Here is a 57,500-nt window from a genome sequence, read left to right on the forward strand (position 1 = left end):
TAGGTTATGCCCCTGGCAAGAGAATCAAGGAAAACAATTATACAATAAAAGAGAAAAAATAAAAGAAAGGACATCAGACAAGAGGTACAGTTGTTACATACATGTACATACATACTCTCATATATTTTCCATGCATGTACATACACTGAAAATCATATATTTTGCATTGCTTATACACTATAACACTGTATAATGTGCCGATATAATCATAAGAAAGGAAAATTGAGTAAAATAAAATAGAATTAAATGCAACAGTTAATGTAACATTTAATTAATTAAATGTAACAATTAATGATAATAGAATAACCAAGATATGATAAATATATGGCGAATTGAGACCCCCTTCGGTCATGACTGACCATGGGATTGCACCTTGAAAGTTACCCTCCCAGGTACAAGTCTGGACAAGGTTGTTTATGGAAGACCAGTAGTCGCCCATGCATGCTGGCCTCCCCTCTCCACACCATCAGTGTTGTCCAAGGGAAAGGCAAAGGGGCCGTTACAGCTTGGCACCAGTGACGTCGCAACTCATTTCTACAGCTGAGTGAACTGTAGCAACGTGAAATAAAGTGTCCTGCTCTAGCACACAGCACACAGCTCAGTCCGGGATTCGAACTCACAACCTCACGACCGTAAGCTTGACACTCTAAACACTGAGCCATGTGAGTAATGGATAGAATATAAGATAAAATAATGCAAAAAAAATAGGAATCAAAAAATGGAACCATACCCATGAAGTTATACATTACATTACTTAATCTTACCATTCATGAGATGAAGATATAAAATATTCCTAACTAGGAGGTATAAACCACCAGGTAATAATTTCCAATTAATTCCTACAGTTTATGCACAACATTGGAAGAAATAAGTATGGATAGAGGTTAGATAGGGAATATATCCATATTAAATAACAGGCTTGAAGTAACCAAATGTACAACGGATATTATGCAAGCAGCATAACCCTATTTCTCTCGTTGAGAGTGTTACCTTGATACTTAAGCATCTTATTCTGCTGAGTTGTATGAGAGCTTTAAATATCAAGATAACATTCTCAACAGGATGAGGAAGCTAAGGTTATGCTGCTTGCTTAATATTAGATGTACATTTGCATATTTCATGCTTGTGTATGTTTTCCTGTACATATGCTTAAATGTTTTTGTTTTCCCAAATAAATTGCACTTCATGTCTGAGGCTTGGATGAAACTGTAAGGTGTTACTCAACTATGAGTCCACTACATTTTATAAGTGGAAACAGCTGTAAGCTAATGAAGTTCATATGATAATCATTTATTCCTGCCATGTTTATATATATATATACATACACACACATATATATATAATGTACTGTTCCGTGATGGTAAGATCAGCAAAAAAAAAGTACTACATCTAGTGAGAAATAAATATTATTTAATAAACACAATACATGTTATGTGCTACTATTAGTTTCATGTGCTGAGAACATGTCAAACAATGTTTTATAACACAGCTGACATCTCAGCACAGTCCAAATGGCATGATGAATTAAAAATGGAATGATTGTGCTGAGATGTCAGACATGTTATAAAACATTGTTTGGCATGTTCTCAGCACATGAAACTAATAGTAGCACACAAAAAACATGTATTGTGTTTATTAAATAATATGTATATATATTCTTTTACTTGTTTCAGTCATTTGACTGCAGCTATACTGGAGCATCACCTGAAGGGGTTTTAACAAAACAAATCGACCCCATGACTTATTCTTTGTAAGCCTAGTACTTATTCTTTTGATCTCTTTTGCTGAACCGCTAAGTTACAGGGACACAAACACCAACATCAGTTGTCAAGTGATGGTGGCAGGAATAAACACAGACACAAATATATACACACATATATATACACACACACACACATATATACATATATATATATATATATATATATATACATAATGGGCTTCTTTCAGTTTCTGTCTACAAAATCCATTCTCACAAGGCTTTGGTCAGCTCAAGGCTATAGTAGAAGACACTTGCACAAGGTACCATGCAGTGGGTCCAAACTTGGAACCATGTGGTTGGGAAGTAAGCTGCTTACCGCACAGCCATATATGCAGAGTGTGGATTTCAAATTGGTACCTCAGTTTAAGCATGAAATGAAATACTATTTTGAAAGCTATGCTATGATGTAAACTAATATTGCTTTCCTTTCAGGTTGTATCTTATTCAAAAAATGTTGAACCCAGACAGACTGAAATAATACAAGTGGCCTGAGAAGTGGAAAAGGAAGGTGTTTGTGTATGCAGTCTGTATCAGTATGAAACACATGAGCCATTGTTCACAACCTAAAGCCCCCACTGCAGACAGTCCAGAGTGGGGAGGAAGAATTAGAGGACAATAACTTTGATGTTGGTACTGTGGCTACTAGAAAAACTCATAATCGCAGGAAACAAAGGATGAAAGAAGCTGATTTCATACTGAAAGTTGAGCAGCTCATTGAAGAAGACCCCTCCATAGCTATACACAAGATTGCCAGAGCTGTGATGATAAAACAGCTAGGACTTTTGTGAATGAAGACCATTATTACAAGTCTTACAAAATGTTGACAAGACAGTTGCTCATGCAAAAGTTCAAGGAAAAACTGGGTGAAGAGAACCAAGTTGTTGAACAAGTCGAAGCATCTCCTGGAATTAGATGGATATAATAAAAACAAGCAGAAAACAGTTCTAGTATTCAATGCTTTATAGGACATTGTGTTACAGCAAAATGTCAAAATAATTACATATGTAAATATAAATAAATATACATCATCATCATTTTTAACGTTCATTTTCCATCCTAGCATGGGTTGGGCGGTTCAACTGGGGTCTGGGAAGCCAGGAGGCTGCGCCAGGCTCCAGTCTGATCTGACACTGTTTCTACAGCTGGATGCCATTCCTAACGCCAACCACTCTGTGAGTGTAGTGGGTGCTTTTTACTTGCTACCGGCACAGGGCCAGAGGGGGCTGGAAAACGGCCATGATTGGTTGATGCTTTTTATGTGTCACCAACACGGACACCAGTCAGGCGGCGCTGGCATCAGTCACGTTCAGATGGTGCTATTTACATGCCACTGGCATGGGTATCACAACTACAATTTCCATGATTTTCATTTTGATGTTGATGTACTTGACTCAATAAGGTCTCCTCAAGCACAGTGGGTCATCCTATGATCCAAGGTTAGCACAGCAGGCCATCCTGCGAGCCATGAACTCACTTCATTTGTCAAGTCCTTGCAGTCACAGCATATCTCAGAGGTCTCGGTCTTTTGTCATTGCCTCTGTGAGGCTCAACATGCCACCGGCACGAGTATCACAACTACAGTATCCATTTGATTTTTTTTGAGGTACATTATATATATATATCATACATACACACATAAATATATATCTACATATTTGATTGAGTGTGGAGAATGAAGTAGGTAAATACATACACTATATGTTTCCAGGGAAGCCAACTGGAGTTATGTAACTGATGGTTATTACATATATATTCAGCCTCCTTTCCTTCAGGTACTCTTGTTTCCAAAGTTCATTGGCTGATTTTGGGGTTACTTACCATTTCTTTCATCACTTAAAGCAACACTACTATAGGCATAGGAGTGAGTGTGTGGTAAGTAGATTGCTTACCAACCACATGGTTCCGGGTTCAGTCCCACTGCGTGACACCTTGGGCAAGTGTCTTCTACTATAGCCTCGGGCTGACCAAAGCATTGTGAGTGGATTTGGGAGGTGGAAACTGAAAGAAGCCCGTTGTATATATTTATATATATGTGTGTATGTGTATATGTTTGTGTGTCTGTGTTTGTCCCTCAACATCGCTCGACAACCAATGCTGGTGTGTTTACGTCCCCGTAACTTAGCAGTTCAGCAAAAGAGACCGATAGAATAAGTACTAGGCTTACAAAGAATAAGTCCTGGGGTCGATTTGCTTGACTAAAGGTGGTGCTCCAGCATGGGCACAGTCAAATGATTGATACAAGTAAAAGAGTAAGGGTAACATTTTCATTAAAAGATTCTTTTAATGAGCACATTCTTTGCAACCCAATCAATTTAGACTTTTCTTTCATAGTAACAGATATTTTGATTCAAGATCAAATTTTCACTCATATCGACCTCATATTTTGACTTAACATTCTTTATAATAAACTTGAAAACTGAAACAGTGATAAAGCCAAGAAGTGCTCATGAGTAACTAAAAGTTTACCTTAAGAATATATGCAGCCACTGCTGTTAGTCATTGATGAGAATGCCATACTCAGTTTGTTTGAGAATTAAGTTTGTTATGGAGCCTAGAAGAGCTTGCAAGTGACTAAAATTTCACCTTAAGAATAACTTTGAAGGAACGAGCCAGTTCCTTCAAAGTTACAAAAAATAAAGAAAACTTCAACTATTTTAACCTGATCTTTTCAGTATTGAACCAAATTCCAATTATTTTATATCAAAATGGGGCTGAACACTGGACCATTATTCATACCAAAAGGGGTGCATTCAATTTGTTTGAAAACAGATTTAGTGATGAAGCTTAGAAGTGCAGGCAAATAACTAAAGGTTCGTCTTACAAATATATTAACCCACTGCCATGGGTGAATGTTAACAGTGCCGTATTCGATTAGCTTGAATACGACGTTAAACGATGATGATGATGAACATTATAAAAGGCAGTAACTGATGTGATTGGTTGCTTAGTGTAACATAACAAAGAGAGTAGTTTTTTTTTTTTTTGGTGGGCCAAGAGGTGTGGAGTTCATTTTTGTATAGCTAGTCCCCATCTATTAGGTTGTCCCAAAAGTTCGTAAACACTTGCGAAAATTGAATTTTTACTCGCCAAGTACTAACAAAAACAACAAAGATTATTCCTCAAAATAAAGACCATTATTTTCCAAGACTTTCTACAAACTTTTGTGACAACCTTATATTTTTACTGTTTTCCAAAGGCATTTCATTGATTTTCTAAGCTGTTTTCACTTCTATTCTGCTTTCAAGGCTTTCTTTATGTTTAGTAAAACACAAACTGTCACGTCCCTTCAAAGATATTAAGGTCAAACTTTTGTCACTTGGAAGCTTTGATAACTCCAACGGATTCATTTCTTTGCTCTTCGCCGTCATTCATGAGATGTCGAGATTTCTATTTACACATACTGGAAAACATTTTTTCTTTTTTTTTTGTGTGTGTGTGTGTGTACTTCATAATATATCTAATCCTTGGTCGTAATTCATTTTTATTTATATCTTTTCTCAGCAAATGTTTCCCTACTTAAAAGGAAACAAGTCTTATATTCATTACATTTGCTAAGGGAGGCAACTTTATGTATTCATCATATTTGTTCTTTCCCATAGTTTTTATGGGAGGTAACTGCAGGATGACTAAAGGAGAATTTTTTTTTAAATATTCAACATAGTTTAAGACAATTTCTTTAAAATTTTTTTCTGACAATATTTTTTTTAGATCTCATGGTTTTATACAAATAAGATTTCTATGATTCTGCAAAATATTGTACACAAATTTAAATACTATCAGTCCCCTAATTTCTATATAAACATAATTTCAACCTTAACCTAAAGCACCCATTCTAAGTGCTTACACCAAACCCTAATTTTAAATCCTAAATGTAAAGCCTAATCTCAAAACTAGCCTTCAGCTTATTTCTAAATTCTAAACCCTAACACTGATCCAAATCTTAACGCCAATCCTGCCCCTAAGATTATTTTTTTCGTGTAGATTAGCAATCTACTACGTTTAAAGCATACATTTTTGGGAGAAGCTTTTCAGGTGTTGGGTTTGCAATTAGAACTAAGATACCAAACACGCTGACAAATGATCGTTTGATGAGTGAAACTTAAATTTGCTAGTGCTACTACCCTAACCTTCATCAGCTGAAATATTCTTGGCCCTCATGGTATTAGACTTTGTCTTCTTTCTTTTGGCAATGAACTTAACCTCCTTATCACCAATGTCATATTTCAACAACCTAACTGGTTCGAAACTATTTCAACACATCCAAGGTCAAAAGCATGACATTTGATTGACAACATTGTAACCAAAAAAATGTATTCAATAGGAGTGGATGTGTGGTAAGTAGCTTGCTTACGAACCACATGGTTCCGGGTTCAGTCCCACTGCGTGGCGCCTTGGGCAAGTGTCTTCTACTATAGCTTCAGGCTGACCAAAGCCATGTGAGTGGATTTGGTAGACGGAAACTGAAAGAAGCCTGTTGTATATATGTATGTGTGTCTGTGTTTGTCCCCCCAACATCGCTTGACAACCAATGCTGGTGTGTCTACATCTCCGTAACTTAGCAGTTCGGCAAAAGAGACTGATAGAATAAGTACTAGGCTTACAAAGAATAAGTCCTGGGGGCGATTTGCTCGACTAAAGGCAGTGCTCCAGCATGGCCACAGTCAAATGACTGAAGCAAATAAAAGAATGTGACATTCACCATACTTGCTCCATCCAAAGCACATGTTGGTCATCTGATCACTCTCTGTTTAAAGCAGTGTTTGGGCTGTCTAAGCTATCATTTCAACTTCAGATAAAGCATAGAATACACAATGCAAAATTTCTTAAACAAATAAATGTTCAGTCACTTGATGTCGAAAGAAACGCACTATTGTCTTAAATGCTTGATGTGCAGCTTAAAGTATGCTGAATTTAAAACAGCTATAAAACAAATGGTATCAGGTAAATCACCTGGTGATGATGCAATTCCAACTGAAGTGTGCAAATATGGAGGTAATGAACTTGTGCATAAACTTTGTTCATTTTGATTTGGAAGAATAAGGTTCCTTAGGAATTTAAAGACTCCTCTATTATTTATTTATTTAAAAAAAAGGGAAGAAACAATTGTGTAACAACCATTGAGGTATATCACTACTTTCTGTGGAAGGCAAGATCCTAGCCGGAGTCATTCTGTTCTCAACAGAACAACTCACCTGGTACATCATGCTTATCCTGAATCTCAGTGTAATTTCAGGGCTGAGAGAGGAACCATAGACATGATGCATTGTTTGTAGCAGGTTGCAGAGAAACTACGGGAGAACATAGTATTTATTGAATTAATCAAGTCTTATAACTCCATGAATTGTGAAGCGCCATCCGATCGTGGCCGTTTGTCAGCCTCGTCTGGCACCTGTGCCGGTAGCACGTAAAAAGCACCCACTATACTCTTGGAGTGGTTGGCGTTAGGAGGGGCATCCAGCCGTAGAAACATTGCCAAATCAGACTGGGCCTGGTGCAGCCTTCTGGCTTCCCAGACCCCAGTTGAACCGTCCAACCCATGCTAGCATGGAAAGCAGACGCAAAACGATGATGATGATGTGGTCAGGCCAGAAGATTGGGATTCCTAATAAAATGCTTGGTGTTATAAAAACATGAAAGCTTCTGTTAAGTCAAATAGCACATCAACAGATCCTGTTCATGTAAAAAATGAGACTAGGCAGGGGTGTGTAATGGCCCTTTTGTTTGTTATTTACTTTTCTCTGATAGTATAACTTCAAGGAGTGGAGGCGCGTGGCTTAGTGGTTAGGGTGTCAACATCATGATTGTAAGATTGTGATTTTGATTCCTGGACCGGGCGACACGTTTTGTTCTTGAGCAAAACATGTCATTTCACGTTAATCCAGTTCACTCAGCTGGCAAAAATGAGTAATGCTGCAATGGACTGGTGTCCCGTCCAGCTGGGGAACACATATGCCATTGAAACCGGGCCTGGCTAGGCTTTAAAAGGGCGTATTTATATATTTATTTATTATAACTTCAAGGACTATCATAATGGTGTTTTTTTTGAATTTAGAACATCAGGCAGGCTCTTCAATCACCAAGGAATTAAGACAAGGACCCTTACTAGGATGAAAATGCCTTTAGACTTCTTGCTTGCAGGTGATACAGCCTTTAGTAGCTAATTCTTTCCAGGAAGCACAAGAAGTTGTATGTTGGTTTTCCTGTGGCAAAAGCATTTGACCAAACAATAAGTGTGAAAAGGACAGAAGTCATACACTAGCCACAACCAACACCTATCCAAAGAAGAGGTATAACACTACGTAGGCCTCAATACAGTGCACCACCACATAAACTTCTTGTAGACAAGAAGCAGCTAATGTATATGAAGTCCTTTACATATTTAGGAAGTAAAATCATTTCTAGTACTTCTTTAGATAAAAAAAATAGTAAATGGGATCATCAAAGTTAGTGATGTCTTTGAAAAGCTGTGAATAAGGGTGTAGAATGAGAGGATCGAGTTTGAAAAGCAAAATCTTAGTTTACCATGTTGTTGTTGCCCCCAACATTTTTGTATATGTCTGAATTGAGGACACCATAAAGACGGCATATCACAGTTCAATACTTTCCACAAAAGAAGTCTTAGAAACAACTGTGGTTTCACATGGAAGGACAAAGTTTCTAATGAACAGTTGTTTCATATGATATACAAAGAATAGAGATCTTCTCTGATGCAGTCTCAAGATGGGCTGGTCATCTTTCTACGGTCATGTTTCTAGGTCAAAATTTTCGGCAGAAAGACTGCCGAAAATTTTCACATATGGTCATTCAAATGGGAGTGCAAAATGTAGGAAGACCTTAGATACAAAGATAAGCTGAAGAAAAATATCAGAGTTTAAGGAATGTGCTACTGACAGTAACAGGTGGAGGAAGATTTGTCAAAATGGCATCAAGAGCCATGTTAACAAGGATTGAGTAGCTATGTGATCTAAGGCAAGGTCAAAAGAATGCAGTTTCCTTTCTATGTTTTGTGCGTGAAAGGTGGCGAGCTGGCAGAAACATTAGCACGCTGGGTGAAATGCTTAGTGGTATTTCGTCTGTCTTTACATTCTGAGTTCAAATTCTACCGAGGTCAACTTTGCCTTTCATCCTTTTGGGGTCGATAAATTAAATACCAATTGTGTACTGGGGTCGATCTAATCGACTGGCCCCACCTCCCCAGAAATTTCAGGCCTTGTGCCTAGAGTAGAAAAGAATGTTTTGTATGTGAAAGACGCAGCCTGTTTTACAAAAATAAAGCAAGTCTAGTGTCTGATGAAAAACACAAACACTAAAATGCAGAGTTAAAAAAAAAAAAAAGTAAAATTCTTTGTAAATATGAGAGAACCCATTATATTTGTGTGTGTGTGTGTGTATTGTTATATTTTGGTCTTTTTTTTTTTTTTACCAAACTAACACATGCACTATATATTCATTCTTCACTTTAGCTTTATTACTGTTATTTTAGAGTCCTTTGTCTGAAATCTTTTGTTACACATCTTGTGACCTCTTCAGCAACTCTATCTCACGTGTCTCCTCCTCCTGTTCTGTTTAGTCCATTCTGTCTTTCTATGGTGTGTGTGTTTATTATATCATATATATATATATTATTCAAATTATGCAACAAAAGCAACTCTAGAGTAAAATCTTTATCTACATAATAGATTTAATGTATGTATATCATTGAAAAACCTGAAACTATAATTTTTGTCCAGGAATTTTTGAGTCAAGTACACCAACATCAAAAATCAATGGAAACTGTAGTTGTGATCCCTGGGCCGGTGGCATGTAAAAATCACCATCTGAACGTGGCCGATGCCAGTGCTGCCTTGACTGGCTGGCACGTAAAAAGCACCATCCGATCATGGTCGATGCCAGCTTCTCTAGCCTTTATGCCGGTGGCACGTAAAATGCACTCACTACACTCACAGAGTGGTTGGCATTAAGAAGGGCATCCAGCTGTAGAAACACTGCCAGATCAGACTGGAGCCTGGTGCAGCCTTCTGGCTTCCCAGATCCCCGGTCGAACCGTCCAACCCATGCTAACATGGAGAACGGACGTTAAACGACGACGATGATGATGATGATGAAAAAAAATCCCTTTATAGTCATCAAAAAACACATATTACAGAGCTAGGCAGAACGAAATTGCCTCAGAAATGACAGTAAATGTGATGTGGCTTGTCAATGCCATGTACACAAGTCACTTCTGAAATGAGGTTGAAGTGGCCAGTCTGAAGTATATAGAGACAGTGCATACACAATACACTTGCTTGCACTGATGCCACTTAGACTGAATAAAATTTGAATTATACAATAGGAGCAGCTCTAGAGGAAAATCTTTGCAGCTTGTCAATGTTATGTACTCATGAATTTCATTCAGCTTAAGCAGTGTCATTGCAAATCAGTGTATTGGTTACACACAGTTTCTGTATATTTTAGACTGGCCAATTCAACCAGGTTTTAGAAGTAATGAGACACTGACAAGCCACAAAAGTGGTGCATTCGTTGCTCTTACAGTCACTTCTATCATCATCATCATCGTTTAACGTCCGTTTTCCCTGCTAGCATGGGTTGGACGGTTTGACCGGGGTCTGGGAAGTCAGGAAGCTGCACCAGGCTCCAGTCTGATCTGGTAGTGTTTCTACAGCTGGATGCCCTTCCTAATGCCAACCACTCCGTGAGTGTAGTGGGTGCTTTTTATGTGCCAGGGTAGGCTGGCAATGGCCACAAACGGTTGGTGCTTTTTATGTGCCACCAGCATGGAAGCCAGTCAAGATGGCGCTGGCATCGGCCATGTACAGATGGTGCTTTTTAGGTGCCACCGGCACAGGTGCAAGGGGAGGCTGGTAACGGCCACGATCGGTTGGTGCTTTTTACGTGCCACCAGCACAGAAGCCAGTCAAGGCAGCGCTGGCATCGGCCATGTACGGATGGTGCATTTTACATGCCACCGGTACAGGTATCGCAACTACAATTTCCATTTGATTTTTGATGCTGATGTACTTGACTCAATAGGTCTCCTCAAGCACAGCAGGTCGCCCTACGATCCAAGGTAAGTACAGCAGGCCTTCCTGCGATCCAAGGCACTTTGGAAGGGCTGGGGCTTCTATGTGAAGCTGGTGCATTGCCTAGCACTGAAAAATATTGTGTTTCTTAATGCAATATGTCTATAAAGGGATATTTTTCCTGGATGAAGATTGCAACAACTGTTAAGATGTTATATATCAGATATTGCATGTATATCCATTTCTGGTGTGAAATATTTTCATTGATATTGTGTATTTCTAACATAAAAAAGTAGTGATGTTATCCAAGTTATATAAAAAATATATTTCTCACTGAATATCCCACAATTTCAAATAAACCAATATTATCTTTTCTCCCTTCTGGAAATATGTTAGATGAAATATATGAGTCTTTGAAAGAATGTTTTTATTGAAAATGTCACAATGAAGAAACAGTTGTGGTTTATATAATATAGTATTGGACAGTTATTACACTGTTTTATCTACTTTTCTATATAATGAATTCATGATAAATTTTCTTTTTTAGTTAGCATATCTAGCAATTTTATGAATATGGTAAGGTATCAATATTCATAAAATTACTTAATATATAGAAGAAAAAAATAATACATTTAATCAACAAAATCTTTGAATGAAAAATACTGTATAAGTTGTATGTACTTTCATCTTCTTGATATAGGAAAGTATCAATACTGATTTTATGAATACTGATATTTTTGTTGAGCAAATAAAATGATCAAAAGAAAAAGAAAAATTTCATTGATAAAAATCAGTTTATGTTCCATGTGTTGCGCTGTATGATCCAAGTTTTGATATTGATACAGTTACTCAGCTGTATGAATAAATAAATGCATAGTTAAGTGACTTTTTTGAGAGAATGATTTATCACAGATATCACAGTGATATGGTTTCTCCCCTGTATGCGTACGCTTGTGTTTAGTTAAGACACCATTTTCAGAGAATGATTTTCCACAGATATCACAGCAATATGGCTTTTCTCCCGTATGAATGTGCTTGTGTTTAGTTAAGCTACTTCCTGCAGAGAAGGATTTACCACAGATATCACAATGATATGGTTTCTCTCCTGTATGAATACGTCTGTGAGAAGTTACTTGATCATTTCGAGAAAATGATTTACCACAGATATCACAGTGATATGGCTTCTCCCCTGTATGAGTACGTTTGTGTTTAGTTAAGACACCATTTTGAGAGAATGATTTACCACAGATATCACAGTGATATGGTTTCTCTCCTGTATGAGTATGTTTGTGCTTAAACAATTGACTACTTCCAGAGAACGACTTTCCACATATATCACAGTGGTATGGCTTCTCACCTGTATGGATACGTTTGTGAGAAGTTAAGGTATTTCCACGGGAGAATGATTTACCACAGATATCACAATGGTATGGCTTCTCTCCTGTATGAATATGCTTGTGTTCAGTCAGGTGGCTACTTACAGAGAATGATTTACCACAAGTATCACAGTGATATGGCTTCTCTCCAGTATGAACACGTTTGTGTTTCGTTACATGACCATTTTCAGCAAATGATTTTCCACAGATATTGCAGTGAAATGGTTTCTCACCTGTATGAATACGTTTGTGAGTGAGTAATTGATTATTCTGAGAGAATGATTTACCACAGATATCACAATGATATGGCTTCTCTCCTGTATGAATACGCTTGTGAGCAGTTAAGTGACTACTTTCAGAGAATGATCTGCCACAGACATCACAGTGATATGGTTTCTCTCCTGTATGAATACGTTTATGAGTAGTTAGGTTACTACTTCCAGAGAATGATTTACCACAAATATCACAGTGATACGGTTTCTCTCCTGTATGAACACGTTTATGTTTAGTTAAATGACCATTTTCTGAGAACAATTTACCACAGATATCACAGTGATATGGTTTCTCTCCTGTATGAATGCGTTTGTGTTTAGTTAAGGGACTAGTTTCAGAGAATGATTCACCACAGATATCACAGTGGTATGGTTTTTCTCCTGTATGAATACGTTTGTGTTTAATTAAACTATTTCCTATAGAGAATGATTTCCCACAGATATCACAAGGATATGGTTTCTCTCCTGTATGAATACGTTTGTGTTTATTTAAATCACCACTTCCAGAGAATGTTTTACCACAAATATCACAGTGATATGGCTTTTCCCCACTGTGAATACGTTTGTGAGTAGTTAAGTGACCTTTTTGAGAGAAAGATTTACTACAAATATCACAGTGATATGGCCTATCTTTTGTATGACTATATTTGTGAGTAGTTGAAGCATTTCTGTGAGGGAATGACTTACCACAGATATCACAATAATATGGCTGCTCTCCAGTATAAATGTGTTTGTGAAAAGTTAAGGTAACCTTTTTTTGAGACACTGACATTTTTACAAACTTGCTTATCTCCCAACCGCATCGCTTCATAAAAAAGAAATTGATCCTTGAAGTTTCACATATAATCCACTTTTCTGTAATTTATTCCCATTCATATATTTTTATGTTGCTGGAGACATTTCTACTCATATTTCCATCAGCTGTGATCTTTGTTGACATTAGAAGATGTAAACTCCTTTGTATATTTTTACGAGTTTAATTATAATTCAAAGTCTTCTTATACACATGGCAGACACAGAAGAGAAATTTTGCTATTAATTTCAAAGCAGAAATATTTCTCAGGAATTTACCATATATTTATGCAAATGGCTTCTGTCAGTTCTCTGTAACATCTTCCTTTAGTCTTTAAAAGATGATAAATTAAAGATTCTGTTCTATCAATGTCATCTGATATTCTGAAATAATAGAGAAAATATATATAATATAGAGGATACTTAAAATGTTAAGAAATTCATCATCATCATTTTTTAATGTCCATTTTCCATGCTGGCATCGGTTGGACGGCTTGAAAGGAGCTAGCAAGGTCAGTGAGCCACATCAGGTTCTATAGTCTGTTAGAAGGCTATGATAAACAAAAAGGGGCTAAGAACTGAGCCTTGGTGAATGCCCACCTGCACACTAAATTCATTGCTATGCTCAGGGCTGACTTTCACTTTATTGACAGCATCCTGTACATGGCTTGGCTAACTCTCACACAGACACACATACATTATATATGTATATATCGCTCGTATTAAATATATAAATACTTTAATAGTATTAATATTTTGATACAATTGAGCACTCAATATAAATTCAGTACATAATATTCTTATTGAATATATTTACCTAAAGATTTATACATTATATATATATATTAGATATAACATTTGACAATTATTCGGTAGCCATGATAAAACTCTGAGTTTCAGATGTCGGGGCGGAAACCTGCACTGGCATCTCTTCAGTTATCGGACCATCAAAAAATGCTATGGAAATGGCTTGATAACTGAAGAGATGCCGGTGCAGGTTTCCGCGAGTTTTATCATGGCTACCAAATAATTGTTACATATCATATTTAGAGATAAATTCCTCTATTTACATAATAATCGAGGTCTCTTTCATTCTTTTGTTGTCTTACCATTACTATCAATACATTATATTTATATATATATCGTAGTGTCAAGGAATATATCATAGACTGGTTATTAAATTACAATGTCATGTATAACGCTACTATAGACTTTAGTTAATGTTTTAATAACATTACTATAGATTATAGTAATATATCTATGTTAGGAAGGGCATCCAGCCGTAGAAACATTGCCAGATCAGACTGGGCCTGGTGCAGTTTTCTGGCTTTCCAGACCCCAGTTGAACCGTCCAACCAATGCTAGCATGGAAAGCGGACGCTAAATGATGATGATGATGATGATGTTATCATAGACGACATCTTTAATTAAACTATTGACCGCCTTAAAACGGATTTCAACAGACAAATATTACTATAATGGATAATATAAGCATATAACTACTTATACACACATACAATAAATACAGACACACACACATTAGTCAGGCATATAGCCACATATACACACACTGCAAGAATATATTTATTTATAAAGTTTAAACAGAACATGGAATGAAATGTATTTATTTATAAACTTTAAACTGAACTTCAATTGTTTTATAAACCTAACAGCGTGGTGGTACGTAAATAAACGGCGTAAATTAACGAAGGTATAAACCTGACGTAAATACACGAAATTGACGACTTTCACTTCTCTGACAGCTAAAAGCATGTCAGTGCCCGCTCCTCACCCGTTCCCCCAGTATTGCTACATTTGACAGTACATTTTTGACAATGTCTCTAGACTTGTAAGGAGAAAAGAGTTTTCAAAATTGAGTAGATTAATATCAAAAGGTAACAAATGATACAATTACTACTCCACAGAGGCATGGATAGTTTCATTTAAACAGCAACCACATCATACAATACTTCAGACATGAAAACACATACAAATACAAGACTTTTCAACATATACAATCTTTCGGAGCTGGTCTCAGAAAAGTAAAACTATTTGTTCGGCAAGTTCCGTAAAACATTTTTATTTCTTTCGTTTCTTTTTCAGCTTAGGCACAGACCTCTACAACCACCTAGCCATACATACACAAAAATACGTAAAACAGGCGATTCGTGAAAGCATAAAGCATGTATATTTATGTATGTGTATCTATATGTATGTTTCACTGCTCAAGTCGCCCGTGCAAATGAAAGACTATGTGTGTATTGCGCGACCGTGTTTTTCACTGTTCAGCTGCAAAAACTAAACATTAAAGAAATAAAAAATTTATACAGAAATAGCCAAACAATAGTTTTATCTGTCTGAGACCATCTCCAAAGAATTACCTATCCTCCGCCATTAGAGTCTTTAAAGATAAGCGCTTTATGGATGCGAAACCATTGGTCACTCTGTGACCGGACATATATTTAACTGCATGTAAAATGTCCTTTTTTTAGGTTTAAGACACTTACGTGAGGCCCTTTTATCGGGTTTAAAATATAGAATCTCTCTGAATCAAGGCACTGTTTGAACACAAGAATAGATTGCAGTTTCCTGAAGAATACAACAATTTGGTCGTGTGTTGACAGTTACAACTTCCCCAGAAAAGTCTGCGCATGTAGGCGGTGTAGCACTGTGAATTTCCCCCATTTTCTAAAAATTCCGGTATGTTGATAGCAGTAAAGTGGTTGGTACTGCTGGCAAATCGAATAGCTTCATTTCTGATTTTAGCACCCAAATAGTTATACCAAATAGAAAGTGTAATAGCTGGGTTGGCCATAAACAAAAATAAATAAATAAAAAGAAAGAAAGTAAGTAAATAAACTATGGTGAATGTCAGCGATAGGTAGCACACACACAAGTTGGAATTTCTCCATTTTACGGGAATTTTTCAGATTTTTTTCCCACAGTGCTCTTGGAAATGATGAGGAGCATGTTTTCATAAAAAAATTTTTTTTTTTGAAAAATGATGTTTTTTTTCACCAAGAAACAAGGAAGGTAACTTTTTCCATTATACTCACGCACCCATGTTAAGAAATTCATAAAAATGGGGTTAAAAAGATCCCTTTTTTTTTTTAAACGGAAAGGTTTCTCCCATCGTTTTTAAGTGCATAAAAGGTGGGTGAAAAGAAAACATCATTTTTCAAAAATTCTTGTGTGCTAAAAAGATGCTAAGTGTAATATTTATTCATATTTTCTCTTTTTCTCTTTTACTTGTTTCAGTCATTTGACTGCGGCCATGCTGGAGCACCGCCTTTAGTCGAGCAAATCGACCCCGGGACTTATTCTTTCTAAGCCCAGTACTTATTCTATCGATCTCTTTTGCCGAACCGCTAAGTGACGGTCAAGCAATGCTGGGAGGACAAACACAGACTTATATATATACATATATACGACAGGCTTCTTTCAGTTTCCGTCTACCAAATCCACTCACAAGGCATTGGTCGGCCCGGGGCTATAGCAGAAGACACTTGCCCAAGATGCCACGCAGTAGGACTGAACCCGGAACCATGTGGTTGGTTAGCAAGCTACTTACCACACAGCCACTCTGTGTAGTTTTTTTTTGTTCTAGAACAATATAAACTCATCACCATCATCGTCGTCGTTTAACGTCCGCTTTCCATGCTGGCATGGGTTGGACGGTTTAAATGAGGAATGGCAAGCCAATTAGCTGCACCAGGCTCCAATCTGATCTGGCAGAGTTTCTGAAGCTGGATGCCCCTCCTAATGTCAACCATTCCAAGAGTGTAGTGGATGCTTTTTATGTGTCACCGGCCCGGGAGCCAGTCAGGGGGAACTGACACCGACCATGTTCGGATGGTGCCTTTTTTGTGCCACCGTCACGGGAGCCAGTCAGGGGGCGCTAGCATCGACCACGTTCGATGGTTCTTTTTACGTGTCGCTGGCACATGGAGCCAGTCAGACAGCACTAGCATTGACCCATGCTCAAATGGTACAACCCACAATGCTAAAAACTGCAAAAAAAAATTTGATGAAATAAATGGATAAATAAAATAAAAAGGCATGCTCTTAATTGTATGTTGCACCTGGGGATACTGACATTCTCCTCAAAAATTTCTGAGGTAACCAAAAACACTATGACATTATGAAGAATGGTGACAAACTTGTGGCACTGAAACAGCCAAGCACACTCAAGAGCATCATCTGTAAAGTAGATGATGAAATTTTTTTATTCTTTGAATTAGATTTATGCTATTTATAAACACTCCATGAAAATTAAGATTTGAATTTAATAATTACATATATAACATGTAGGTATACAATACATACACAATCATCATCATCATCATTTAATGTCCGTTTACCATGCTAGCATGGGTTGGACAATTTGACTGGGGTCTGGCAAACCAGACTCCAATCTGATCTGGCAGAGTTTCTACAGCTGGATGCCTTTCCTAACGCCATCATGCTCTTCCTATAAACTACATTAAAATACAAATCCAAAACTGAAGAAAACACAAACATGAGTGAAGAGAAAAAGAAGAAAGAAGAAAAAAACATGAATTCAACAGTAAGTGCATCAATTGATTGCACAACACAAGGTTCAATGGAACCTGATGAAGCAAGCCAATGCACTTGCAGCGTTGCTGTGGGTGATGGTGAGGTTAAGGTGCTGGAACACCCTCACAGACACCACCTGACACCTTGGTGATGCCTGCTGCTAACGATGACAAGGACTCCATTGTTAGTGGCCCAGCCCCTTCAAATGCCACAGGCTGGAAGAAATGATTCACCGACAAGTCCCAGTACTCAAAGATTTTGTTCCATTCTGCTATGGAGGCAGTAACCCTCCCATTTACCACAGTATCTAGGTTGTTGGAGGGACCAAAGGAGTCACAGACTGTGGAATCCAAGATGAGGCACTGCCTCTTACCCAGGGACGAAGAGTAAGACCAACTGGTCTCTTTCCATCACTTCTGGATAACCCCACTGGCTCCAAAACTGAGATGATATTAACCTGAGCCAGGGCCCACACAATGACTAGATTTAGCTCGGTGTGATGAGTGAAATGACCACCATTTAGGTGGTAAGAAGACAAACTATGAAGGCCTGTGGAGTTGAAGGGCCTACCACAGCGACATCTCAGTCCCCCACAGACGTCGGCTCCTACTCTGAGTGCAATGGAGATGCAGAGCTCATCCAGACTGAGCAGACTACCAATATTGGCCACAGGCAGGGCATCAATCCAGTCACCCGAGAACTTCACATTTGCAGAATATAGTGTTATTTTCTCAAAAGTAACCCATTACAGAAACTTACTGTTCTGGTTATTTTCTTATATGATACTATTGGCTTTATTCTGTTTAATATTCTATTTAGATTAATTGAGTTGCAAGAATGGTAACGCAATAGGTTAACTGGTTTACATAATTACATAATTATGTACTTCAGAGCCAAGTTTGCCTTTCAAAACTTACAAAGTTCAGTAAAAGGACCGCAGGGGATGTAAAGTGAAACTGTATACCCCTCTTGGTAAAAAGTGGTAGGAACCCACCATTATAAATAGACCAGTGGTTAGAGAAAGGAGAAACACTGGCACCTTAGGCTAAAGAAGGTCTTCACCCATGTAAAGTGTTGTTATCTGTTTTGTGGAATATGAAAGGTTTGGTCCACTTTGAACTTTTAAACCCAAACCAAACAATAACAAGGGAAATCTACTGACAGTAGCTTGAGTGGCTTAAGTGAGCACTAGAAGAAAAACGACCATCTTTGGTTTCAAGACAAAGGGTGTTCTTCCATCAGGATGATGCTCAGCCACATACAGTGAGGATGACATTCCAAAGGCTGCAGCAGCTTGAATGGGAAACGATGCTCCAGCCACCATATTTGCCAGACATTACCCCATCTGATTATCACTTATTTCACAGTCTTCAAAATCATTTGGGTGGAAAAAATATGGATTCTGTAGACAAGGTCAGATCAATATTGGAGGAGTATTTTTCGCCATGGACAAGTGAATTTTGGAAGAGGGGCCTTGCAAGTTTACCAGATATATGGAAGACCATTGTAGAAAATGAAGGAGAGTATATTTTAGATTAAAAAAGAACTTTATCTTAATTTTGAAAAATAAAAGAAGTATAAAAAACCCAATGTGTATATTTATATATATATATATCATCATCATCATTGTTTAACGTCCGCTTTCCATGCTAGCATGGGTTGGATGATTTTGATTGAGGGCTGGCAAACCAGATGGTTGCACCAGGCTCCAGTCTTGATTTGGCAGAGTTTCTACAGCTGGATGCCCTTCCTAACGCCAACCATGCCGAGAGTGTAGTGGGTGCTTTTATATGTATATATATAATAATTTAATAAATAAAATATATGCATACATACATACATATATGTACGTACCTACATCAACATGTATATATACATGCATATATATATATATATATATATATATATGAGTACAGGACACCACAAATAGACGTAGAACTCAACGAGAAACGAAAACATAAAAACATGGAAACGGACTTTTTTTAACAACGAAAAAACAGAGCACAAGACAAACAACACAAGGAACATTCCCCTTCATCAGCTGTCCCCAGTTTGACTCCAAGCGTGTTTCGAAGGTAAGGACAGAACACGACTCATCGGACCGGTCCTTCCTGCAAAGGAATTAAATAAAATTCCTTTGCAGAGGGGTAAAAACAAGGAAAGAAAAAAAATGTGACAAGAACAGGACGTAAAAGCAATACACATAAAAATACAGTACATGTATGCATATATTTTATTTATTAAATTATTGTATGACTGAGCGCCCTCGCGTCGTTTCTTTTCCAAGTAAGTTTTTATATATAATTATGACGTGAAACTCTGTAACCCTTTGCTTGACCTGTCCTTCCTTCCTGTCTGTCTTCCTCTTTGCCTGTCTCTCTCCTTCTTATTTTTCACCCTTTCTGGTTTCCTTTCCTCTCTACCTCTCTCTCTCTCACTGCCGAGTCGACCACTTCCTTTCACTCCAGTCTTCTACAAGTCAACACAAATTTTTTCCTTGCGCTCTGAATTTTTCCATCGTCTAGGCTTAAAAAAAGGCCCTCAATGTTGGTTTCTTTGTCCTGTTTTTATTCTTTATGTGTACTGTATTTTTTTTGTATTTGTATTTTTATTTTGTATTTGTATTTTTATTTGTATTGCTTTTACGTCCTGTTCTTGTCACATTTTTTTCTTTCCTTGTTTTTACCCCTCTGCAAAGGAATTTTATTTAATTCCTTTGCAGGAAGGACCGGTCCGATGAGTCGTGTTCTGTCCTTACCTTCGAAACACGCTTGGAGTCGAACCGGGGACAGCTGATGAAGGGGAATGTTCCTTGTGTTGTTTGTCTTGTGCTCTGTTTTTTCGTTGTTAAAATAAGTCCGTTTCCATGTTTTTATGTTTTCGTTTCTCGTTGAGTTCTACGTCTATTTGTGGTGTCCTGTACTCATATATATATATATGCATGTATATATACATGTAGATGTAGGTACGTACATATATGTATGTATGTATGCATATATTTTATTTATTAAATTATTGTATGACTGAGCGCCCTCGCGTCGTTTCTTTTCTCCAAGTAAGTTTTTTATATATATATAAAGAGAGAGAGAGAGAGAGAGAGAGAGAGAGAGAGAGAGAGAGAGAGAGAGAGAGAGTCAACAGATGAGATTCAGAGATGCTCAATATAGAAAACATGTACTAGTGCTCAAATAATTTGAGCTTACACTCCAAGATCTTTACTGAGGACTAAGTCTACAGGGTAAAGAGTGGCTATAAGAGGAATCCAGGTGAGTAGGTATGGAGATAATGGTGCAAATAAACATGTAAATATATATAGGGAGGTATATAGAGAGAAATAAAAACCAAAAATATTCAGAAGATGAATATTCATGTATAAGCATATAGATATTTATATATTTACAAAACAGATTTACATGGAGTACAAAAAATACAGAAAACCAAGGGGAGAAGTATTTCAGGCCCAGCAGATGTTTCTGAGGACTTAGAATTAGGTAATAGTAATAATGTTGGTAGAATAAAAGAATAAAAGATGGAATGTGCAAAAAGTCAAGTATGTGCAACATGTAGTGGATGCATATGAATATTACCATAAATCCGGCCTCTGTCTTCAGGGTGGAGAGATTGGCATAATTTCAGGTTGTATCTGAAATGTTAGATGTCAACCTAGAATCTTCTTCTTTCAGCTCCCACACACCAAGATGCCACCGGCTTCTTGCCCGGCCTCATGATCCAAGAAATTCTCATTTCTAACATATCTAGTGTTCATTATTTACATTATTTACATTTGATGGATATTTGTCCTCATCTTGTTTGTTGTTGACACAACATTTCGGTTGGATATACCCTCCAGCCTTCTTCAGGTGTCCTGGGGAAATTTCGAACCTGGGTTCTCATTCCTAAAGCATTTTTCGATGTTATTATTATTGTTCAGGTCATTGCTTGGAATCGAACTCGGAATTTTGGGGTTAGTAGCCCACGCTCTTAACCACTACGCCATATGCCTACCGCCGAAACATTGTGTTAACAACAGACAAGATGAGGACAAATATCCGTCGAATGTAAATAATGTACATAATTCCTCATCTCTTAAATATAGAACTATATCTGGTGTTGTTGAATTGCTAATTTAACCTCTAACAACATCATACGACCTATCTCAACCAATAGCAGCCCATTTTCCAGTAGCCATCTTGGCCTTCCTGTGCTTCTTCTTTTCATAGTCTAAGTCTGAATGAGACAGGTTCTGTTAGAAACCTGTGAAACTTTAAGTCACATGGAACTGAATCAAACTGTTTTAAATAATACATGTCATCGAAATAAATATCAATGGAAATAGTAGTTGTGATACCTGTGCCGGTGGCACATAAAAAGCACCATCCGAATGTGGCCGATGCCAGCGCCGCCTCGACTGGCTTCTGTGCCGGTGGAACATAAGAAGCACCATCCGAATGTGGCTGACGCCAGCTCCGCCTCGATTGGCTTTTGTGCCGGTGGCACATAAAAAGCACCATCCGAATGTGGCCGATGCCAGTGCCGCCTTGACTGGCTTCCGTGCCGGTGGCACGTTAAAAGCATCAACCGATCGTGGCCGATGCCAGACTTCCCTGGCACCTGTGCCGGTGGCACGTAAAAAGCACCCACTACACTCGCGGAGCGGTTGGCGTTAGGAAAGGCATCCAGCTGTAGAAACACTGCCAGATCAGACTGGAGCCTGGTGCAGCTCCTGGCTTCCCAGACCCCGGTCGAACTGTCCAACCCGTGCTAGCGCGGAAAACGGACGTTAAACGATGATGACGATGATGTAACTCCCACTAAATGTGTTGAGTGCTTTTTTTTTTTCAGTTGTTCACTCACTCTGATATATAAGCATTGCTCTGTGGTAAGAAGCTTGCTTCTCAATCTTATGGTTCCAGGTTCAGTCCCACTGCATGGCACTGTTTTGATCCATACATGTAACTTCCTACAATTAATGTGTTGAGTGTGCTTCCTTTGTCTATTCACTCACTCGTATATATATATATATATATATATATATATAGATAGATAGATAGATAGATATAGATATAAAACCCATGCCAGCATGGAAAGTAGACTTTAACGATGATGATAATGATGAGGATATATATATATTCTTTTACTTGTTTCAGTCATTTGACTGCGTCCATGCTGGAGCACCGCATTTTAGTGGAACAAATCGACCCCAAGACTTATTCTTTGTAAGCCTAGTACTTATTGTATCATTCCCTTTTGCCAAACTGCTAAGTTACGGAGATGTAAACACCAACATCGGTTATCAAGCGATGGTGGAGGGACAAACACAAACACACACACACATATATATACAACAGGCTTCTTTCAGTTTCCATCTACCAAGTTCACTCACAAGGCTTTGGTCAGCCTGAGGCTATAGTAGAAGACACTTTCCCAAGGTGCCACGCAGTGGGACTGAACTTGAAACCATGTAGTCGGGAAGCAAGCTTCCCACGACACAGCCACACACATATATATGATATATATATTTTTACTTTCCATTGGACTGCAGCCATACTGGAGAACCACTTTGAAGGATTTTAGTTGAACAAATTGACATCATTGCATATTTTAAAGTATGGTATTTATTGTCTCAGTTTCTTTTGCCAAAGTGCTAAGTTATATGGATATCATGCACCAATACACTCTCACTTACAAAAGAAGTAATATTAAAGGTGACATTATAGTCTATCACCAAACATACATCTCTCTACACGAAACGTTCTTGTGTAGCCCCTGATTGTACAGACACAATCACCACCCTGCTCTCTGTTACCATCACATATTTGTTGGCACGTAAAAAGTACCATCCGATCGTGGCCAATGCCAGTGCCCCCTTGACTGGCTTTTGTGCCGGTGGCGCGTAAAAGGCACCATCTGAACGTGGCCGATGCCAGTGCCGCCTTGACTGGCTTCTGTGCCGGTGGCACATAAAAAGCAACAACCGATCGGGGCCGCTGCCAGACTCCCCTGGCACATGTGCCGGTGGCACATAAAAAAGCACCCACTACACTCACAGAGTGGTTGGCGTTAGGAAGGGCATCAAGCTGTAGAAACACTGCCAAATCAGACTGGAGCCTGGTGCAGTCTCCTGGCTTCCCAGACCCCGGTCGAACCGTCCAACCCGTGCTAGCACGGAAAACGGACGTTAAACGATGATGATGATGTACCATATGTTCTTGATTGTTTTTTAAGACATTAGGGTGTGATTTAAGAGATTTAGCTGCTATTTCCTTAGTTTGTTTATGCTTAATATTGTTGTTTAGGTCAATCGTAATCAGGTAAGCATGATAAAAGGTGTTACCATTGTGTGTTTTTGTGCATTGGGCATTCCTTAGATACTAGCAGCAAACGTGTCAAAATCACATATGATCTTATTCGTTAATTTCCGTAAAATTTTTTAATTTCTTTACTCTTCGAGAAAGTGAAAGATATATTTACATGTATATGAAATGGTCATGAGTGTATGTATGTGTGTGTGTGTGCGTGAGAGAGAGAGAGAGAGTGAGTGAATGAAGGTGTGTGTTGCCATGTATGTATTTTTTTGCATGTATGTGTAAGTGGCACTCACTCGCTGTCTCTTTCTCTCTCTGAGACATACATTGTGTGTGTGAGTGCCACTTACACATACAAGTAAAAAATACATATATGGCAACACACTTTCAATCACTTCCTCTCTCTCTCTCTCTCGAGCACACACACACACATACTTACACACACTCACGTCTACAGGAATAAAAGTTTTTTTACGGAAATTAACGAACAAGATCATATGTGATCTTGATAAGTTTGTTGCTAGTAACGAAGGCCTCTGCATTGTCCAGTGAGTAATTTCTTGTTTAAAGACAGAGGCACGTTTGTTGTTATGATAGAAACTTGATCGCTATTTCTAGCATACCGAACGACCACGCGGAGGTTGCCTTGTTTATTATTAACATCTGTGACTGATGACCTTACCTTGATCTAAAACAGTCTTCAACGATTGAGAGTTCCTGCATCAGTTGATGTATACAAAAGCATGTGCTTTACAAATGGAACCGTGAATTATGTGTAGCTGTCAATGACACAATTTTATAATGTGTGACAGCAACGAACTTACTGATGATGAGAATGTAGACGAAGAACTGCAAACTCTGAAGGAAACCGTTTACGGTATTTAAAAAAAAATTCTTCTGTATATTAATTAATTACAAAAATTATAAAAGAAACAATTATAGCAGTCATACGTCCTAAATTAGCTGCGATCTTTTCTTTTTTATAAAGTACGGTACTTTTTGCTGTTTTAAATTAGCGATTAAATATTTATTATTAATTTTAACATTATTTACACCCATATTGTGTTGGTGGAGCGGTGGTAGAGGGTTACAGCTGTTTTCCAGAATTATTTACATTCTGCGTTCGAATTCTGCTTGTTTTCACAAATCTCGTCCGTATATCTAGATACTGAGAATTAAATGCTTATACGCAAGCGAATGTTACTATTTTAGCAAAAAGAAATTCTATGTTTATTTAAAAATGCTAACACGTCGTCATGTAATGCAGAAGAAATCTAATCCTTCTTAATATTGATAATAGTGACAAAATTCTTTGTTTAGGATTAAATGCTATTGCAGACTCATTTAACCTTCCGTAAGATGTGTTTATATTAGAATGCACAATTTTTTGCTGAAATCGTATGTTGTTTTTCGATAGTTGGCGCGCTTTGAATTTCACTCGTTCTTCTCATTTCAAATACATTAGTCAACAAACTAGTCTCTATGTAGTCGTTCGACTTATTAGAAATAGCAGCTAAATTATATATCCCTTGAATCAAACACTACCATCTTTAAAAAAAACAACAAAACATATTAGATAACGTAGTCTTAGATACACTGAATAAAAGGTGAGTTGGTCATAGATGGCACATCTTTGATGATAGCTTAGCGGTTACATTAAGAGCAAACTAGTGTATGAGCTTAACCGAAGAAAGAGTCCTCATTGTTTATCCTCCAGCTGAGACTGATCAAATGGGTAGACCTATGGTCAAAAACTTTCGGTCTTGACTATCCGCTCTTTTCTTCGGACATAATGAACTGCAGATCCCATATTGCATTTTCCAGTCTCCAGAGGGAGACTTAGCTACATTTTGTGGCAGGTCGAACGACTACATATAGGCTAGAGGCTTTGGATTTTAGACTGAGTTCTAACTCCCGAGTTGACGGAAGTTTTGGTGGCGATGAAGTGCTAGTGTCATTACATTTCACTTTAACACAACACTGCAAATGTTGTTGTTGTTTAACCCTCGTCAGCCTATGAATCAAGCTGGGACAGCCTTTATCCCTGCTTTATTAGGATCGCGGATGATTCGTCTTTTTGTATATCGGTGTCTATATCGTCTAATATATCCTTCTTTATTGTGATTTAAAGGAGATTCCGATCAACTCAAATTCACTTTAGTACTTAACAGGTTCTAGTTTTGGCGATTCTGAAACTAACCGAAGCATTTATCGAACACTTGTTTTTGGATTCATTTTATAGAAAAAAAAGTGTCATTTCTGCTTTTGATTCTTTGGAAATTCTAAAAACACATACAGAATTTCACTTCTTTAATGACTGGTCGCGTTTTAAATCGAATTAAAATTCGCCACGCATTCATTTCAGCAAATTCTGTGCGAGCTTAATTCTGTTTGGCTCGTTCAGGTTGTTCGAATCTCTCAAACCACACCATGCCGTGTTAAGAAAGAAGGACATTTAAATAATGTAGTCCTCGGGTCACTTTGCCTGAGAGAAAAAATAGACAGATGGTCACATCATTGATCATAGATCTTGCTTGATGATGGCTGACTATTGATAAACACGAACTTGTTTGAAGGTGGATGGTATGTGTACAATTTCTTCTCGTTGATCGAAATCATTTGGTTCAGTTACTCGTTTTATCGATCCAGCTGTGATTTTTATAGATTAATTTAAATAAGAATTCGAATGAAATTCCTGAAAATCACAAGTGTCACTCATTTCAATATTGTAGACAACAGTTTTTGAATACAAATTGGATGGGGTCAACAACAAAATAATGGTGTTGGCCAAGTAAAAAAAGGCACTAGGTATATTCTGTAACAGCGAAAAGTGCATGATGAAGTTTCGAACTTGATTCACTTTAACATATATTTCTATATAAGCTACGGGTTAACTCTGATCGAGTCAATCTACTTTACTATTTCTGTCACTGTGTAAATAGTCGTTAGCGGTTTTTCGTCGATCTCTCTCAATATGTATGTTATGCGCGTACGTATGTTCGTATGCATACCACGCTCTCTCACGTGTGATATAATATTTGGCGAGTGCTGCAACAAAGGTGGTAACCTTTTTATTTAAGGCATTTATTTTGATCAACTTTGTTTCGTCATCTTAACAATCTAGTTGATTTGTCAAAAAGTTTGCTGAAACGAAAGTTTTTAGAGTTATTTCCCCCTGAGAAAAAAAAAAATTATTTCTAATTTTTGCACAAGGCAGTATTTTTTGAGGAGAGGGATAAGTCTGTTACATCGACCCAGTGTTCAACTAATATTTATTTTATCGATCCTGAAAGGATGAAAGGCAAACTTGGCCTTGGCGGAATTTGAACTCAGGACGTAAAGAGTCCGAATAAATAACGCTAATCTTTTCTACTCTAGGCACAAGGCCCGAAATTTTGGAGGAGGGGGCCAGTCGATTAGGTCGACCCTAGTATGCAGCTGGTACTTAATTTATCGACTCCGAAAGGATAAAAGGCAAAGTCGACCTCGGCGAAATTTGAGCTCAGAACGTAAAGACAGACGAAATACCACTAATCATTTTGTCCGACGCACTAACGATTCTGCCAGCTCACAGCCCTAATAGTAGTTATAATCCTTTCTGCTATAGGTACAAGGCCTGAAATATTGGGAGATGGGGATTATCCATTGCATCGACTCCTGTGCTCAGCTGGTACTTATTCCATCGACCCAACCCTCAAGGGATGAAAAGCAATGTTGACCTCAGCAGAATTTGAACTCAGAACGTAAAGACGGACGAAATGCCACTAAACATTTTGTCTGGCGGGTTAACGATTCTGCCAGCTCGCCGCCTTAATAGTAATAATGGGCATATCGTATATAGTGCTCAGATGCTCTATAACTCGTCAGAAAGGGACAGTAAATCAATTGAAGAAAGACAGCAATGAAAATCATAATTACATGTACAGTACACAGAGCTAAACGCAAAATAGCAGGAAAGTAAAGTGTAAAAGAGTCATAAAAAGGAAATGGTGCATAAGCACGTCTGAAGTTGTGTTGGTGAATATCAGGAAACATGGAATTTTTAAAGGATGTTATGTCCTAACAGCTAATAACCAACATTGTTTATTCCATAGTTTATTCCATGTTTTGACAATTGAGAGCAGGAAAAATTGTTTCTAAAAGTCATGGATTCTGCACCGTATTTTGAGTATGCATTTCAAACAGTGGCAGAGATACTGAATTCAAAAACATGGCCAAAAGTGTTGGAAAGATGTGGATAATCTTGTGGGCTGCTGCTGGATATTAAAACTTTGATGTGTCAATACTCCGAGAAGCAAGATGTTCAAGATATAGTTACTGACTGATGGAGGTATTTGTCTCATTGCATGTCTTTAAACAGATTGATATTCTGGACAAGATGGAGGTTTTAGCCTTGAGATGCAAACTGTAAGTTTGGATGCATCATAGTCATATGTAGCATTAAATAGATGGCTAGTGAGTGGCTGACAAAGGTCTTACTCAGTGATGTTAAGGTACCTTCAGCCTTTTTGATGATTTTAGAAATGTGGTTTGTCTAACGCAGATCATTGTTGACAATAACACCTAGACCATGTTCACTTGCAGACTTCTTAAGTTTGGTGTTGTGAGGAATGAGATAAATTCTGGGTTTTACCTCCCAAAATGTATAGCTGTACTCTTTACAGCCAGCTTATGGCATCGTTTGTGTGTTTGTACTGGTTTTAAGGTTTTAGGGTTAGGGGTTTAGGGTTGTCATAAATAACAGTGACAAACAAAATATACACTGCCAGAAGTTCTTGTTGACAAACAACAGCAGTAATTTTATTCAGCTGAATACATGTCATTGATTGGTTGAAATTACCAAAATACGAGAACTTTAACGTGAAATAACTTCGTAAATATATAAGTTTTTCTCAAAAATGCTAAGAGTAAAAGATGTTTTATATTCACATTCTACCAGTGTCTGAAGTTTGAAAGTGTTTAGTTACAAAAAATTATTTTTTTCATTGCTGCATTTTCTTTGTATGTTTATTGAAACATTGGGTTTTTGGTTCCATTCAGAAAATGAAATCATGTATCATAATCAGTCTAAGTTAGCATGGTGGGGCCTTCCCCTCTCTAAGTTACATTCATAACTCAGTGTATTTGGCTCAAGTCAACTTGGCATAGACTATTTAGCATAACATTGACCAGTGTGTCCCACTGTGGAGGCACATGGCCTGGTGGTTAGAGCAGCGGAATTGCGGTTGAGGAATTGCGGGTTTGAATCTCAGACCGGGTGATGTGTGTGTTTATGAGTGAAACACCTAAGCTTCATGCAGCTCCAGCAGAAGGTAATGGCGAACTTCTGCTGACTCTTTCGCCACAACTTTCTCTCACTCTTTGCTCCTGCATCAAGCAGCTTACCTGCAACGGACCGGCGTCCTGTTCAGATGGGGAACCTATACACCAAGGAAACCGGGAAATTGGCCCTTATGAGCCAGGTATGGCTCGAGAAGGAACAAACAAAAAATAAACAGTGTGTCCCACCATTTTTTAAGGCAGTAGGATGTGATGTGAATGAAATTCTACTGCTATTTGTAGTTGGTTGAGTAATTTACATATAAGCTTTCTCATTGCCTCATATTAAAATAAGTTTATGGGCAATGTTAAAAAAATCATGCCTTGAATTTCATAAAACATTTTAACTCTTTCTTGGCCATATTTAATAAATTCTTGGCCATGTTTAATTAATCTTTGACTATGTTTAATTAATTCTGAAAATGAAATGCTGTATTCCACCTGGTTTTATACTTTTTCTTTATTGAAAATTTTCCCTGTTTTAAATCTCTACTTTTCTCATCCCAGATCTCATTCGAGGAATCAAAGATCCAGAAAAAATCGAAACCCTTGAGGAACTGAATGTTGTGACTGAGGAAGGAGTCGAAGTAAAACGATTTTCAGATCAATGTTTTCTGATTCGCATTGAATTTATTCCTACAGTTCCCCATTGTACACTTGCTTCACTGATTGGTATGTTGACGTCTTTTCTTTCCAATATGTTTTAGATATCATCATCACTATCATTATCATATTTTATTGTTCATTTTTTCATACCATCATGGGTTCACTGAGTCTCCTGTCTTTTTTAACATCCTCTTCAATTTTTAAAAGGGGTAGTTCATGCTTGTACATATAATGTTCAGGCTACACTGGCCATTTAGCTTTCACCATCAATTATCAGCTTCACAAGATCTAATGCTTTATTGTGCCAGATCATCATTAACATTTGATATGCATGCTTTTCAAAAAGTTCCTTCAATAGAATATGGGTCTGTGGTTTGGTTTTTGTAATTTAAGAATGGCCAAAGCATGTTCAACTGAAATTAACCTTTTTGAATATAAAAAGAATGCTGCCTCTTGAAAAATACTACAGTCTTACAATTAACTTTTCATTATATCAGGTGAGTATTTTTTTTGTAATAAATCACTGGCTGTATATCAACATTTAGACTGTTTGTGAGAGAAAGCAAATTGAGATTGTAATATGGTTTCAATAACTGTTTGGAGATATTTCTTCTATTTGAGTTCATTTTGATTCAGTTCAATAAAATTTGTTCTCTTTTATAAAAAAACACAACAAAAAACTTTGAAATGTAGAATGCAGCTGAAAGTGCAGTAACACGAATTGATACATATCAAGCAAAAATACAACAACAATAATAATTTCTAACTTGGGACAAGACCATAAATTTGAGGGTGGGGCTTAGTCAATTAAATCAAACCCAATACTTGACTAGTATTTTGTTTTATCAACCTTGGAAAGATGAAAGGCAAAGTTGACCTTTGCAGGATAAAATGTAAAGAAACAGAAAAATTACTCTAAGTCATTTTGTCCAACCCACCACCCTAAAGGATTTTTTACTAAGGCACAAGGTTAGAAATTTGGCATGGGGTGGGAACAGCTGTCTAGTACTTTATCACCTCTATAATGATAAAAGACAAAATTTAGTCTTAGCATTATGTCAACACAGAATATAAATAAATTTTGTCTGCCACTTACTGAGTCTTCCAATCTGTTGCTTTAGAAAAGAAATAATATTAAAGATTGCTTATGTTGGTGTCAAAATTTCTTTGTAATCAATTTCTTTGGAAAGTGATGCTTGGTTAAGGCTGACCAAAGCCATTGACAACAACTCTCATCATCCTTTCTGTGCTTTACTTTACAAAGGCAACAGTTAACAATTTTCCTCCCATCCTTCTTTCCCACTACATCCATTCTCTTGAATCCCTTCTGTAAAAAGATGATGGAGCTGGTAGAACAGTGCAGAAATCAGCACTGGCAGGGGTTTTGTAAGGTGTTCATTCTCCAAAGCTCTGACTGATATTGGAGTTACTCTTGCAGCATAGAGAAGGTCCATAAATTCTATTATTGAAGCAACAGAGATGACTTTAGATAAAGCGGGAAGATCAGTGCTGTGTTACTGCTGGAATGCAAGCTGGAACTTGATTAACCCTAGCTGAGTAAACTGGGCAAGTGGGTGTATTTTCTTCCATAATTTTCCCCCACTTCAGCCATTCACTGGAGCTTTTCTCATACAAGGACGATAAGTCTAGCTGTACAATAATAGCTTCATTTTTATCAGTCTGGAAGAGCCTGAAAATGGGCACTGCTCCCCTGTACTGGAAGTAAATACTAAAAAGGTTTCATTTCTTTTAACTGGAACTTATATGTCATTATTTGTTTTTATTTAATTAAAATTATTTTTATTTCTGTTGTTAAAGACTTTACATTCTTTCTAGTGCAAGTATCATGATAAAATGCATCTGGTACACTCTGGAAAGGGATTGGTGTTTGGAATGGTATCCAGCTTTTGAAACCATGACAAAATAGAATATATGAGCAAAGTATAACATTCTGACTTGTCTAAGAAGGCAGTAATTCCAAATAAGAACTGACTCGATCCCTGATGACCATCCGATCCATGCCAACATGGAGTGTGGATGTAAAGATAAGGATGATAGTGATGATCTATATCCTACATCTTTTTTAACATCAGCCTTGTGTATTACATGTTATCACTGGGCCAAGCATAGATTCCATGCATTTGTAATGATGAGAATGAAAAATGAGTAAGCTTCTATGCAACAGTGTAACCTCACTTGTTCTTTGAATTTCAGATTTGTTAATTTCACATTAAAAACTTTCATCCCTGGAAATTCCATATTTTATAAATGTTCTTTATTCATATTTTGTTGTATAAATTTCTAGATCTTATAACTCTTTCTCATTTTGTTAAAAAGTTTCCTTTAAATTTTTTTCTATGTTTAAGGTTTATGTATGCGAAATAAACTTCAAAGAGACTTTCCTGAGCTACATAAAGTAAGTCCACATGTTCTATTGTTTCTTTTGCATGAAAAACATGGATGTCATCATCACATGAGACAGTAAAGTGTTTAACTACCAATGGAAGAGTTGATGTCTTCTGCATCTTGTCACCAACACAACACAGTGTTGATGGTCTTGATATCTTCTATCTTTCTTTTCTTATACTTGTTTCAACACTGGTTGTCAAGCAGTGGCTAGAGACAGATACACACACACACACACACACACACACACCACACAAGCACATGTATGACAGGCTTCTTTCAGTTTCTGCCTGCCAAATCCATTTTCAAGGTTTTGGTCGGCCTGGCTGGGTCTTTAGTAGAAGACACCTTCCCAAGGTGCCACACAGTGGGACTGAACCCAGAACCATGTGATTAGGAAGCAAATTTCTTACCACACAGCCACATAACTCTTCTTAACCCAGTCCCTTCTGCTGGAATAAGAGAATCACAAATAGCTGAGTTGATAACTGGGTTGACTAAACTTTCAATGTCTGAATCCAGGATAGTAACTGTTTGATAGTTTTTAGGACTATAGAAAAACAAATTCCTAGCGTTGCCTTACTAGCACTTGTGCTGGTGGCACGTGAAAAAACATTCGAACAAGGTCGATGCCAGTGCCGCTGGACTGGCTCCTGTGTAGGTGGCACATAAAAAACACCACTTGAGCATGGCCATTGCCAGTACCGCTTGACTGGCCCTTGTGCCGGTGGCACATAAAAACATCCACTACACTCTCGGAGTGGTTGGCATTAGGAAGGGCATCCAGCTGTAGAAACTCTGCCAGATCAGATTGGAGCCTGGTGCAGCCATCTGGCTCGCCAGTCCTCAGTCAAATCGTCCAACCCATGCTAGCATGGAAAGTGGACGTTAAACGATGATGATGATGATGATAATGAGGATGATGAAATTCCCTGATTTATATTACTGAATATTTGATTAGTTGATTGATGTATATTAATCATTCCCAGCCTGTGATTTTTGTCACATCAATGCAATAAAGTTCAGTGCCAACTACAGAATGTGAACTGTTGACATTGTTTCATAGCCCTGTACCTTCTTGATCTGGCTAACTGCAATTCTTGTATGTGATTTGATTAGTAGATTCACCTTCTCCTTTTTAGCCCTAGCTGAGCAGACTTTAGTTTAAATTGTTGTTCTAACTATGACCATGGCCAACCAGTCTTTCTCCTAGGAATTGCATATCTAGGTCTATATAATCCATTTCTATTCTCTAGACTGAGACATTGGAGTATAATTTGAGGGATATTTATAGCAAGTCAAGCAATCATGTAAAAGAGAGGCTGTCTTGCTTGCTAGTAACAGAATTTGTAAGTAAAATGTACATGGATAGGATATGTACTTCATATATATGTTTCTTGTTTCAGTTCTATGAAGAGACAGCAGAGCACAGGAGAAAACATCAGAAAAAAAGATTAAACATTAAAATTAGGACAACATTAATGCATAGGACAAAACAGAGTGTAGGACAATATTAGTGCATAAAGCAAAACATTAGAATATGAAACTATATGTTAGAGCATAAAATAAAACATAATATTGGAGGAAAAAATGTAGGACAACATTAGAACACAAGACAAAACAGACTGTAAAACAAAATATTAGAGTGTAGAACTAAACATTAGTTTGCAGGACAATATTAGGACATAGAACAAAACACTAGAGCAGAGGATAAAAACATAAGATAGGAGGACAAAGTACTTTGCATTATTTGTTTCAGCACACAGCACACTGAGTTCATATTCTGATGAGGTCAACTTTGCTTTATTCTTTTTTTTGGATTCAGTAAAATAAAGTACCTACTTGGGTATTAGATTGATAGAATTCTTAGAGTATCAAGTGAGATACTTTGTGATGGCATTCATCTATGTTGCTGAAGTTTGTCAAAGGCGGCTCCTCTTTGCAACACAACAAATGCTTTACAATCTGTTTGCATCTATTGAGCACCAAATCTGAAATATTCAGGAAATGCAAGCACTCTGAAAAGCATCTGCTATGCATCTAAGAAATGCTGCCATGACTCAAACAAAACGACACAAATGCTTGCTCAAGCATCTGCAACTGCTTTACTCTAGACTCTTTCACTCTATACTTGTCCCCCTCCAACTTTTCTCCTCCTCCAATTCTTCTAACATTCTCTTCCAATACCAACCTCCCCCTCCTCCATAAACCCCACAATCCTCACATATATACGTTGATGTACTAAATTCACCTAACCCCTTTCTTACTCTGAAATATAAAGCAAATTTATTCACATTGTTTTGAATTAATCATGCTTTACCTCATACTTTTGAGATTTCAAAGATGTTATTCATTATTTTTAGAATGACATTGTAGGGTAGGTATGAGAGGTTGGATGTAGTTAGTTTTAACATAAAACAGAATATTTGAGCCAAATATGGCTGGTTTAAATGCTAAAGAGTTAAAAAGTAAATATTTTCTTCACTGAAAGGCTTTGTTTTTACTGTTTGCCTACTAAATTGACTCACAAAGCTTTGGTTAGCCCAAGTCTTTAGCTGGCAACATTTGTTCAAAGTGCTGTGCAGTGGAACTGAACCTAAAACCATGTGGTTGCAAAGTGAATTTCTTAACCATACATTTATGATGGACTTATGTTTATTTTCTATCTACAAAATTTCAACCTGATGTTATAGAAGAAAACACTTGTCCATGCTGTGAGAATGAACCCAGAATCAGTGGCTGTGAAGGGAACTTGTTAACCATACAGCTGTGTGTATACCTATGTAGGTAGGTATAAGCCTGTGAAGACGCATGGCTCAGTGGTTGCAGTGTTAGGCTCACAATTACAAAGTAGTGAGTTTGATTCTCGGACTGGGCTATGTGTTGTGTTCTTGAGCAAGACATTTTATTTTTTATGTTGCTCCAGTTCACTCAGCTGTAGAAATGAATTGCAACATCACTGGTGCCAAGCTGTATTGGCCTTTGCCTATCTCTCGGGCAACTTTGGGGGTGCGGAGAGGAGAGGCTGGTATGCATGGGCAACAACTGGTCTTCCATAAACAAACTTGTCCCCGACTTGTGCATTGGAAAGGAAGTTTCTAGGTGCAATCCCATGGTCAGTCATGACTGAAAGAGGTCTTTATCTTTTATACTTATATTTTTGAAAAATTCATAACATATCATTTGTGAACTACTAATATAGAGATGGTATTGTGGTCTCATCTGTTTATCTTTGACATTTTAAAATTGATTTCTTCGTTTATGTTTTCATTAACAGTTGGACATTTTTGTGAAAGAAGGAAGCCATGATATTGAGGAAGATAGTAAGTAATGCTTTCTTTCCACTTTTGGTATTTATTTCACTTGTTTTGAATTTGTCACAGAATTGGTCACCAACACAACCAAGTCTCTGGTTTGGTTCATGTATATTGTTTCCTTACTCAGACATTTGAGAACTTCTACAGGGTCACTCAACATGCTAGAAACAGCACCTAAATCTCCTTTGAATCACACTCTGTCATCTTAGAAATGCATATGTTGGATAATGTAGTATCTGGTTTCCTGCACATGGATAAAAGATGAGAAAGTCATGGTTGGAATGCTATTGATCAAAAGTCTGCTAAATCAGGTATGAAATGGAGCTATGCAGGGACCATGATCTTTGTAGGGCTTCTAGTACCGGTAAGGTTAGTTAGATAGGGGTAGATAGGAAGCAGGATTCATAAGTTACTTTAGTAAGAAGTAGCATATCAAGATTTGGCGGTATCTTCAGGCTGGAGACCTGATTGGTCCTGAATGCTTTCATTTGAATAGAGTCAACTGTAGGTGACTAAGTGCCTGTTTCTGTTCAGAATTCTTGAGTCATGGTTATAAATAATCGACTGTACAGGTGACCAGTCAATCCCTCACTTGCACGGTTCCACACAGATCTGTATTTATTATTTGTATGTCATTATCATGTATCTTTTTACTCATGTTTCATACTCATTGCTATTTGGAAGATCAGAAGTGGCCAATTTTTCCTAACTGTGCTGATAGCTAACTCACAGAAGTCTTTCATCCAGCCCTTTATTACTCTATGAGTAAATAAAAGCAGTAAGCTGGCAGAATCATTAGCATGTTGGGAAAAATGCTTTTTAGCTGTTTAGGTTCCATGTCTGTTTTGGCATGATTTCTACAGTTGGATGCTCTTCCTAATGCCAACCAATTTACAGAGTGTACTGGGTGCTATTACACAGCACTGGCATGGGTTCCTTTTATGTGGCACCATCACCTACGAGCCCACAAAATTAGAGATGTTCAGCTGGAGAAGATTGCAGGGGACAAGGTTTCTTCCTCATTCTCAAGTATTAATATTGCTTGAAACATTTCAGAATTGGTCTCATATGTGAGCAGCACAGGTGTAACTTTTCAGACTGGCAAGTGACCTCTGCTTTTTGGCACAGATGTTACATACATGATTATCCTCAACAACAGGAGCCACTTGTTGATCATCATGCACTTTGATGTGTTGTTTCAAGCCCCTACCTGATAGACAAACCTTTTTACATCATGGCATGTGCTAGTCAGTTCTCTGTACATGGCTTCTTTTGTGACTTTCACTTTTATATATATATATATATATATATATATATATATAGGGGTTAAGACCCCCTTTGGTCATAAAGGCATCTAGAAAGTTACTCTCTGAGGCACAAGTTTGGGCAAGATTGTTTATGGAAGACCAGCCTCCCCTCTACATGCCACTGATGTTACCCAAGGGAAAGGCAAAGGCTGATATAGCTTGGCACCAGTGATGTCACAACTCATTTCTACAGTGTGTGGAAATGAGTTACTCAAGAACACAACACAACACAGCCCAGTCCAGGAATCAAACTCATTACCTCATGATTGTGAGCCTGATGCTCCAACCTCTGAGCCATATATATACATACATATATATATAAAGGGAAAGTTTATGAAAATAAACAAAAGACGAAGGCAGGTGGAGTACAAACAAACAAATGTATTAGTATAGCGCTCAGGAATAGAATAAATCTTTTACGTTTCAAGCCTACGCTCTTCGACAGAAAGATACACAGAAAAAAACAAGGAGAGAAAAAAATGTGTGTAGGAGCTAACGATCTATCATGGCGTCCATATATATATATATATATATATATATATCTGATAGTCTTCCACACCTATTCTATCAGCAAAATTTCATTCACAAGGCTTTGGCCAAAGTTATGGTAGAAAATACTTGTATAAAGGTGTTGTACAGTGGGTTCAAATGTGGAGCCTTGTGACTGGACTGGTCTAGTCTTGAGGCTGTGTTTTATGCTTGGATGTCCTTCGTCTTGCCAACTCTTGTACTGTATTTTCCAGCATAAAAGTTGAATTATTTGAATCAAAATTTACAGCCAACAAATGCAGGTCAACTTATATACTTTGGAGGACAAATAACTTCATGTGAAGTGCAGCAGGGTTTGGCAAGACAGTAATGAGTGATGATGTTTCAATGTTTACACTACATTCTACATCATCTTGCCAGAAAATACAGTAATCACATCTTTTAACTTGTAGGACTAAGGTGCATTTAATCTAATACACATTATCATCATCATCATCATCATCATCATTTAACGTCCGTTTTCCATGCTAGCATGGGTTGGACGGTTTGACCAGGGTCTGGGAAGCCAGGAAGCTGCACCAGGCTCCAGTCTGATCTGGCAGTGTTTCTACAGCTGGATGCCCTTCCTAACACCAACCACTCTGTGAGTATAGTGGGTGCTTTTTACGTGCCACCAGCACGGGTGCCACGATTGGTTGGTGCTTTTTACGTGCCACTGGCACACAAGCCAGTCAAGATGCCGCTGGCATTGGCCACATTCGGATGGTGCTTTTTATGTGCCACTGGCACAGGTGTCACAACTACAATTTCCATTTGATATTTATTTTGATGTTGATGTACTTGACTCAATAGGTCTCTTCAAGCCCAGCAGGTCACCCTACAATCCAAGGTAAGCACAGCAGGTCATTCTGCAATTCAAGGTACTTTGGATGGGCTGGGGCTGCTATGCGAAACTAATGCAATATATTTTACTGTTTCCAGTGTTCACATAATACACCATTGTAATTATCTTTCACAATTTTCACATTTCTTATTTTTGTCATTTTCAGTAAACCGGCAGATAAATGACAAAGAACGAATAGCTGCTGCCATGGAAAACCCAAAACTGCGTGAATTAGTAACACAATGTGTGGACTTTGAAAGTCTTTGACAGTAGATTGCTGTGGATTTTAGGAATTTCTTATTCTTTTCTTTAGACTTGTTTTATATTTGTTGCCATTGTCTTTTTGTGTTCTTGTAGCTGTTTGCTTGTGTAGAAACTCAAGGTCTGTCACTTGTAGAGCAAAATGTACAATTGATGGAATTAATACCATTGTATCAGTGGCTAATTAATTTTAATACTGCCCCTCCTTCTCTCTCAATAGGAAAAAAAAAAGGAATATATCCAGGTTAATTAAGAACTACATTGATTATGAGGAGATTTCAACAAAAAACTGGGTGATAAACTCATTGCTAATTTTGCTAAACCACTGCCCCTTATTGTTATTGTAAGTTCCTTGACTAGAATCTAAAGCCAAGCATTTGTAAGTGGGTGGGTATACATTTATGTATATATGTGTGTGTGTGTATTATTCTGTATAAATTAATGTGAATATACAGTAGAAAATCACAACACTGCAATATTCATCATGAGAAAGTATCTCATTTATATGTATAGTACTGAAAAGTCTTGTGCTTTTTAGCACTATACATATAAATGAAATGCTTTTTAGCACTACATATCTATACAAGATGCTTTCTCAAGGCAAATACTACAGTGGCAGTGTTTTATCTTTCTGCACAGTATATCCACATTAAGTACGATATACAGATTGCTATTCTGAACTAATACTGCTTCCATTGCTAATGTACACACTCAACCTCACACATTGTATTGATTCCCCTCCCATGCTACCAAAAGTTATGGAACACAATGTGTTTCATAAGTGGAATTTGAATTTGATACCAAGCAGAATAAAGCTAAGTATGACTAACACATTTGCTTCATATCTACCATCTTCTTTTCTTGTCCTGCTGTCTAAATCTACACTGCATTCCTTATTTTCAAAATATTCTTAAAAAGAATATATTTTGTGAAACCTCAGCACAAAACAAGAAAGAAATTGAATAACCAAATAAAGAACAAAACCAACAAAACAACACAAAAGCTATTTATATTAGAAGGATTAATGGAATAAATATTTAATTAATATTTAACAAAGACAAATATGTGTTAAAAGTCAGAAGTACAAGTCATTAGAGTAAAAGTTTTCACCATCTTGTTTAATTTTCAGTCAGCCCTGATCAGGCTGAGCTATGTTAAAAGGCATTCTAGTATTGGCCGTCCCGTCTTTTCAGGCATAATTTTATATCTCAGGTTAATTATCCAGTATGTCCTTGTATTTTTATTGTTATTTTTAAAGCATGTAAGGTGCATGTGATTTGAGGGAGATGTGACTGTTGTTTTTAGTTGATTGAACAACTATGTAGAGGCTCTCTCATAAGCTCACCATATTTTAGGTTGTTTATTTTGGTGTGTGTCCTGCTACCACTGTTACAGTGTGTATTTGGCAAGCACTCTCTCTTTCTCTCTCTCTGGCTCTCTCTCACACATATGTATATATATATATGTATGTATACATGTGTTATGTGTGTGTGTGTATAGATATATATATATATGCATTTCTGCATTACATGTAGAAGTCAAAATTATGTAAATAATAATATTTATAAGTTTAAAGTTTATAAGCGATCAATGTGTTGACTAAAAAGAATAGTCTAATATTGGGGCATTTAAGCCCTTGACAGAAAAATGTGGGTTTTTTATATGATATTTAGGTAATAGTTGACTATGAAATATCATTGCAAATGTTATATAACTTAGGCATAGGGTGATGAGGTCACAGAAATATTGGAAACCACTAACAAGCAATGTGTTCATATATAATGCTTCACTGCCATTCTTTATCACAGTGGTATCCAACAGGTATTGTGACATCCCAGTGTATTGTAAATAATATGATGAGGATAGTCATAAGATTTTAAGTTTTAATGACACAATTGACCTCTGCTCCTTAGAGCTGGCTGATGTTGTGTCACCTCAATTCAGGCATTTCTGACCTGCTTGTCTCTTCTCTCATCACACTCCTGCTCTAGCATCCACTCATAGGCTCTAATCTGATCACTATGTCCAGTTCACTTCCTTAGAACATTGGCCCTCTGGAAGTCCCTCCTCACTCATGTGTTTCCTGCTGGTGTTGGCTTGCAGTAGTTCCAGAGAAACATTATGGCATCAATCTCACTGGTCTTAGAGGGCCTGCAAAGGCCATGGGCACTTCTTCCTCTAGGCTAAAAAAAAATATTGATAAGGAGTCATGTACTTTAAACATAGATAAAATGACAAGGGCAAAGTAAAAATTTTAAGAAATTCTGCTTTATTGGTATAATTATTTCTTTTGGCCAAAGCATATGGCCAGTTTCTCATTTTGGTGAAGGATATAATTTATCATTTGCTTAACCCTTAAAAGCTTCTTCTGTGGAGTTGTATATCCTACAACTCTGAGCAACTGGAATGTATAATTTACAAGTGTTAAAAGCATCAGGAACTGCTGAGTCTTTGAAATTACACATGCTACATTCTTGCCAATAACATTTGCTAATTTTAGTTGAGGTTGTCTGTGTTCCATACAGTACATCTCACTCCTCTATATTTTCATATAAGATCTAATTGACATGTTCCTAGTTAGCTTCATGGATTATTCAATATCCTGCCTCAGGGAATGAGGTCCCCAGACAGTGCAACATGCAGTGGTCTATGTTTTATGAAGGTGTCTGATATGTTGGTCATATAGGAGATTCACAGTATCACCGTTGATGTAGGTCAAACCCCAACATTAATCTTGATCAGCATTATTAATTGTACCAAGCTTTCCAGATACCTTTGGGCTATGAATAGATTGGAAGGATTAAAGGCATTTTCTTTCTCTGTCAGCTAACTAATAATAATTCTTTCATTTATTGGCTTCAAATGCCCTAGCTCAAAGCCAGAAATTATGGGAAGGATAAGTTGATAAAAGCATCGCTACTTGATCAGTACTTCATTTTACTTAATCCTGTAAAGATGAAAGGCAAAGTTGATCTTGGCAGAATTTGAATGCAAAATGTTAAGAGCTAGAACAAATGTTGCAAGGCATTTTGTGCAATGCTGTAACAATTCTACCAATCTACTTCCTTAATTATAGGAGCACTCCGTCAGGTACGACGACGAGGGTCCCAGCTGATACGATCAACGGAACAGCCTGCTCATGAAATTAACATGCAAGTGACTGAGCAATCCACAGACATGCGTACCCCTAATGTAGTTCTCGGGGATTCAGCATGATGCAGAGTGTGACAAGGCCGGCCCTTTGAAATACAGGTACAACTCATTTTTGCCAGCTGAGTGGACTGGAGAAGCGTGAAATAAAGTGTCTTGCTCAAGGACACTACGTGTCACCAGGAATTGAATTCAGGACTTACAATCATGAGCCGAATGCCCTAACCACTAAGCCACGCACCTTCACGTGCCTTAATTATAATAATAATAGTAACAACAATAATAATAATCCTTTCTAGTATTGGCATGAGGCTTGAAATTCAGCAGAAGAGGTTAGTCAATTACATTGATCCCAGTATTTGGCTGGTACTTATTTTATCAACCTTAAAAGGATGAAAGGCAAAGTTGACCCCAGCAGAATTTGAACTCAGGTAGTAAAAGTGGACAAAATGCCGCTAAACATTTCATCTGGCATGCTAACTATTCTACTGCCATCTCATTGCCTGACAACGACAACAACAATAATGGTTTCAATTTTCTGTGCAAGGTTAGCAATTTTTAGAGGGAGGGGAATTAGTTGAATACATCAACCCAATACTTGACTGGTACTGTATGTTCTCAGTCCTGAAAGGATGAATGATGTTAAAACTGGCCTCAATAGAATTTGAATTCAGGAAGTAAAGAGCCAGAGCAAGGGATTTGTTCCAACTTTATACATTTTCTAACAATGCTACCAATCCAAAATAGAAAAGATAATGAAATGCAGTAAAAGTACACATAGTATACAAAGATATGATAACATGAATGATGCAGCCCTCCTGATGCAGGAGAAAGATCAACTAGGGCCAATCTAGGAACCTCACAGATCCAGGATTACCCTGACCACTAAAGGTATGAATCCTCTCTTTGGTTCCGATGCAGGCACATACTTAGAGTAGGGCCATAAACAAAGAAGAGAAATGCTATGGCTAACATTCTGACTAATGAGGATTTTGTTACTTGGGTATTGAATTTTGAGCTCAAATAATTACAGTAGAAAAGCCTGTGTAAGACTTCCTCTAGAGTAAGAAGGTGGCGAGCTGGCAGAAACGTTAGCATACTGGGCGAAATGCGTAGCCGTATTTTGTCTGCCGCTATGTTCTGAGTTCAAATTCCGCCAAGGTTGACTTTGCCTTTCATCCTTTCGGGGTTGATTAAATAAGCACCAGTTATGCACTGGGGTTGATATAATCGACTTAATCCGTTTGTCTGTCCTTGTTTGTCCCCTCTGTGTGTAGCCCCTTGTGGGCAGTAAAGAAATAGGTATTTCGTCTGCCGCTACGTTCTGAGTTCAAATTCCGCCGAGGTCGACTTTGCCTTTCATTCTTTTGGGATCGATAAATTAAGTACCAGTTACACACTGGGGTCGATATAATCGACTTAATCCCTTTGTCTGTCCTTGTTTGTCCCTTCTATGTTTAACCCCTTGTGGGCAATGAAGAAATAAGAAAGCAGTATTTCTGAAGCTAATCAGTATCTTGAAAGAATAAGTTACAAGGTACAACGCAGCACAGTTCCTCTCATGGTAATACCAGTGTTTGAATGGAAGTAGATGCAGCAAAATATTGTGATTGTTATTTTGAAATTGCTCATACTACAATATTTCTTTCTTAACTACTATTTTCTGGCTTATAAGTTGACATATTATATAGTATAGATATTGAAACATTCTCATTCTATTTCCAAATCTTGCTATATTTCTCATGGAATTTTTGGTCTTCATGTGTAAGTTGACCTACTTTTTAGCTGTAAATTTAGGTTTGAAAACTTTGACTTGTATGCCAAAAAATATGGCATTAGAACTCTACTATGAGAAGGTGTGGTGATACTTTGGAGTTCTGGAATATGTTTTAGTTTTTAAGGTAGAAAGGAAAACAACTTATCCTCAGATAGTAGACCTATTTCAAATGTTTGTAAATAGAATGGATTCTGCTAAAGGCATCTGAGAGTCAGGTGGTGATGCCAAATTTGATGGCATATTAGTCAGCCACCCCAATCCAAGAACAATTTTTATGATGGGCTTCCACAAATTTTCTGTGTGCCAAGTTCCACTCACAGGACTCTTATTGACTCAAGGCTGTTGAAGATCTTAAACATGTTGCTGTCTAGGACTGAAGATGAAACCATATTGTAGGAAGCAAACCTGTTAATGACACCATCATGCTTATTCCCTGCATTAAAAACCTTGTACTCATGAAAGTTTGAATCCAGTAATGAGTACTGCTACTGCTGCTAAAACAATCTTCAGTGACACAGTACTGACACTGCCTTCATCTTGACTGTTACTGTAAAGACATGGCTTACTAAGATTTATATTTATATCTGGAATATATACTTTTTATTTACGATAGGGCATTTTGGAAAGGAAATATTGGAATATTGGAATAGAGATATTCATAAATTTACACATATGAAGGGCAGCTCTTCTTTTAAATATTTTATAGGGAAACATAACTGCTTTCTGGTTTTTATTTTTTTCTTACCTTTTTTTTATAAATATTTCCTTATAAGTTATCTATATACTAAACATCAAATTACATAAAATTTCCAAGGTCCTTATATGTATATTTATATATCTGTGTATATATATATGTATATGTATATACGAGTGTGTGTGTATGTCTGTCAGTCAGTCTGTCTTCTATCTGTCTGTCTATCTATCTATCTATCTGGCTATATGTACTGTTAATATTTGGATAAAGATCAAGTGAAAGCACTCTGTTCATATGGGAAATTAAAATGGTCTTTATATCAATGGAATTTTATCAAAATGGTCTTTAAATAAATGGAATTTTAGCAGCAACTCTTAAGCTTTTTAAATGGACAAAAATTATTAAGTTTGGAATAAATGAAAAATATTTTTCATGTCCACATTCATCAAGCTGCTAAAAACCAACAATGACTTCTGGTAATTTTTAATATTTCTCTGACTGACTGACAAAAACAGACAGACAGATAGATAGATATGCACACACACACACACACACATATCAGTATACTTATATGTATACATATATGCACCTTGGAAATTTTATGTAATTTAAAAAAATAAACGTAAGAAAAAACAAAAACCAGAAAGCAGATATGTTTCCCTATAGAATATTTAAAAGAAGAGCTGTCCTTCATAAATATTTATTTACACCGACTTTACCTCCTTGATTTGAAAGGAAAAAAAAATCATGGATTCTTTTAATTCAAAAGGTTTATTGAATCTATTTATATGAATCTATTTACACGTCCAATTACACTGGACAAATGCAGTGTGGCCAGAAGAAAAATTTCTGTCATAACAAGGAACACGTTTTTTTAAATATAATTTTACTTATGTCTAACGAGTCATCATTATCTTCAAGAATTTCATTTTTACCCCACTAGGGCTAATTTACCCCGGTTTGCCGATATATGGTCTATGTAGACATACAATCACCTAACATTTTAATTAACAATCCAAGGAACTTAACCCAGCTTTCTGAAAATTTGAGTTACTGCCCCTCTCTCTCTCTTTCTCTTTCTCTCTCTTTCTCTCTCTCTCTCTCTCACACACACACACACACACATATCAGTATACTTATATGTATACATATATGCACCTTGGAAATTTTATGTAATTTAAAAAAATAAACGTAAGAAAAAACAAAAACCAGAAAGCAGATATGTTTCCCTATAGAATATTTAAAAGAAGAACTGTCCTTCATAAATATTTATTTACACCGACTTTACCTCCTTGATTTGAAAGGAAAAAAAAATCATGGATTCTTTTAATTCAAAAGGTTTATTGAATCTATTTATATGAATCTATTTACACGTCCAATTACACTGGACAAATGCAGTGTTGCCAGAAGAAAAATTTCTGTCGTAACAAGGAACACGTTTTTTTAAATATAATTTTACTTATGTCTAACAAGTCATCATTATCTTCAAGAATTTCATTTTTACCCCACTAGGGCTAATTTACCCCGGTTTGCCGATATATGGTCTATGTAGACATACAATCACCTAACATTTTAATTAACAATCCAAGGAACTTAACCCAGCTTTCTGAAAATTTGAGTTACTGCCCCTCTCTCTCTCTTTCTCTTTCTCTCTCTCTCTCTCTCTCTCTCTCTCTCACACACACACACACACACACTCTTAGAAATTTACAGTCTACTGTTTTTGTTGTTTTTATAGCCTGATTAATGTGAACATGAAAAATAAATTTTATGGTTCGTAGTCAAACCTGTGGCAGTGGAGACCGGTGTTCTTGGTCCCTGGACCATATCCCTGCTCACTGCTATCAGGGTGGAGATGGCTGTCCGTAAGTGCAAATCCCGTGAGTCAGAGTGGCTGTTTCAGCACATCTCCCTTGCCATCCACCAGGGTAAGACATTTTCCAGTTTGTCTTCTGGGACCATGGAATGGTCTGTCTTACAGGAAACTGTATGTTCCATTCCTTAATGTAAAATTCCTTTGGCACTTAAGCTTTGACTTTGAATTTTTTGGTTATAGAGTGTCTAAGTATTTCTATTCTGTTTTACCATTTTCAATTATTTTTTTACTATTTTAAAAATTATTTCTGAGTTAATAAAAATATTTGCTTTATTCCAGATAGTAAATTATTTTAGTCTAGCTATCAAACTCAAGTCACTGCTAAAATTCTATCTATTTATTGCTTAAAAATCACACACACATGCAGATATGTGCATGTATATCTACACATACACACATACTTTATACCTATGTTAAGTGTATATATCTAAGTATAGATGTACATTTGTTGGTAATAAAAAACTAATTGTTGACTGATATTTCTTTTACTATATATTATTTTTAAAAAACCCCCATTTTTTTCACATTTTATAAAAAAAATAATATAAATAAACTAATATAAATTAATATCTTTAATTGTTGTTGTTGTTATTTAATCTCAGTTCAACCTTGACCAAGTAGAAATAGAAGGCGGTGTGCTGGCAGAAACGTTAGCATGCCGGGCGAAATGCTTAGCGGTATTTCGTCTGCCGTTATGTTCTGAGTTCAAATTCCGCCGAGGTCGACTTTGCTTTTCATCCTTTCGGGGTCGATAAATTAAGTACCAGTTATGCACTGGGGTTGATGTAATCGACTTAATCCCTTTGTCTTTCCTTGTTTGTCCTCTCTGTGTTTAGCCTCTTGTGGGTAGTATTTCATCTGCCATTACGTTCTGAGTTCAAATTCCGCCAAGGTAGACTTTGCCTTTCATCCTTTCGGGGTCGATAAATTAAGTACCAGTTACGCACTGGGGTCAATGTAATCAACTTAATCCCTTTGTTTGTCCCCTCTATGTTTAGCCCCTTGTGGACAATAAAGAAAAAAAAAATATGTTAATAGATGTTCTGGCCTTGACCAACTCGTTCCCTTTGGCAATGAAGAAAGTATAATTCTCATTCTCTGTATTTCTATTTTGCTAAGGATTTTATGAAAGTTTGTACTGATATTGATGTTGTCATTTTTTATGACTGTGCCTTCTGAAGTTTGAGATAAAAGGTTCATCAGAAAATCCATATGGAAACTAGGGAGATAGTCGTGGTCCTAGAAGTTGCTGAGCACTTTCTATCATTATTTTCTTGTTCTTTTCTTCATTGGCTTGTTGATACCTGGAACTACATTATCTATTGTGTCTCTTCAGATCTAAGATTGAACTGAAGGAGATGTGACTGCTATTTCTGGCAAGTCAGCTGACTACATTGAGCTTCTCCCATTGCACTTTTTACTTGTAATTCATTTGGGAAGAGCTGTGTTTTGGCCATTCTTTGTGTTTAATCCCAGGCAAGCCCTTATGAAGCACAGCTTGTGATTAAAGGCATCCCAGTCATATTTATCTGTCTTTTTTTTTTTACATATAGGTGCAGGCATGGCTGTGTGGTGAGAGGCTTGTTTCCTAACCACATGGTTCTGGGTTCAGTCCCACTGCATGGCACCTTGGGCAAGTTTATTTTCTACTATAGCCTTGGGCTGACCAAGGCCTTGTGAATGGATTTTGTAGACAGAAACTGAAAAAAGCCATTATTTACATTATTTACATTCGACGGATATTTGTCCTCATCTTGTTTGTCGTTAACATGTTTCGGCTGATATACCTTCCAGCCTTCTTCAGGTGTCTTGGGGAAATTTTGAACCTGGGTTCTCATTCCTAAGGTATTTTTCGATGTTGTTGTTGTTATTATTATTATTATTATTATTATTATTATTATTATTATTATTATGCCCACGGACATATGGCGTAGTGGTTAAGAATTCGATTCCAAGCAGTGACCTGAACAATAATATATATATAATAGTTTAGAAGCACCATTGTATGTATGCATGTATGTATGTATACGCATGTATGTGTATTGTGTGTGTGTGTGTGTGTACTTACACGTGAACATGCATATGTGAGGGAGAGAGAGAAGTTAATTTCTTGTAAGCTTCGACTCTAGTTCCTTAAAGCTGATTGAACTAAGAAAGATAACTTCTTCAAGAGTTATTTCCCTCATATAAGTTTTATTTAGAATAAAGTATTCTTTACAGAACGAACGTTATTTATATACCTTGACTTCACCCCCCACCTATGTTTGCCTTCTTTGTTATATGCATACATACGTGCATCTCCAAACTTTCGTATGCATACGTGCATGTATGCATGCATACATACGCACGAATTTACACATAAACAGAGACTTGGAAGAGAAATACAATACTAGCAGAGGTACAGTACTGCATGGGTACGCATTTCTCAGGCTATAGAATGCATACGATAGAAGGCGGCGAGCTGGCAGAATCGTTAGCACGTCGGACGAAATGCGTAGCCGTATTTCGTCTGCCGTTACGTTCTGGGTTCAAATTCCGCTAGGTCGACTTTGCTTTTCATCCTTTCGGGGTCGATAAATTAAGTACCAGTCACTCACTGGGGTCGATGTAATCGACTTAATCCCTTTGTCTGTCCTTGTTTGTCCTCTCTGTGTTTAGCCCCTTGTGGGTAGTAAAGAAATATATAGAATGCATACAACATTAACAGGAATAGTAGCCGCTTCTAGATTTGCGATATGTACATCATATCTCACTTAGAAAGTTATGCCTTTGCTAGTCAGGAACAGGAGGTAGCTACTAATTATGTAGTCAATAAAAGAGATAAGGATGCCTCTAGACCATGTTGTGATTGAAAATATCGATTCTGCTATACCAGTGAGGAAGATACTTATTTCATCAGTAGCTGTCCAAAACTATACGCAAAACACTATCTTCCCTGAGATATGAGATTGTTGCAGAAACCGTCTACAATGCTATATGCAAGAATAATCGTCTTGACGGCCATATCAAAAGCACACTAGAACCAAAATAAAGAATAAATAGCGACTGGATGTAAGCACAATAAACCTGATAGTAATATAATAATAATAATAATAATAATAATAATAATAATAATGATGAAATTATTGTATACAGTGTTCAGGTGCACCACAACTTGTCATCTGAGCACTGTATTAGTGCATAGTGTTGTAGGGGACAGGGAGAAAACATCATGCAGTGTTGTAGAGATTGGCTGTTTGTGGATGTCAGAAGTTGCGGAAAAGGAGAATACCAATGTGGAACTAATGAGAAATTTATAGCTTCTATAGCCGAGCTATAGGTTTTCGTTTGTACCTATTAGTTTTGGTGTATTGAGCTACGCAAAATCAGATCTGCATTAAAAAAAAAAAAACACTAGAAATGCTGAGGTTATTCAAGAAAGAAAAGAGCAAACTGACTCGAATTTTAATACGGTCCATTAGGAAAAAAAATGTTCAAACCATTTTGGGGATTCTCTTGGGTTGATCGTATGCTTACAATCACATATACACATGGAATATACCCAAACACACCCATATATGCACAGACACCAACCAATTCCGATAACCAGAAACTTCCCGGAGCCGTCTTCAACAAAAGAGCTTTGTCACTTTGTTAGCGACCGGTTTGAATTCTGCAAAGGAAAATTAATAAAATTAATAAATCACACAGACTCCCTCTCTCACATGCACTCACACATTATAACACACGTATTATATATATATATATATATATATATATATATATATATATAATATATATATATATATATATATATACTCTTTCTTTACTAGTTTCAGTCATTTGACTGCGGCCATGCTGGAACACCGCCTTTAGTCGAGCAAATCGACCCCGGGACTTATTCTTTGTAAGCCCAGTACTTATTCTATCGGTCTCTTTTGCCGAACCCCTAAGTGACGGGGACGTAAACACACCAGCAATGCTAGGGAGACAAACACAGACACACATACACACATATATACATATATACGACAGGCTTCTTTCAGTTTCCGTCTACCAAATCCACTCACAAGGCATTGGTCGGCCCGGGGTATATATATATATATATATATATATATATATATATATATATATATATATATATATGCTGTGGCTTCATGCAGGCGTAGCGTGGATTCGATCCTCGATAGCCAAATTTCACTTAACAGTTCAACAACACTTTTCTCACGGTAAAACAATAGTTTTTCTGTAAATGACAGCAGTTACAGAGCCAGATGCCTTCGCTAAGCAGAATAACATCTTTGCCACTTCTAACCTCTTCTAGGCCACCAAAAGCTAGAATAGAGATAACAGACCGCCATCGAAATCTATTATTCTCAACAATATGTCTATCCTTCTGGCTGGTTTTGGATAGTTATAAAAACAAGAACTCCATAAGCCGAAGTCAGTTAGTGAGAACCAAGTCTGGCTGACCGGCTGAACAAAACACCGTCCTTGAAGGAAAATGTACAAAGTGACAACTATGATAACTCACCAACGAAGCAGTTGTTTCGTTCCACCGTTCTCACTTTTTCTAATTCACTTTCTTTTCTTTGTAACATTACCATATGTCTCTATATATACTACTATGAGATCGTGTACACACATATGCAGGCCGAAATTAATTTTCTTTACCTTGCGTGCTTTACGGACTGTGTTATATTATTACACTAGCCTACCCGTCGTGGTATGGCATATATCAAAGTAACGGTAAATAAATATTTTTTTACAACTTCAATCACTGTTCTTCGTTCATCTTTCACATCTCGCAACATGCCGTTCCAATAACAACAATCATTACAATTGGTAACCCTGGACTGCAACGAATACTATTTCCGTTACACACACACACAACACACACACAACACACACACACACACACCACACACACACACACACACACACAGAGGGTATGATCAATAAGTATACGGACTGTTGTTATAGTAACGAAGCTAAAGCACGCAGAGTAAAACCGCTTGGTACAGATTGACTATGAACTCAGTTGTACATGCACACTAAATTTTAACGTTCTAGCTCACTTCTGCTGCTTATTGTAGTGCTCGGAAGGAAGGTGTGTAGCGTATGATCGTCGCATTGATCATGCTAGAGTAAGTTGAGCAGAGAATCTGGATCAAATTTTGTCAAAAGCTTGGCCATACCTGCTTAGAGGCCTACGCAAAGTTTTCATCGTTCTCGACACAATCAAGGAGATCTTGTGCAATTGAAATCCGAGTGTCATTTTGGTGAGCTGAAAGCAGTTTTAGCACAAACTTGGCAGACACGCGTCTCGTACCCAAATCTTCAGTGATAATGGGCTGAACTGAACTGTAACTAATCTACCCATCCTCTAATAACTCACGAATGGTGATTCGATGTTTTCCCCTCATAGCTGCACGTACATCTGCGATGTTTTTCTCAGTTCTGCTGGTTGTGGGCCTCCCAGAACGTTCGTCAATATCGACATTTTTTCGGCCATCTTGGAAACGTCTGAACCATTCGTTCACTTCTGTGCGGCTCATACACCCCTCTCCATACACTTTCTGCAACATAAATGTTACGCCCACGAAACCTTGGGTAGCTGTAATTAACAAGACTTGTAGTTTTTATTATAACATCATATATATATAGTTGAAATTTACAGAAAAAGAAAAGACGAAGATAAGGTGTGTAAACAACAAGCAGGTGTATTAGTTTGACGCTCGGGAAGGTGAGAAAGTCTTTTACGTTTCGAGCCTACGCTCTTCAACAGAAAGGAACACAAGGAAATAAATAGAGAATAAAAAACTTTTGGAGTTAGCGGTCTATCATGAAAGACACACACACATACACGCGCGCGCGCACTCATATATACATTCATACATGCATATATACATACATACATACGTAATGCATACATACGTAATGCATACACGCATACACGCGCGCGCGCGCGCACACACACACACACACACATATGGAAAGGTAAAATATTGATTTTAATTAATGACAAATCCTCAGTTGATTATTTATGTTTGACATGAGAAGCACCCATTTTCTAGGTACATAGATGCAAATTGCATACAAGCATGCATGCATACGAACAGATGTACACACATCTGTATGTAAGAAGACAGAAAAAAAAAGAGAAAGAGAAAGTGATATATACTTATAAATATACATATGTAAATGCATGTATCGGAATCTTACTGTACATTGATAAAATCATATGTTTATATACATCCATACATATATATGCGTACACACACACACACACACGCGCGCTCAGGCACGCACCCGCACACACATATGGTCTATACAAGCATATATATATATATATATATATAAGCAGAAAATGAAGAAAAATTTTGATCAACAAACAAACAAATTGACTAACATCGGTTAATTATTTTTAAATACAAACATAACATAACATTACATAACACTTCTTACGGCCGTTTCAGCTGTCGATGTCAGTCGGTGCTTACAAAGAAAATTCTGAAAATAATATTGGCCATCTTTATAGCTCATTCGATCTAGTACATGGAGCTTCATCAGAGTTAATACAAATGCGCAAAATAAATGAAAGGAAGAGGAGAAAGGAACGTACAGGGCCTCGAAAAGAAGCCAGAAGGCTCAATATATTAGAATCATACCATTTTACAGTGTGAAGCTTGATGTCGATAGGTAAAAGAGTGAACTAGCAAATAAGCTGGAGAAATAATTTATTGGCTGTCCCTTTATTTAGGGGTACCAGGGTGTATACATAGTAGTATGATAAAACTAGCGCTCAAATCAAACATGAATCGCCAATATGTATAGAAAACGAATAGTACTTATGATTCTGTAAATAGAGCTAATTAATATTTATCCAAAACCAAACCCGTGGAGTTTTTATAATGGTGTATTTACTGCAATATTCTAGAGACCAAACACCCGTTGTCCGTCATGGAATTGACAAAGTCCTGCCATCTCTACAATTGATCAGTTATATTTAAACCAAGGGCAAGTTAAAACCGTTATAGGGGTAGACGTAAATAAGGAAGAAAAAATGAACCAGTAATAAAAAATGTGTGGGGGAGAAGACTATGTCATAAGTGGCACGAGGCCGCTTATGCCATTCTACACCATCTCAACATAACATAAAATAAAAATAAAATGAAAAATATAAATAAGATACGTACTAGCAACCAATACGGCTATCAGATTTTTTTTACAGTTAAGGAGAAACTACTGCTAGGAAGGTGAATGCTAGTGGGAATTACCCTCGAAATATAATGCAAAATCTGCCATCTTATATAGCCAGTATACGTCCAAGTGGTAGTAATACTAGACAAACAAGTGAATGTCTTCACGTTCCTGACATATTATTTTCGAAATTTTCTCTGTAAGGCCCGATTGACATCGGCAGCTGAAACGGCCGTAAGAAATGGTAGATAATGTAAAGTTATGTTTGTATTATTAATCAAAAGTTTTTACCATTTTCTGCTTATTTAAATTTGATTCCTGATAAACTTTTGTTTATCTATTTTTTTACCTGTGCCCTATGAGCATAGTGTACTTGCATACCCATGCCCAAGGATAGCATAGGTAAATGATACCGGTAGTAAGAACGGATATTCTTATCCACTAAACGGTTATTTCAACCGCTAACTCTGCTTACCTGCACTCCCCTTGATCTGTCTCTTTCTCTCTCTTTCTTCTCCTCCCTTGTTCCCCTTCTTTCTTTCTCTCTTTATCTGTCCCTCTTCTACATTTCTCTGTCTCTCACACCTTACACTCCACTTGATCTGTCTCTTTCCCTCTCTTTCTTCTCCCTTGTTCCTTGCTCCCCTTCTTTTTCTCTTCACCTGTCCCTTTCTCCTCTCTTTTGTCCTCACGTGACCAGCCACCGACTACTGTCTTTTCGCATCCAGCAGTCATTGTGGCAAGACACATTTGTTTGTTCTCTGTGGCCTTAAGGTACTCTTCTATAGCCAGCTCAAAACTTAACTCGTCCTGTCGAAAAGACGCTTGTCCTGACGTCCTGGTTTTGTTGTTATCCTTACCATTATTGTTTTTACGTATTTTGTATTCTTATTCGTGCTATCATTATTGTTTTTACGTATTTTTGTATTTTTATTCGTGTAACATCGTCCGTTTTCCGTCCCTGTGTTGTATACATTCGAGGCTTTCTTCCAAGGAATCTAATGCGCTTGGCTTAGATTTCCCTTGGGGGCTGCCCAGATCGGAGCAATCTCAAGATTAATCAGCCGAAATTGCGAAGATGATCCGGTTCTTGACTGATGATTGAGGGCTTCGAATGCCCCGTCCGTGTTTTTTGTGTCGTCTTCTAAATGTTTCACGTTCTTGTCCCAGTTTGTATATTTTTTTACACACACACACACACACACACACACACACACACACACACACACACACACACATATATATATATGATGTGTGAAGTTAGAAGTAGCGAGAAAAATATTGTATGATAAAATTTATTTAACCATCGGACATTTTTATTCAACGACAATTGCTTCGTACCTAAATAAAAAGTATAGATAATTTATGTTATTATATTTTATAAAAATAAATTACTTACATGTCTGCATTAATATAAACAATATTTAAGTTAATGTGTATATTAAGCTAGCTCTTCGGGTTAAAAAATAATCCTTCGACATAATGTTTCAAGAACGCAAAGTCAATATTAAAAAAAAAAAACCCTTAGAAAATATGGAAGACAATAAAAATGAAATTAATAGAAATTAATGAAACAGATTTCTAAAGAAAGGAAGGGAAATTTAGTAAGATATTAAAAAGTAACTAGTATAAGAAAACGAAAATGATTTATTTATCATTAATAACCTAGAAAATAAAAGATCGTAAAGAAAGAGAAAAAATAATAAAGTGAAACTAAATAAAATTTGTTAGAGACTATTAAAGAAATTGAGAAAATTTAAAGTTCTTTTTAAAGAATATTTACTTATAACTTTGGACTTCTAATTTTAATTTAATGTTCATATTTCTCTTGTTGATATCAACCCCTATATTTGTACGTTTATAATATATATATATATATATATATTATATATATATATATATATATATATATATATATATATATATATATATGTATGTATGTGTATATATATATGTATATACATATATATATTTTTATAACCCTAGAAACAGCGAGGCATACAACAGTATTGTGCAAAATCTCCCTTTACTAACTAGAGATCCAAAAGTGAACAACAGCCTAAAAATGCATAAACTCATCAAAACGCAAAAAGCAACACAAATCGCTAACAAAACAACCACGAAACCAAAGGTTAAAAAATGCGGACGCCGAAACTGTGGAACATGCTCCAACCTACTTGAAGGCTCGGATTTCCTTTTCAAACAAGGAGAGAGGTTCACAATTAAAACCAGTTTCACTCGTACCTCTGAGAACCTAATTTATGTAATAATCTGCTCGGGTTGTGGACAACACTATATTGGACAGACGTGTATGACTTTGAGACGGAGAACCACTCTACATAAAGAGCAAATCCGGTTCCCGCAATACAGACAAATTCCTCTAAGTGAACACAAAGAAATTTGCAGGTAACATCAAACCAAATTTCACAGCCTTCCCCTTCTACCAGTGCAAAGATACAATTTCTCTACAAGAATGTCTAGATAAAGGAACTTTTTCATCGAAAAATACAGAACGCATCTAAATATACACGCACAACCAACTTTGATCACTTTACATATCTTAATTCACGATTACATCACTATAAATACATATCCCCACTAGACTAGCTTTCGAATTTTTGTGTATATATATATATTATATATATATTATATATATATATATATAATATATCCCCCCCCCCACAGAAAGCTGAACAGTGATATCCCCTGCCCACAATAATAACAATAATAACGATAACCACTTACCTCCCCTTAGTTTTTTTACTGTTTGTATCATTTCAAAAATATCACGCACAACATGGACTCAAAAATTTCTTCTTACGAAAATACGCATTTAAATAATAAAATCTTAATGTCATGAATAGCGAAAGCGAAACCGGCCGATATATTAAAAATTATATTAAAACTATGTAAAGTGTGTGCATTTTCCTTCATAAATTTCTTATATATATATATATATATATATATATATATATATATATAATATATATATAAGAAAATTTGTTATTGAAACCCTTTAAAAGAATCAACCGACTGGAACGGCTGATCACCGTTCCCTACAGGGAAGTCAACCTGGCAGAACTATAAACTTGACCGCCAGAAAAATAATACGTAATCAGTACTTTAACGAATCAAAAACCAGATTCGTTCACGGAAAACAATTGTGAGAACACTGTGGATTCTAAAAAAAAAAAAAAACGCCGTTACAAACGAAAATCCCTGCGCACGACGGAAAAGAATCAGGGCAGCTGTAACAAAACCTTTTTTTACTATGTTCATTTCTCCCTTGTTTTTCTCCCTCCTAACTCAGTATGACCGAACCTTTGGTGGTCTACATTTCATATCGATCATTTCTAACACTATTGAATTTCTTTTTATATAATTGGATGTTGTGAACATTTAAATCATATTTGATATTATTGATATTATTATTGAATCTTGTAAACATTGAATCTTTTAAATATGTTTTTCTACTTCGCAATTTAAAATTTTTTTACCATTGATAAACAAAAAATATTGTTGAAACTAGTTTGGTATATATGTAAATAAATTTATTTAAAAACAGTTACAAGTTTTTTAAAATTCAAGTGCATTTTCAACAATAAATGTTTCTATATTTTTCCTGCATAGAAGTACACCCCCTCTTATACACACACACACACACACACACACACACACATATATATATGTTTGTATATATGTATATAGGGTGTGATGAGTAAATTGCTGCCATTTCATATATTCAATTTCGCGCATTGTTTGTTTTTGATTTGCCGACTACTCAGTATAGTAGGGTCAGTTGGGCACTATCTGTGGGACAAACAGTACCATGATGCAATTGACTCTGACAGAAATTACCAAACGACATGCGGTACTGCTTTGCATTCGCCCCGGAAGCTTCAATAGAGTGTTTCGGTACATGTTCCGCGAATAACAAAAATCGAACATCCAGTCAACATCATGGTGTTTGGTGTGATGGCAACGTTATGTCTCCGTTCATCTTCCCAAACCGCCTCAGACTCGACATTGAGGTCTACATCAAATGCTTGGAGAAGGTAGTGTTTCCATGAGTCAAGAGGGTGGCTGCTGGAAGACTTTATGTCTGGCAACACGATTCAGCAGCATGCCATGCAAGCAAGAGAACCT

General features: G+C 37.0%; 1 protein-coding gene across 1 annotated transcript; it reads left to right on the plus strand.

The window, feature by feature from the left end:
- The first annotated feature begins 24,676 nt into the window (after positions 1-24,676).
- On the plus strand, positions 24,677-39,508 carry LOC115215881 (cytosolic iron-sulfur assembly component 2A-like). Its single transcript, XM_029785227.2, has 5 exons — positions 24,677-24,964; positions 29,914-30,078; positions 32,379-32,428; positions 35,696-35,741; positions 38,581-39,508. Exons 1-5 carry the CDS (start codon positions 24,889-24,891, stop codon positions 38,679-38,681), a joined length of 438 nt encoding a protein of 145 aa, XP_029641087.1. The 5' UTR covers positions 24,677-24,888; the 3' UTR covers positions 38,682-39,508.
- The last annotated feature ends 17,992 nt before the right edge of the window (positions 39,509-57,500 follow it).

This window comes from Octopus sinensis, linkage group LG9 (assembly GCF_006345805.1).
Source record: "Octopus sinensis linkage group LG9, ASM634580v1, whole genome shotgun sequence".
In the NCBI taxonomy this organism is placed as follows: Eukaryota; Metazoa; Mollusca; class Cephalopoda; order Octopoda; family Octopodidae; genus Octopus; species Octopus sinensis.

Bases quoted from the DNA above. Each gene is read 5' to 3' on its own strand.
- LOC115215881 (XM_029785227.2), top strand. From the start codon at position 24,889: ATGTGTGACAGCAACGAACTTACTGATGATGAGAATGTAGACGAAGAA. The intron at 32,429-35,695 runs GTAAGTCCACAT...TTTCATTAACAG, and splicing joins ACTTTCCTGAGCTACATAAA to TTGGACATTTTTGTGAAAGA. The intron at 35,742-38,580 runs GTAAGTAATGCT...TGTCATTTTCAG, and splicing joins CCATGATATTGAGGAAGATA to TAAACCGGCAGATAAATGAC.